Source organism: Mizuhopecten yessoensis, unplaced genomic scaffold, assembly GCF_002113885.1.
Source record: "Mizuhopecten yessoensis strain PY_sf001 unplaced genomic scaffold, ASM211388v2 scaffold716351, whole genome shotgun sequence".
Classification (NCBI taxonomy): Eukaryota; Metazoa; Mollusca; class Bivalvia; order Pectinida; family Pectinidae; genus Mizuhopecten; species Mizuhopecten yessoensis.
Genome location: NW_018480073.1, coordinates 394,890 through 466,978, shown reverse-complemented (window position 1 = coordinate 466,978; position 72,089 = coordinate 394,890). Strand labels below are relative to the sequence as shown.

The 72,089-nt window shown below is 36.6% G+C and overlaps 4 protein-coding genes across 9 annotated transcripts in view; 3 read left to right on the top strand and 1 right to left on the bottom strand.

Annotated features, from left to right (window-relative positions):
- LOC110443559 (calpain-6-like) overlaps nt 1-1,718 on the top strand; it is a 19,903-nt gene extending 18,185 nt beyond the window's left edge. Inside the window, exon 10 of the mRNA XM_021487837.1 lies at nt 1-1,718. This exon is cut by the window's left edge and continues 300 nt beyond it. The gene's annotated coding sequence lies outside the window, so the exon portion shown is untranslated.
- Nucleotides 1,719-5,452: 3,734 nt separating this feature from the next.
- On the top strand, nt 5,453-18,129 carry LOC110443528 (pyrroline-5-carboxylate reductase 2-like). The gene is made up of 6 exons (XM_021487793.1): nt 5,453-5,639; nt 12,533-12,597; nt 13,309-13,488; nt 14,009-14,221; nt 14,938-15,030; nt 15,399-18,129. Exons 1-6 carry the CDS (start codon nt 5,531-5,533, stop codon nt 15,582-15,584), a joined length of 846 nt encoding a protein of 281 aa, XP_021343468.1. The 5' UTR covers nt 5,453-5,530; the 3' UTR covers nt 15,585-18,129.
- Nucleotides 18,130-27,282: 9,153 nt separating this feature from the next.
- On the bottom strand, nt 27,283-45,546 carry LOC110443561 (double-strand-break repair protein rad21 homolog). Of its 4 annotated transcripts, XM_021487839.1 has the most exons (13): nt 45,365-45,546; nt 42,436-42,618; nt 42,029-42,258; nt 41,193-41,299; nt 39,943-40,458; nt 37,300-37,527; nt 36,403-36,474; nt 35,382-35,489; nt 34,761-34,910; nt 32,866-33,092; nt 32,273-32,387; nt 31,295-31,647; nt 27,283-30,661 (listed from the first exon to the last, which is right to left on the bottom strand). In XM_021487839.1, the coding sequence occupies exons 2-13, from the start codon at nt 42,577-42,579 to the stop codon at nt 30,365-30,367; spliced, it is 2,547 nt and encodes an 848-aa protein (XP_021343514.1). In that variant the 5' UTR covers nt 42,580-42,618; nt 45,365-45,546; the 3' UTR covers nt 27,283-30,364. The 4 variants fall into 4 exon arrangements, with proteins under 4 accessions (XP_021343514.1, XP_021343515.1, XP_021343516.1 ...); XM_021487840.1 differs by lacking the exon at nt 36,403-36,474; XM_021487841.1 differs by lacking the exon at nt 39,943-40,458.
- Nucleotides 45,547-46,019: 473 nt separating this feature from the next.
- Nucleotides 46,020-71,813, top strand: LOC110443552 (uncharacterized protein C458.02c-like). Of its 3 annotated transcripts, none has more exons than XR_002462124.1 (13): nt 46,020-46,179; nt 49,265-49,383; nt 50,541-50,681; nt 51,467-51,537; nt 52,137-52,238; nt 52,902-52,974; nt 54,254-54,350; nt 55,180-55,345; nt 58,444-58,580; nt 60,494-60,654; nt 62,359-62,475; nt 63,075-68,273; nt 68,430-71,813. XR_002462124.1 is itself a non-coding variant. In XM_021487830.1 (12 exons), exons 1-12 carry the CDS (start codon nt 46,128-46,130, stop codon nt 63,759-63,761), a joined length of 1,923 nt encoding a protein of 640 aa, XP_021343505.1. In that variant the 5' UTR covers nt 46,020-46,127; the 3' UTR covers nt 63,762-71,813. The 3 variants fall into 3 exon arrangements, 1 of the variants encoding a protein (XP_021343505.1); XR_002462125.1 differs by having other exon boundaries at nt 63,075-68,507; nt 68,586-71,813; XM_021487830.1 differs by having other exon boundaries at nt 63,075-71,813.
- The last annotated feature ends 276 nt before the right edge of the window (nt 71,814-72,089 follow it).

The window sequence follows — 72,089 nt, the reverse complement described above, 5'->3', positions numbered from 1 at the left end:
ACCTGAAACAAATCAAACCGCTAACTTCGTGCCTTCAGTTTTGTCATGAGAGATCCCATGGGTATAGGGAAGATGTAACGATTAAATTGGACGAGAATCGGTGTTTGGGATTCGTATATTTTTTATTGCGAAAATGATATTTTAAATTAGCTTCTTAAACTGAAAGAACAATGGCCTTTTGGCTGGTGGTGCTTTTATAATATGTCCTTCTTTGATGTACACCGTGTCAATAAACGTCTTCTGTGAATATCATGAATGTTCCATTACATCTTTATTTGTACCCTACTGTATAATGATCTTAAGGATCCGTGTCCCACTGCAGGCAGAACACTAGAGAGCTCCACTGTACAATTCTGTGCATAGAGTAACCTCCCCTCATTTTGGTTTAGAATATAACTAGAGCAGCGGAAGGGCCAGGATACTTCCGTTGACTAGAAAGCCGAGTTAGTTTAAGCGCCAGTTCAATGATTGATTGCCCAGGGTTCGAATCCTGGTCTGGCCTCATTATTTTATATAGAATTTCGTCAAGACATGGGTTATTTTCAGAAAGGAGTAATCAAAGCTTAAGTTATGCCATGAAAAACACTCTTTCCTTGAAAGGGTGAGACTAGGTGATTAGAATACACATATTGCATGCACGTCGTTTACAATCCAGCTACGCGCCCGAGACTCTCGAAAATTATTTTAAAATATTGACAAAATGTGATTTATATTTTAATTTACCACCGAAATAAGAAATTGCACTTAAGCACAGAATCTGAGATTTTGTATAAGAACGGTTTCATGAAGATGGGGACAATTTAATGTTTCATGAGTAAGGTAACTGAAAGTTTCCATTTACTGTAAATGTGTACTAGAATTTCGGGATTTTTATAGATCGGGTTCATTGGGGTTTTGAAGAGTGCGATTAATTGAGGGTGCGTGTGGGACTGATTAATGTTTGTCGACACCTTACGTTCAGGATTCGATTTATTAAATATTTCAACTTCATTTTCGTCATTCTTCGTTTGACATCAAAATTTAGTTCCTGCGTACTTTGCCCTTTTTCCTCGCCATTATGTATTACAGTGTGCCTTAATTGTTAAATTGTTTATTTTGTAACATTACATAAATACCCACTCGTCACATCTCGGCAGATTCCGTACCTACATCATGAAAGGTACCGGAATCGGCCGAGGTTTGCCGAATGCATAAATATCCAGTAAAGCGCCTTTTTCGCTTCATAACGGGATATAATATGTTCGTTACTATCCTGTCCGATTTTAAAAGCGTATGGTCGGACTGAAATGTGGCGTCGATTTGACGTCTGCTTGGAATATTTCAATCGGGCGATTCCATTCTGTTATCAGGTACGCACACCTTCTTATTGATGTACAGGCGTGTCACGTACAGTACACACGTTCTGGGCTTGGTTATCATTAATCCGGTCAGTAAAACGGTTTATTAAATTCAACATAAAATCCATAATATTTCCATAACGCTTACTCTGAAATTTAAACGATTTCTCTATTGATAAAATCAGCAGTGCGCGTACTATTACGAAATTAAGATTGTTTTTTTAAGAATTTAGAAAAACTTGCTATTTAGGTTGTTTGATCAAGTATTAATTTTGAGATTAAAGAGACTTATTCTTGGGTTAAACGTTTCATTTGTTCAGTGTGAACTAACAGAAATATTTCTTGCAACATATATGCCATGTAGATATATATATTTATGAATAATAGCATGTATTATTTATGAAATTGAATGCTCTTGTTGTCTAATTATTTGTCAATAAATGAGCAATTGAATTTTCAAGACATTTTTGTGTTTTGTCATGCAGTTTTGAAATGAATTGAATTAATTTGGTACACACCAGAAACCATAGGAATTATTGTTGTGAAGGTGAAATAGCCTGATTGTTTTGTACTATTTTAAAAACGGATAGACGAGAGATTTTACTCATATATCCGCCGATACCACACACTCAAGCATCAGAACCATTCAAGAAAGGCATACCGATCAATCACTTAATGAAAATTCCATGGAATTTGACGAATTCGACGGCTTCATTCTAAGAGATGAAATTGCATTTCCTGTAAAAGTCGAAGAAAACTATAAATGAAAAGATTTTTAACAAAAAAGAGTGAAAGATGTCGTCTTCTTCAGTGAAAATCAGGAAATTTAACTGTGAAAAAATAAACATGTCTTTCCCAGGGAAACTCGACATGGTATATGACGTCATAGCGCGTGAAGGCTGTCGATAGCCTATACGCGCTATGACGTCATGACGCACTTAATACATGACTGACATTTTCCAAGTCCATTAAATGACGTCACCGTTGGAAACAGTTTTGTTTTGTTGACTCTAAATATTGTTGTACTTATTATAACAGATATCAATTAATATACATTACAATTATTTGATAGTTAATAAAAAATATTGTTAGACAGTGCATTGAACGGATTTCTGATTTTGTGTTCAAAGATAGCAGCAAGCAGCAAGATGAAGAAAATTGAATAGAATAAGGGAGGTAATTAAAGAGCAACACCAATTAAATATCGATATATAAAACAAATAAAAAAGACATGAAACTCATTTCAAAAGTTGAAGATCTTACTGATATTCTGACACGCAGTCCTCCTGAAATCAGCCTCTTAATTTGTACCGTTACGTGACCGCGAGATTCTTTTGGTGTACATCAAAGGATCGAACTAGTCTTCTTGTCTCATCAACACGGTGGCGCACACTGAGCCTTCAATTTTACTCCGTATGACATAGTACAGGGGTGTAGAGAGCGAAAGTGAGCGTAACCCCTGGATATCGAGGATGACGTAACCCCTGGATATCGGGGATGTCGAAGATGGTGCATGTTGTGAGAGCATAATGATCTACTTGGGAAATTGAAAAGACATTTAAGTTATTTTGTGATCCGAGTTTTAAATGCATTTATACAAAATATATTTTTTGATTCAAATCCTGTTTTATATCCAAACTCCCACCACCTCTTTTCTGTGAAAGTCGACAACAAAATCGAAAACACGTTCGTCGTACGTGATTCAATCATGATCAGTGATAAGGCTCAATGTCACAGGCACCAGGGAATGATGATATTGTATAAAATATATAGTTTATGGAGGCTTAATATGTACCACCAGAAAGCACTGAATACTAAAGACTAAACATAATACAATTATATATTGGAATCTACGGACGAGAAACAGTCAGAAGGCCTCGCGTGCATGTCTTTTGTGAAAATAACTTCAGTTTGATTATATTTTGTGATGTGAATTTTAAATGTGTTTAGACGTGTGCTGTTAAAAATCGTTTCATTATTGTTCACCTAATGTATTCAGTTTTATTTTAGATCTGTCATAGAATTTAAATATATCTGTAGCAAACTCAGTTTTTTTAAGTGACTCGACTTTTGTATACCAAATGAAAAGGGATTACGCCCCTTTACCTTTGAAATAATGATACTAATAATATACAGCATTTGATATAGCACTCTATCTAGTTAACATAAGCTGATCTAAAGCGCTTTACAGTACATAGATAAACAATTTATACAGTTATCATATACATTAGTCAACACAATTTTGAGGAATTCGCAGGAGCTGCCTTAACAGGCGCTAACAACTAGTCCAATGCCACCTGGTTAATATATCCCTATATGTGTGTATGCCTGCGTGTGTGCTGGAGATGTAGTGTGTTCTGTTTGTAGTGGGACCGTGCTTCCAACGGCATCATTTATAGTGCCACCGCACTTGAATGCTACAGCACAGATACCCAAACATCCACCCAGACCAATGTATACTCCACCTTGGTTGTTGGAGTTATGTGGGCAGGAAAAAAAACACTTTCTCTGAAGTTCATGCGTACGACGACTTCTGGGTATCGAACCCCGGCCGCCTGCGTGGAAGGCCGGAGTGTTAACCACTCCGCCCATAATAGGAAGGGGTTGTGACATACAAAAAAAAAGACTTGGGTTTACAAGTTTGATTGTATCATTTTTCAATGGGGCCCCTAACAGCGTACTTGAAAATGTCATGGCAGAATGTGAATTTTGCTGATTAAATTAAACGTCTGATTAAGAGATCTATCTCTTCATGATAATTACAGAAAATACATAAGTTATTTTACAATCTCCTAATTTTAACAAGATTGGTTATTTTGATGCACAGTAATCCTGATGCTGTTAAAATTACCATGATGATATATTTAAAGTTTCAGTCGAAAAAAATCAAGACCACAAATATATGATTCTCGTACAGACCACATGACGTTCCAGATAAATGTCCAGGTCTGGTGTCAGACAGGGCCAGAGGAAGCTCGGCCGGGCTACCCACATTTATTTCCTTTTTCATTTTACAACATTTCTGAAACCATTTCTATCAGCTTATATAAATCACTCTTGTTGACCCGGATGTTAGCGCAGATAGTCTAAATGCAGTTTTAAACACATTAGTCGCTAGCTAGTTTTGAATTGTCAATGTGGTGTATAGCGGGGTGCTACTTTCGTTTCGGGGCAGATCGAAGGACTGGGTGTCCTTAGAAATACTGAATGTAGCTGGATATTGGACGGGATCGGAATCTGGGGGTTATTATTAACTTATTCAGTAGGATTTAGTGAACTTTATGATTAAGTTATATGAAAAGTTAGGGTTAGCGGGGGTGGGGGGTGGGGGTGGGGGGTCGTCTCGGCAGGGTTGTGTTCGTGTCATGTAACTGTTAGGCCTAGGTGTTGTTCATGTTTACTTGTTGTACATATTTCCGTTTATAAACATTGTTGTAAATTTTTTATCATAGTTGAGTCGTTTCTCCATCAACAGAAACAAGTAGTACCCAAATCTAACCTGGGTTGACGGACGACACAAAGGTAGCGAGCCGGGTGTAGTTTGTCCACTACAAACTGGGCCCCGATTCGCTCCAGTTCCAGAATTGTAGAAATTAAATAAAAGCGTTGGAGTTTGTGGTTTATTACCAAATGAAACTGTTATTTAAATATTTTCAAAGCAGCCTGAAATCCTGTCAAAAATTAATGATAACAGTAATATAAAAAAAATACCTATAATATGCTTCTAGTTTTTAAGCATTTTATAGGTATTTATTTTTGTATTATTGTGTAAATTACTGAATTTAAAGCTCCTGTGCATATTTTATCTAAATCCATGACACATCAACCCGTAGAGATAAGGTTCTATCACAAATCTGTCTATCAGTCTCAAAGTCTGAGAGTCTGTTAACCTCATCAGCTTACCGATTGTAACACAGGGACCCGATAATTTGTTACAGTTTGTATACATATGTTTGAAACTACCCGATGTGTAGAGAGTACAGTTAGACGTAAATATTTCAACCCAATAGTTGTATGCTACTAAAACGTAAGTTTATTTTCTGGACACGCCAGTTAAGGTCTGCGAACATAGCTATAAGCCGTAACAAATTAGAGATCACAGTTTGTAATCGAACGCGCCTCTGTTATAGTGCTGAGGTCACTGACATTCACCGGTGCGTTTCAGCTTTAACATAACGTAACACAGAGATCAGATGGCCTGCCCGACGGTGTCGAGGAAACATGTACCGGAGGACATGACAGTAGGATTTATAGGAGCCGGCCGAATGGCCCAGGCCATGGTCAAGGGCTTTATATCCACAGGTGAGTACACATGTGCTGTCCGGAATTAAGTATGTGTTTAATGTTAGAACCAAAAGTCGGACTTTGTTTACGGATCGGTTACCCTTTAATTGGCCTCAATTCACAATACGATGATGCAATATAGTTTTACACAGCTGATTGAAACGTCCGTTTCTAGCTTTATTTCAGACAAATAAATAAAAACGATACATAAACTAAAAGTTTATATCATTTTTAGAATAATACTATTTTATTACCAATATAAAGAAAGCTGGTTAGCACAAACAAAACGGTACAAAATCGACGATTATTTCATGCAAATTAGCAGTGATGCAATAATTGTAAGTGGCTCGTGTACCGACTTTCAACAAAACTGACTGGACGTGATAATAGGTATATTCAGTAAATGTATACATACAATAAATAAACAAAACACCGAAGAATAAATCCCGCTAGTACTTTCGTCCATGCTGGGGCTCCTCGGGCGATAACCATAGACAAATATAAATGACTTGTAAAGTACTCCTTTGTTAGTTTGAAATGTGACACAAAAGAAGTGAAAGTATGACATAGGATTTGTTTATGTTTATCTTCGTTTGTAATATTACGGGGTGGACATGAGGCTAACTTACATATTATATTTGTGTGTCCCATTCCGGTTGATATTTGAAACTATTTTTTACAAAGCATTTTATTTCACTATCGTTGAACAATATAAATTACTAGATAAATGAATCTATAAAACTTGTTTTAAACATTCCGTTTTAAAGGTTTATCAATTATAAAACAGTGGATTATACAAAATAGACAAGGTCGAATGCAGTTTCTGAATTTCGGCCATAAACTTTTGAAGTAGAAAGGATTTCCAAGTGTAGGCATAAAAGAAAAGAGGAAACGCATATTATTTCAGTTGATCAATAGAATCAACTAACCCTTTCAACCCTACGTAACTTTAATAAAATCTACCATTCATTGATCTGGATAAGTCCATTATGATCTACAGTGGTGAAAAGGTTAAAGTCTGAAACAATTGAAGGGAACAAAAGATTTACTATTTACTCTGACTAGCACGGCTGGAACGATGATGCAATCGAAAAACGGTGTTGAAACACAGGTACCTGATAATTTGTTACAGTTTGTTTATGTTTGGGCATAAACTGACGTGTTTTGACAATAGCAGGTGTTTTACAAGTTTGGATGAACTTTCGGTAAAAATGTACCTCAAATGATGGTACAGTATAATATCGAAAGTTGATCTGAACGCCTTACGCCTGAAAACATCCGATTTTATCCAAACAGTAGCAAAACTGTAACAAATTATAAGGTCCCTGTATTGAAACTGTAATCGTCGTACGCTAACGGATAGAACAGGGTTCTGTTTTGATGTGTTAATATCTGCTGGTATCCGTTGTCAGCCTTTGACAAGAACGTATGTAGATTTATCACAACTATTATGAATGTTCATCTAGTGAAATTAAGAAACTGATAATGAGCTCAAACAAAAACACGGATATCGAGGTATACAATAACTTAGTGTATCCTTTCTTTCATTTTGAAGTAAATTTAATAGAAATTGATTAATTTTCGGGAATATATTTAAGAAGCTCAATGGCGAAGTTTAAATAAGCCACACTTGAGCATAAATATGATGATGCAATCGCTAATAGCATTCGTCGGCGTTGACTTACGTTATGCGTTTCTTTATTAGGTCTATAGGAACCAGTAAAAGCATTTTCCAAGTCCATAAGGCTGGTTTTATGTATTATACTTCCTAGATCGATGCATGTTTGTCACTTGAAAATGATAACTTTGTAGCAGAAGGTGAACGTCTAGATTTAGATTAATGCACTTAAATTAAAAGGTGAGCGATGATGCAATCAAATTAGCATTTTCCGCCGAATCAGCATTTTTACGGGATTTCACTGGACACTTGAGATTGTGAAAAACACAAGAATAAGACACATGCACTTACTCTTGATTTGGTTTGTTTGTGTTTTACGTCCTATTAACAGCTATGGTGAATTAAGGACGTGCCAGGTTTTGGTGGTGGAGGAAATCCGGAGTTCCCGGAGAAAAACCACCAAACTAGGCTATACGGCTAGTACCTGGCGACTGCCCCACGTAGGCCTCGAACCCGCGACCCAGTTAACAGCCTGAATTAATTTAGATTTAGGCCAAACAAAAAAACACATGTCTGTTTCCTGTTACATGTCTGAGTAAAAAATAGAGTAGGTAGATAGGTAATGAATAATATATTTTTTATTTTATATAGTTTCTTTTTAGGACAGAAATCTTGACTTAAACAGTGCTTCCTTGAAAATTTACAAAAGGGTTTAGGGTATGCACCAAACAATAAGGTAATTACGGTAATTGGAAACAAACAAGTTTTTTTTATTTGGCCTTAATCGAAAATAAAATGCTTGGAAATGTATTTTTTTTTTTATATAATTTGACACATTTGTAACGGTAGAATTTAGTGTCGTAGTTAATTAATAACTTCACTGTTCAGAGGAAAGTTGTATATCGCGTATTGATCGAATGATGAGAACATTTTTAGTGCCAGAGTTAATGATGTGTGTTTCAGTTTAATAGTGGAGAAACATTATTTCATACTTAGTCCCAAACATCATCGGTTTTTATTGATAATTACAATCTGATTGAAATTCGTACTACGTAGTTAACGAAGCCATGTGACGGATGATTTAATAAATTGTGATAATTAGTTCGAAACGTTATTTAAATTAAATCCTTTATCATATCGTCAGTGTTTTAAAAAAATTCGATTTTGTTCTCAGGGCACCAGCTTTATGTTAAATACCTGTTCTGGATGACCAGATATTATATAAAAGATCCCCGTATCTAAAACCTTTTTTTCTGTATGACTTTAGCCTTGACTTTGTGGGATTTTTATTAAAAAAAAACCTATGGTGAAATAACAAAATAAAATCAACAAGAGTGTTCTAAATGTAAAACAATCATCGGGGCTAGACCGGGATTCGAACCCTGACCATCAGATCGTCATACTGTCGCTTTAACCGACTGGGCATCATTGTCAACGGAAGTGTCAAAGGGAGGTTACTGCATATTGTAAGAACCACAATACAGTGTGACAGGGATCTTTAACTCCTGGCACGGCTGACTGACATTGTAGAATCGTTATGTTAAGTTGTTAACTCCTGTCACGGCTGACTGACATTGTAGTATCGTTATGTTAACTCCAGTCACGGCTCACTGACATTGTAGTATCGTTATGTTTGAAGTAACGTTATGTTAACTCCAGTCACGGCTCACTGACATTGTAGTATCGCTATGTTAACTCAAGTTACGGCTGACTGACATTGTAGTATCGTTATGTTTACCCCTGTCACGGCTCACTGACATTGTAGTATCGTTATGTTAACTCCTGTCACGGCTGACTGACATTGTAGTATCGTTATGTGACATTGTAGTATCGTTATGTTTACTCAAGTTACGGCTCACTGACATTGTAGTATCGTTATGTTTACCATTGTCACGGCTCACTGACATTGTAGTATCGATATGTTTACTCCTGTCACGGCTGACTGACATTGTAGTATCGTTATGTTAACTCATGTCACGGCTCACTGATATTGTAGTATCGTTATGTTTACTCCAGTCACGGCTCACTGACTTTGTAGTATCGTTATGTTAACTCATGTCACGGCTCACTGATATTGTAGTATCGTTATGTTAACTCCTGGCACGGCTCACTGACATTGTAGTATCTTTATGTTTACTCCAGTCACGGCTGATTGACATTGTAGTATCGTTATGTTAAATCCAGTCACGGCTCCCTGACATTGTAGGATCGTTATGTTAACTCCTGTCACGGCTTACTGACGTTGTAGTATCGTTATGGTAACTCAAGTCACGGCTGACTCACATTGTAGTATCGTTATGTTTACTCCAGTCACGGCTCACTGACATTGCAGTATCGTTATGTTTACTCCAGTCACTTCTCACTGACATTGTAGTATCGTTATATTTACTCCAGTCACGGCTGACTGGCATTGTAGTATCGTTATGTTAACTCCTTTCACGGCTCACTGACATTGTAGTATCTTTATGTTTACTCCAGTTACGGTTGACTGACATTGTATTATCGTTATGTTAACTCAAGTAACGTCTTACTGACATTGTAGTATCGTTATGTTTTCTCCAGTCACGGCTGACTGACATTGTGGTATCGTTATGTTAACTCAAGTAACGTCTTACTGACATTGTAGTATCGTTATGTTAGCTCCAGTCACGGCTAACTGACATTGTAGTATCGTTATGTTTACCATTGTCACGGCTCCCTGACATTGTAGTATCGTTATGTTATCTCAAGTAACGGCTGACTGACATTGTAGTTTCGTTATGTTAACTCCTGTCACGGCTTACTGACGTTGTAGTATCGTTATGGTAACTCAAGTCACGGCTGACTCACATTGTAGTATCGTTATGTTAACTCCTTTCACGGCTCACTGACATTGTAGTATCGATATGTTTACTCCTGTCACTGCTGACTGACATTGTAGTATCGTTACGTTAACTCAAGTAACGGCTGACTGAAATTGTAGTATCGTTATGTTAACTCGAGTCTCGGCTGACTGATATTTTATATACTATAGATATTGTTTTTCGAAAAATGAGTACATGTATTTGCAATACATATAAAAATAAACAAATAAGGGAAAAAAAGAAAAAGAAAAACAGCAGAGATCGATTTTGGCACATATACAGCCATCCCTACACTAACTTCGGAAGCCTATACGGGTCACTGGGAAAGAAAATTACGTAAAAGCGATATAGCTGTCTCGTAAAAAACCCACCAAAAAAGATAACGTGTAGTATCGTTATGTTTACTCCAGTCACGGCTCACGGACATTGTAGTATCGTTATGTTAACCCCAGTCACGGCTCACTGACATTGTAGGATCGTTATGTTAACTCCTGTCACGGCTTACTGACGTTGTAGTATCGTTATGGTAACTCAAGTCACGGCTGACTCACATTGTAGTATCGTTATGTTTACTCCAATCACGGCTGACTGACATTGTAGTATCTTTATGTTTACTCCAGTCACGGCTGATTGACATTGTAGTATCGTTATGTTAATTCCTGTCACGGCTTACTGACATTGTAGTTTCGTTATGTTAACTCCTGTCACGGCTTACTGACGTTGTAGTATCGTTATGGTAACTCAAGTCACGGCTGACTCACATTGTAGTATCGTTATGTTAACTCGAGTCACGGCTGACTGATATTTTATATAATATAGATATTGTTTTTCGAAAAATGAGTACATGTATTTGCAATACATATAAAAATAAACAAATAAGGGAAAAAAAGAAAAAGAAAAACAGCAGAGATCGATTTTGGCACATATACAGCCATCCCTACACTAACTTCGGAAGCCTATACGGGTCACTGGGAAAGAAAATTACGTAAAAGCGATATAGCTGTCTCGTAAAAAACCCACCAAAAAAGATAACGCGTAATAACGGAATAGATATTACTTTATACGAAATACATGAAGCAGTCCGTAAAAACGAAATCACCGATATAATGCGATAGTAATTTTTTTTTATACATTTTCTCAGTGACAAGTATAGGCAATCGTACTTTGCAAATGTTGCTATTCATGTATCAAGGGAAATAACCCAAAGCCAGAAAAACTGTTTTAGTTGTTGTTATTGTTGCTTAATCTTAGATATATATAACAGAAATTAGGAGAAGTGTCACTTCTTGATTTAAAGAGGAAAATGGTACAGTAATACAGGATGGACAATCGGGAACCGTCTGCACTTTCCGTAAATGAGAAATTCTATTTTCTCGTTTACGGAAAGTGCCGGCGGTTCCCGATTGACAGGATGGAGTGATGTAGAAGCGACTGCGTAAAGCTACGATTACCTGCGATGATTGTTAATGGGACGTAACCATGGGTTTCTGTGTAAGGTCTGGGCCGTTTTCGTTTAAACGGTCAAACCGGTCGGACCACTGTTGTTCGTTTATTAAATAAGGTCGGACCTGGTAATCTGATGCTGCTTTAAGGCGAGCCTTGACAAAGCCTTGCAAGACCTGCATAAACATTTGCAGGTCCGCTAGGATTTATACCCGAAACTGATACATTTATAAACGGTCAAACCGGTTGTTCCGCATAAACGAACAGGCCCCAAGTCTGCAACTGTAGTGGAATGAACGCTACATACCCTTTTACATGCCAGCGTACTGTTACTAGTCTTCGTAAAGTTACATCAGAATATATTTCTCTCGCTGATTGCACGGTGATGAAAGCTGCCATGGTATACCTCCTTGCGTTAGTAATAAAAAGCAACGGTTTTCGTGGGAGACTTAATATAACTATTTAATACCACAGGGACCTGGGATAGCTATATTTGGACCTAAACTAAGGTGTACAGAGCAATTTTGCATGCACTATGGGTTTAGATCGACTTTCGGTAAAAAGATTGCACCCCAATGATCACATGATCACGTGATTATTGGGGTGTCATTTTTACCGAAAGTCGATCTAAACCCTTAAAGCATGTAAAATTACTCTGAACACATTAGTTTAGGTCCATCCAATAGCTGTAACAAATCCTCAGGTCCATGTGTTTAATATGGTATGAAACTGATGAAATACAAAAACAAATGTCTGCATTCATAAATCCGTTTTCATGCTCAAACCCAGATTCTATGTTCGGGCCTATTTTCTTCTTCCTGTGGTAAATCATTAAAACAATCACATTTGGAGCATGGTTTGGAATAATTTCGGAAAGAAATTGTGACGAATTTTGTTTTCAGGCAGTTTAACACTTGACTGGACAAAAATGTTTGTTCGTGTCAGCTCGGAAAATGTTTTTTCAAAAATATCTTTCTGTTTATCTTCTGTCTTCCTTTTTTTCTCAGGCATCTTGAAGGCATCTAACATTGTCGCCAGTGACCCGGACCCAAGATGTCTAGAATTTATCCAGGTACGTTGGTTATTTTTAATTTGTTTTCCATCGACACCGGGAATGCTATTTTCCCGCCATTCACAGAAATATCTCCCGTTTTCCATGTTTATGAATCTCCGGTGTCCTTCGATTTGATGGCAACGAATCTCTCACAATCGGGAACCGTCGGCACATTCCGTAAACGAGAAGAAAAAAAACGTTTACGGAAAGTGCCGACGGTTCCCGATTGAAATATATCAATTACATGTGCAAACAAGTAATGATTAATTTTTCATTTTTATTTTAAGGATCCCCGTACCACTACTCGAAACTATAACTAAGTGATGGAACCTGGTTTTTTTTCATGCATGACTATAGCTTTGAGAAATCTTTTCTGAAAAGAAAACCACAATTTGTTGAACTTTTATGAGAAACAATACGTATGAAATAAACAAAAGATAAATCAACAACAGGGCTAGACCGGGATTCGAATCCTAAACTTCGGATCGTTATAATTTTTTCTCTAAACGGTTGAGCTAACCGGTCAACAAAATGTCCTGGCTAATCTCTCCCAAAGTTATATCCGAACGGAAGTTGAGGGGAGGCTAGTTGTATATAGGGAAAAAACAGAGTGCTAAGGGACAGGGAACCTTAGGTCTCGCTAAATTGTCTGCCGCTTTTTTTCCACAAATGATCGTGACCTTACCCTTGTACCTTTTTCTCACGTGTGACCTTGAACTTGTATTGTAGAGTATGGGCATCAAGGTTACGGACGATAATCTGAAGGTCGTTGCCGACAGTCAGCTGGTGGTATTGGCGGTCAAACCTCACATCATCACTCCCGTACTTAAACAGGTCTCGTCCTCCTTTTCTCGAGACAAACTCATGGTGTCCATAGCTGCTGGAATCACCCTGTCCACACTGGAAGAGGTGAGACATTCTGAAAATTAGGATTTCACAATACTCTAAGCATTATATACATTTTCGCGGTGTTCTTATTGTAACGCTCCTCGCGTTTTCAATCTTGTGCTAAAGTATGACTGCGCTAATTGAAGTTCATCTATATAGTTTTATATTGCATCTATCATTAGTGGGCTTTGTCTTATATACGCCAATCTGTTAAAATTCATTAATACGCTAAAATTTGAGTACGCTAAAATAATCATTTTTACAGTATATCGGAACACTAATTTATCGCAATAAAAAGGCATATCGTATCGTATCGCAATACAGAAATTAAATATATCGCCCTATCGTGTTTTAACTTTGCAATTATATACAGACTAACACTAGTGACGGTAATCAGTTAAAATTTCGATAATGGTAGGTGTAACGAAAATTTCAAATCTGTGTCCGTGTGATATACAATTCAGGTTGATTCCATTCTGACAAAAAAATAAGTTAAGCACCTTTTTCCTATGGCAATATATCGGGGTACATACATTTACAGAATCTCCTTCCGGCCTCACGTGTTGTCCGCGTGATGCCCAACACTCCCGCATTGGTCCAGGCTGGGGCGTCAGTGCTCGCCCCCGGGTCGGCCGTCCTGTCAGGGGATCCGGAACTTGTGTCGGAACTGCTGAGCTGTATTGGGATCTGTGAGTCGAGTACTGAGGGACTTCTAGACGCTGTGACGGGACTTAGTGGTAGTGGACCCGCCTACGTAAGCAATCTTGTATCAAATCTCCACATGGTCTACAGTAGGCGAACTAATTAACTATCTAATTAAAACCAAACCATGGTACATGTTTCTCTTCGAATTAAAGTATTGCTTGAGCGTAATAAATAAAAGACAACACAATAAATTAACAAAACCGAACCAATCATGTTTGGTGGGGGAAAAAACTTGAAATCTTTGATTTTGTATACTCAGAAGGAAAACAAATACAATTCGAAATTCTGTCTAGTAATCCTTGAAGCATCCTCGATACCCAGCGGTTACGCTCTTTGCACCCCTGGAATATGTCATAGCAATTGAAGGATCAGTGTGTTGATGAGACAACAAGACTAGTTCGATTCTTTGATGTATATCAAAAGAATCTCGCGGTCGCGTAACGGTAAAAAATGACTGACTTTGATGTCAAGTAACGCCCCTTTGTAACCTTCAAAGGACATGTATCAGCCTAGCGATTAGTCATGTTTCTTTTTACCTGAGACCAATCAAACAGCTGTCTTTATGCCTTCAATTTTGTTATGACATATTCCAGGGCTGTAGAGATCGTAAGTGAGCATTACCCATTGGTACGGAGGATATCCTTGAAGCAACGGTGCACGTATTGTTCCAGGGTGTTAAAATAAAAGGGCTGTATGTCTAGACTGACCGACAAAACCATGTCCCACACCTCATACTGAAAATATTTTATTGTTTCCCATTTGCAGGCGTTCGTTGCAATTGAGGCCCTGGCTGACGGTGGCGTCAAGATGGGACTTCCTAGGGACATGGCGCTGAAACTAGCAGCCCAAACACTTCTGGTAAGTGCCGTGTAGTTGTTTTCCTATGACTTTTGTCCAGGAATAACATCTATGTGACTATTTTTCAAGAATAAGCAAAACAGTATCCTCAAATAGGAGTGGTAGTCCAAAACAACTGACTTCCTTTTAAAAAAAAAAAATTGTTGGGGCGGGCCATGTTGGTGAATTTTTTAAATGGGATACCGGGTATTCTGTTATTTTGGACTAATGTGAAAGACAATATCATCACAGACAATTTACTTTGACAAATATTAAAGAGAAAATGTACCACAGACCAAATGTGGTCTCTAAAGAGATTTGTTTGCGTTGGACTGGAATCGCATCCAGGTGATGCCACTACTGATTCTCCAAATATGTGGGTTTTTCAGGGTGCTGCAAAAATGGTCCTAGAAACAGGCAAAAATCCTGGACAGTTGAAGGACGAGGTTTGCTCGCCAGGTGGCACCACAATCGCTGCAATGCACAAACTGGAAAAGGGTTGTTTTCGAGGGACACTCATGGACGCTGTTGAAGCCGCAACATTAAAAGCAAAGGAACTTGGGGCTAAAAAGTGAAAATTGTGAACTTGGAGTGATATGGATTATGCATTGTTCTCGGTTAAATCCATCTAATAATTCTTATTGTGGACCAAATCATGCAATGACGTCACCAAGTTAAAGATGAAATGATGTAGACAAATGTGTGTGTATAAGCAGCGCAATAGATTAGAAATCCATCACATATGTTGAATAAGCTGATTACTTCAAGTATTTACAGTTAATTATCCGACGGTGTGATAATACACCGACATAAATTCCTAAACCAGTTTTAAAATTAAGTCATCAGAATTATTCTGGAGTTTCTAGAAACAGGAGGTTGTAGCTCTGTGTTTGTCTGGCCAATGAGCAGTCATATTTTAATCACACCTCTGTCATCCTCGAAACTCAATGGCAATCGGGAACCTTCGGCACTTTCCGTAAACGAGAAAAATACTATACTAAAGTATTCTCGTTTACGGAAAGTGCCGATGGTTCCCGATTGACGCAAGGGGTCACGCTTACGCTCTCTGGGCGAAAGGTAACGCTACCCCTGGAGTATATCTAACCTCAGTGACTGGTTCCGACCACAAGGACTCGAGACATTGTTATAGTTGGTATGTTTGGACCATGACATACCCTGTTGTGAAGGTTGTAATATTGGACGTTTTAATGGTTAACATAAACAAAGTTTGACGAAGGGTTGATCTAAACCCCTAAAATATCTAATATTACTCTTTACACACCGGGATAGGTAAAACCATACCAACTGTAACAAATCCTCAGGTCCCTGTGGTTCCGATCCGATGGCTATATGGGCATTGATTGTAACCGGAAATAGATGTACAGGTGAATTAGTGTACTGTGATGTCCTCCTTGTATGAAAGTTGATGTAAGTATTTGTTATAAATGTTCGCTTAGCAACTCTCTTAACTAATCGTGTGGGTTTTTTTTAAATATTGTCCGCCTGTTATTTGTAAGTACTGCAAAAGTGGAAATTCTCGCGTGTGAAATGTTCGCTAAGCGACTATCTAAATTAATCGCGGTGTGGATTTTTATTTTTTAAATATTGGCCCAACTGTTATTTGTAAGTACTGCAAAAGTGGCAATTCTCGCGTGTTGTAATGTTCAATTAGTGCCTCAAAACTAATCGCGATGTGGACATTTTGCGTTTGCAATGTTTCTGTAAACTATATATCAATAATCTAATCAATTAACATTTTGCTTGTGAAACTTTTCGCACAAATTTACTCAACGCGAAAAACACGAGAATGTATACACCACGAAAAATTCCACATTTTCAGTATACAAAACAATATGGAATATTGTGCAATTTATGCTTGATTTTTGTGCTCATAAACAGTGTGTGCAAGGATCATTTGATGTGTTTTTCAGAAATATCGTTATTTCCTGCAAAAACTTTCTCGGGAATTCTGATACCACGAGATGAGACATAAGGGAGAGAGAGTATTTCCATACATAGAAGGCATTGCTCGTAGAAATTCTCTTTTAACTCATCCATCCCTGAAAGTTCATAATGAACTATTCCAACGTTTCATTTGGAAGAGTTCAAATGTGTCTCCATGGGTGGATGAGTTAATGTGAAGGTCTAAACCTGAGGGGTGATATTCTTAATTGTCTAACCCGTGTCTGTTAAGATATTAAAGAATCTCGCCCCACTGTTGTGGTTTTTCTTGTATACCAAACCGTATCGTTGTACTTGCGTAAGGTAAGACAGACAAATCTTTCCCCGGGGCGAAAGTGTGAATGCATTTGTCTAATGGAGGAAAAGGACTTCTCTTAGCCTTGAAAGTTGTATCTAAACTTTTCCAATAGTGAGTTATCATTGTCCCACCTAAGGGTTGAGCAGAAGTGAATCTCTATTTAACATCTATCAATGCATCATATCATTAAGACAACGATGCAATTGACGTTGTCACGTCAACAATGCAATGACCTCGAAACGTCAACATTTCATTATATACAAATTATAACGGGCAGACAGGGTGAGAGAAAGAATAATTAATCTTCATTGGGCGGGATGGAGAATAATTTGGGGAAAGACACCTATGCTAGGTATGAGAAATCATGAGCTGAAAACAGGGGAGTTCCGGCGAAAGTTGGGTGATATTCTTAATCGAAGACTTGCAAAGTGCTTGGCTGTCAAGAATCTTATCCTAAGGGTTGAGATTATTATTTTTTATTTATCATACTCTGAAAGTACAGAATGATTATTTCCCTATCACCCCTGAAAAAGAATGTAGTTTATATAATATGCCAAGCAATAGCATGACGTCGTTAGATTTTTTCTCTCTCGATATGACGTCATACGATTGTGTATCTAGTCTTCAACATATGTTTTGACAGAGAAATCATTCAAAAAACTGTTAAACAGATAACTTTCCCCCCCCCCAAAAAAGAATAACTTAATTATGAATATGTACACACTGTATGGTCAGTGTTCTTGCATCCTTTTAAAAACATGTTACGTTCATTATCCCTCTTTGGAAACATGTTTTGTTGTCATAATATGTGGTCAAATAAAAACACTGGATACACATGTACGATGTTTGCGTTTTACGTCCTATTTACAGCTATGGTCATTTAAAGAAAACCGGAATGTCCGGAGAAAAAACCCCACCAACCTGCAGTCAGAGCCTGTGGCGACTGCCCCACGTAGGCCTCGAACCCGCGACCCAGCGATGGAGGGCCAGTGGTAGCCCTGTCAGACGTCTTTACCACATTGTTTGTTGGTCGTAAGGTTGCATGACAAATCGTTTTGAATATTGTTAACCTTATTATCTGTTTGTTAAACAAACAAGCGTACCAGAACAGTTACAACCTATGACAGGACACCTGATGTGGTGTCCGATTCAAAGAACAAGACCAAAGATACGCGGACGGATGGACGGCTGTACTGAAATAAACAAAAGAGGTAGACTTCATGTTTGAAAGAAATATGATCGAGTTTAGGGGTAACAAAAATTGTAAAACCTGCAGACAAACTTCTATGTGACGAATAAGCGAAGAACGTCGCCAAAGTGAAAACCAGCATTTATGCTTCACATAGTTCTTCCCAACATCGACCAAAATAAATCTGCTGCGTCCATTGCAATATTTGGAATCTTTATCGTTCCTTCTACTTCTAACTACCTTTTATTTCCTAGTGCCTTGCTTGGTTGAGCGTGCGCCAAGGTGAGGAAAGCAACGGATTCTGTCCCCAGGCCGGGAAATACTAAAGGCCTTAAAAATGGTAGTTGTTATTCCCTTTTTAACGTTCAGCATTACGGGGAATGGCAACAACTTGTTCACCAGTTGTCAGTATAATGTGACCGGGGGGAATGCTGTGCTTGATGCTCGGTCGCGGGTTCGAGGCCTACGTGGGGCAGTCGCCAGGTGCTGGCCGTTGGTCGGTGGTTTTTCTCCGGGAACTCCGGCTTTCCTCCACCACAAAAACCTGACACCTATTTAATTGATCATAGCTGTTAATAGGACGTAAAACACAAACAAACTAAACCAAATCCGCGCTATCACAAGGCAGCAAATATACCAACATACCGCGTCCAGCAGGCATACACGCATACATTACACACACGAAGGCACGACAGAGATTAGCTGTAATAGGACTCTAAACCTAATAGAATCAAACCAAATTGATGTTCGGTTTTGTTTTTGTTTAGTTTTGTTTAACGTCTTATTAACAGTTAAGGTCATTTAAGGACGTGCCTCTATGTGTGTAGTGAATGCGTGCTTGCGTGTGTGAATGCAGGGGACAGGATATGTTGGTGTGTTTGCCTCCTTGTGATAGCGCGGATCTGATGCCGACTTTATAGTGCTATCTCACTGAAATATCATGCCGAAGAGAGGACCTATCGGGGTGTAGGAAATGGGAGTTCTGTTAGAGATCCCAGTGTTATATATACATGTACCGCCAAAAAATAACTATGCATTAACAAATTTCCGGCATGACAATTACTTGATCGATCATTTGTGGAGAGAAATCTTGCGAAAATTTTATGAAAGAATGATAAAGATGAATTATACAAAATTATAAATCAATCAGTGTTTAAAGTGGATCAATGTAACGGAGCAAAATCAGGTTTCCATCCCTAGGTTCTATAACACTGGTCCACAAACGAAAATCTATGTTCAATTACATTTTTTTTCTTGATGTCACTTGATCCCATTGTGATCAGCGCCCAAAGGTCAGATGATAGTCAAGGGGCCTTCGTAGCCGAGTGGTTAAGGCGCCTGACCGTCTCCAATCACTAGCCCTCAACTGGCATTGGTTCGCGGGCCCGAGGGCTACATGGGGCAGTCGCCAGTACAACCGCAGGTCGGTGGTTTTTCTCCGGTGTACTCCGGTTTTCTTCCACCACCAAAACCTGGCACGTCCATAAATGACCATTGCTGTTTATATGACGTTAAACACAAAAGCCAAAACGATAGTCAAAAGACTGTCACTCTAACCACCATAGCTTCTTAGTCAACGGAAGAACCCTGGCTCAGTCGCGCTATGTCCAAACGACATTAGTTGGAGATTACTGCATGTGCCAAAAACTAATGGGACTCTGCAGTGTTTTGCTTGCTTCGAACAAATGATCGTATGATTCTTTCAGTGATATTACTCGATGTCCATACTTTTCGGGGAAAACATAACAGAAATATTTGGGTAGGCTCCTTCATTTGAAGTCATTTAAAGAGACGGACGCCTCGTTGTGGCAAAGGCTCACATTAGTCCTTCGGACTAACCAGTTGAAACGGTAGAACTTAAAAGAAAACGACAGGCGCAGGTTATATAATTTGAACCCAGGCTGACCTCAGGAATACTCAGCATGTGTAGGCTGAGGGGTCCAGACGTGCCTGACCGAAACTAAAATGCTGACTATTGCTAGTTTGCGTTATGTCTTTATAAATCAAGGTCAATCCACATGTAGATTTTAAGATGTTATATAATTTAGTGAACGTGAGGAAGAAGGGCATACTATTCTAGATACTAGCATATGGTTTTTTAATCTTCGAAACTTTCCATTATTAGCTCTGCTAATTTAACCTTCACCGAAAATCAAAGTGGAATAACATGATTCCAAGCGGAATATTTCTGAGCCACCTGATTCGTTTCAACCGGGATACGCAAATTCGACCCAGTTGAGCTAACAAGAGGTCCAGAGGGCATGTATTGCTCACTAGCAATCACGGGGAAATGTTCACAATAAAAGTTATTTTGCAAATATTTCCACATATTGAGTGTCGTTGCCTTTAGAAAGTTCCAGACGAACGGAAGTGATTGATATCACTTAATCAGAACCCCGTTGATACCGGCTAAATATCATTACCCTGATCTTTCAGGTATTCAGAAGATTTTTTTTTTTTTTTTTTTTTTGGCATATGACACTTACCCAAATTTCCTCTGGTCCTGACACCAGACTTCAGACCTTTTGACTGATAGCTATCTGGCTTGGTGCCAGAGCGCGCTATTATATGTATATATAAACAAGAGGCCCAGAGGGCCTGTATCGCTCACCTGGATACTTAAGCAATCATGGCAAACTATTCTCCAAATAAGATCAAGGGAATATGCCAGACCCCAAGGCCAATCCTTGTAGCATAGCTATATTAGATTTTTCATGCCCAGCAATTTTATGTATGGTTATGGGGTGGGGATCTCAACTGTTTCCAAGCTTCGACTCAGAAACTAGGTCCCTAGAGTTGTGGCCAGACCCCAGGATCGATTCTAATATCGTGACTGCATTTGTCTCTTTTTGCCAAGCATTTGTATATATAGTTTTGGGGTGGGGATCTCAACCGTTTCAAAGTTATGACCCAGGGGCCAAGTCTGCAAGGGTGGGGCAGACCCTGGGATCAATTCTAATATCATGACTGCATTCGTCTCTTTATGCCCAACAATTGTATATATAGTTTTGGGGTGGGGATATTAACCATTTCAAAGTTATGACCCAGGGGTTAAGTCTCCAAGGGTGGGGCAGTCCCCAAGGCCAACCTGGAAGCATATGTGCAATCATCTCTTTATACTCAGCAATTGTATATATACGGTTATAGGGTGGGGCTCTCAACTGTTTCCAAGCTGTGACTAAGAAACTAGGTCCCTAGGGGTTCGGTCAGACCCCAGGGTCTATTCTGATATCATGATTGCATTCGTCTCTTTATGCCCAGCATTTGTATATATAGTTTTGGGGTGGGGATCTCAACCATTTTAAAGTTATGGCCCAGGGACTATGTCTCCAAGGGTTGGGCGAGACCCTAGGGACATCCTGGAAGCAAATGTGCATTCTTCTCTTTATACTCAGCAATTGTATATATGGTTATATAGTGGGGATCTCAACCATTTCCAAGTAATACATTTTATTGGCCCCACCCCTTAGCCCGGGGGGTCAGCCCCACCATTTGTACAATTTTGAATCCCTGCCTCCCATGAATACTTCTGACCAAATATGATCAATATCCAGTGCACAGCCCCACCATTTGTTTTTAACCCTTTAATCACCACCACCTAGGGATGCTTCCAGTCAAATATGGTTGATATCCACTTCTTAGTTCCAGAGAAGAAGTCGCTTAAAGCAGTATAGCCAAATACCCTTTTTGGCCCTGACCCTCAGCCCCCTGGGGGGTCAGCCACACCATTTGTACAATTTTAAATCCCTGCCTCCCAGGAATGCTTTTGATGAAATATGATTGATATCCAGTGCACAGTTCTACAGAAGTCGTTTGTAGAAATATAGCCAAATTGCCCCCTTTTGGCCCCGCCCCTCAGCCCCACCATTTGTACAATGTTGAATCCCCACCACCTAGGGATGCTTCCAGTCAAATTTAGTTTAATTCCAACCAGTGGTTAAGAAGAGGAAGTCGTTTAAAGAAATTGTTGACATACGGACGGACGACGGACGCCACGGTATGGCATAAGCTCACCTTGGTCCTTCCGACCAGGTGAGCTAAAAATGGAATTATCCGACACCGTTTGGTTTTGGGAAGTTGTGACAACATAAATCTACTATGACACGCATACATCGATAAATGGGTTATTTATTGATCCAAAACCGCCCTTATTATCACCAACAGCTGCTACATTCCGTCAGTAGAGTCCTCGGTTTTGAATCGTTCAAAATTTCCCACCTGAGCGACGCCATTTTATAGGTTATGTAAATGACACTCCTATTCCAAACGGTGTCGGAAAATTCCACGTTTTCATTAAGTAGTGCGCTCTGGCCCCTAATCAGATATATATGTTAAAATGTCTAAGCATTGTTTCAGGGCCAGAGGAAACATTTTGACACCTATGACGTTGAAAGTAGATCAAAGTCATTTATGTGATGAAACCTTGTACTTCTCTATCCCAACATGCTATTGGCGAACTATTATCACCCTGGCATTCATCATTAGGATAAATTGTTTAATTTTTTATTTATTTTTTAAAAATTTGACCTTAAAAGTAGGTCAATGTCATATACTGAGGGAAACTTTATACAACTCTATCCTAGCATACAACTGGTCAAATATCGCCACCCAGTGGTTGATTAAAAAGAAAGACCTTTAAAGAAGATAAAGGTCATTTATTTGGGGAAACTTTAAAGCACTCAATGGCAGGTACCTACTGTCCAACTATCATCACCCTGTGCCTTTTGGTTATACATATGTGATGCCTGTGACCTTGAAAGTCAATGTCATTTATTTGCCTTGGTTCCTAATAAGTTGTTAAAGTTAACCACATTTGACCCTTGTGACCTTCAACGTAGGTCAGGGTCATCCATTTGAGGAAACTCCATCCCAGTTACCTTCTAGCAAAATACCATCAACTTGGGCCTCCTTCATATTTAGAAATTGTTTAAAAGATTCTTTTAAATATTTGACTAATGTGGCCTTGAAAGTAGGTCAAGGTCACTTGTTGGAAAACAATTTATAGCACTCCATCTCATGTACCTACTGGCCAAATATCATTTTTCTACACCTCTTGGTTTATTAAGAAGTTGATTCAAGGTTTTGAACACATTTGACACTTGTGATCTTGAAGAAGGCCAAGGTCATTTATTTGAGGAAATGTTATAGCAGTAGTTGCATTACTCTGGGTGTTCTGGTTATTCATTTGAAGTTGTTTTAAAGGCTTTAAATATTTGACACCTGTGACCTTGAAAGGCCAAGGTTATTTAATCGAGTTAACTTAATAGCACTCTCTTCAACATACATAGTGGTCAAATATTATGACCCTAGGTCATCCAGAAAATGTTCAAAAGAAAAAAGTTGACGGACGCAACACCATACCATACTTCCATAGACTCGCACACTTCCTGCCAGGTGGGCCAAAACACGTTATTTAACTACTAGTGTAAAAGCATATTCCTCCAGACCAGTTGATCATGTTTCAACAAAAATTACTATGAATAATAATTAGGATCAATAAATCAAATAATAAACAAGAGGCCCAAGGGCCTTAGCGGTCACCTGAGTTATATCATAGGTACTGGTAGCTTTATTTTATTGTTTAGATGTGATGTGGAAATCAGCATGTAAACTAAGTGAAATACAATACTTGTCATGTCATCAAAGGATAAGAATTTTAAAATATTTGTAAATGTTCCCTTTGGGGCCCCGCTCTAACCCCTGGGGATGGGGCAGGAATTCCAAGTTTACAATTTGATACCGTCATCCACCAAAGATGATTCTGACCAAGTAAAAATAATTTCCAACAGAAAATTGTCAAAATATACCCAAAAGTGTTGTTTCCCTATATAAACTATAGTAAACTTTACCCCCTCCCCAAGGGAGAACGGATAGCTCGGGGGTCCTGAAATTTACAATTTAAATAAAGCCCCTGATGATCTTTCCATCCATGCAGAGAAAATGACTGTAATACCTCTGAGTCTGGAGAAGAAGATTTTTGAAATATTGGTTAATTTTCCCTTTTGGGCCCCGCCCTGGCCCCTAGGGTTGGGGTAGGAATCCCAATTTTACAATTTAAAACCATCTTCCTCCTCCAAGGATGATTCTGACCAAGTAAAAATAATTTCCAACAGAAAATTGTCAAAATATACCCAAAAGTGTTGTTTCCCTATATAAACTATAGTAAACTTTACCCCCTCCCCAAGGGAGAACGGATAGCTCGGGGGTCCTGAAATTTACAATTTAAATAAAGCCCCTGATGATCTTTCCATCCATGCAGAGAAAATGACTGTAATACCTCTGAGTCTGGAGAAGAAGATTTTTGAAATATTGGTTAATTTTCCCTTTTGGGCCCCGCCCTGGCCCCTAGGGTTGGGGTAGGAATCCCAATTTTACAATTTAAAACCATCTTCCTCCTCCAAGGATGATTCTGACCAAGTAAAAATAATTTCCAACAGAAAATTGTCAAAATATACCCAAAAGTGTTGTTTCCCTATATAAACTATAGTAAACTTTACCCCCTCCCCAAGGGAGAACGGATAGCTCGGGGGTCCTGAAATTTACAATTTAAATAAAGCCCCTGATGATCTTTCCATCCATGCAGAGAAAATGACTGTAATACCTCTGAGTCTGGAGAAGAAGATTTTTGAAATATTGGTTAATTTTCCCTTTTGGGCCCCGCCCTGGCCCCTAGGGTTGGGGTAGGAATCCCAATTTTACAATTTAAAACCATCTTCCTCCTCCAAGGATGATTCTGACCAAGTAAAAATAATTTCCAACAGAAAATTGTCAAAATATACCCAAAAGTGTTGTTTCCCTATATAAACTATAGTAAACTTTACCCCCTCCCCAAGGGAGAACGGATAGCTCGGGGGTCCTGAAATTTACAATTTAAATAAAGCCCCTGATGATCTTTCCATCCATGCAGAGAAAATGACTGTAATACCTCTGAGTCTGGAGAAGAAGATTTTTGAAATATTGGTTAATTTTCCCTTTTGGGCCCCGCCCTGGCCCCTAGGGTTGGGGTAGGAATCCCAATTTTACAATTTAAAACCATCTTCCTCCTCCAAGGATGATTCTGACCAAGTAAAAATAATTTCCAACAGAAAATTGTCAAAATATACCCAAAAGTGTTGTTTCCCTATATAAACTATAGTAAACTTTACCCCCTCCCCAAGGGAGAACGGATAGCTCGGGGGTCCTGAAATTTACAATTTAAATAAAGCCCCTGATGATCTTTCCATCCATGCAGAGAAAATGACTGTAATACCTCTGAGTCTGGAGAAGAAGATTTTTGAAATATTGGTTAATTTTCCCTTTTGGGCCCCGCCCTGGCCCCTAGGGTTGGGGTAGGAATCCCAATTTTACAATTTAAAACCATCTTCCTCCTCCAAGGATGATTCTGACCAAGTAAAAATAATTTCCAACAGAAAATTGTCAAAATATACCCAAAAGTGTTGTTTCCCTATATAAACTATAGTAAACTTTACCCCCTCCCCAAGGGAGAACGGATAGCTCGGGGGTCCTGAAATTTACAATTTAAATAAAGCCCCTGATGATCTTTCCATCCATGCAGAGAAAATGACTGTAATACCTCTGAGTCTGGAGAAGAAGATTTTTGAAATATTGGTTAATTTTCCCTTTTGGGCCCCGCCCTGGCCCCTAGGGTTGGGGTAGGAATCCCAATTTTACAATTTAAAACCATCTTCCTCCTCCAAAGATGATTCTGACCAAGTAAAAATAATTTCCAACAGAAAATTGTCAAAATATACCCAAAAGTGTTGTTTCCCTATATAAACTATAGTAAACTTTACCCCCTCCCCAAGGGAGAACGGATAGCTCGGGGGTCCTGAAATTTACAATTTAAATAAAGCCCCTGATGATCTTTCCATCCATGCAGAGAAAATGACTGTAATACCTCTGAGTCTGGAGAAGAAGATTTTTGAAATATTGGTTAATTTTCCCTTTTGGGCCCCGCCCTGGCCCCTAGGGTTGGGGTAGGAATCCCAATTTTACAATTTAAAACCATCTTCCTCCTCCAAGGATGATTCTGACCAAGTAAAAATAATTTCCAACAGAAAATTGTCAAAATATACCCAAAAGTGTTGTTTCCCTATATAAACTATAGTAAACTTTACCCCCTCCCCAAGGGAGAACGGATAGCTCGGGGGTCCTGAAATTTACAATTTAAATAAAGCCCCTGATGATCTTTCCATCCATGCAGAGAAAATAACTGTAATACCTCTGAGTCTGGAGAAGAAGATTTTTGAAATATTGGTTAATTTTCCCTTTTGGGCCCCGCCCTGGCCCCTAGGGTTGGGGCAGGAATCCCAATTTTACAATTTGGTAGCCTCATCTACCAAGGATGATTCTGACCAAGTTTGAAAAAATTCCATCCACTGGTTCTTGAGAAGAAGTTGATAATGTAAAAGTTTACGCACGACGGACGGAAAGCGATTGGAATAGGTCACTTGAGCAAAGCTCAGGTGACCTAATAAAAGAGTTTTCTTTTTTGGTACCGACTGAAGTTCCTAAACACTTTTGCAATTATAATTACTTTGCCATGATTGCTTACTATGAATGAAAGATACATGTCATGTTGCACTTTTAATTATGCAGTATTCAGATGTAAAATTTCTCAACAAATATACCAGTGCTTTGCATATTATTTCAGTCATCCTTTCACCACAGGAATGTGATTTTCCCCCTACAGTTGTCATAACCCAAGGTGGCTGCCTGGCGGCCATCTTTTCCCCCAATCAAACTCAAATTAAATCGGAACATGCACAAATCATAGATATTTTCTTCTTCTGATATTTGAATGAATTAACAACACAGACACTGATTTATATATATATTTAAGATTTCAACTGAGTTTTATTATAATACATATTGAACATACGCTACGAGAATGAAGAATGATTCTAAAAAGATAGGATGAAGATGTGAGAAATACATAAACAGTTTCACATACATAACAAATCTACATGATAAAACCTCATTTCACATGTAACTAAAATGGCAAGAAGACAAGTCCACTGCCTTCCTTTCCACAAAGTCGATATAAAAATAATCCAACGCAGACTCATTTTCACCTACAGCTACTAACACTCGTACACAACCTTACAATCTCTCCACTTAAACAACATTCAAAACAATGCTTTCCATCTTTTCAAACTTTTAAATCCAAGCGGAATCTAATGGCGTCTAAAAACTTTATCTCAACAAATATTTTACAATCTTGTTAATAATTTAAATTATATAAAGTGTAACTGTTGCAAATTTTGCTAGCCCTCCTTCCCTGAATTAAAGCTAGAAATTATTTCTTTCTACATCATGCTTTGTAAGTTTTTACATACTTTCTCTCCAGCAATGTTTATTGCCAGTAAAATATTTCTAAAAAAAGATCATAAAAAAAGAAAATCTTGATTTTTGCACATAAAATACGTCTTTTAAGATATTTCATGGCAAGAGTCAATCACAACAACATTTACAATACCTTAAAACAGGACGATAAAAGTGTAGGGCGACATCTACAGTACACAATATTGGATGCGGCTTAAAAAACCTCCACAGGACCAAATTTATCCATGTCAAAACAGAAAATTTTGTGGAGATTAGAAAAATTATGTTCAATAAAATTTTGTGTGGCAAAAATGTTGAAGTCATCTGGAACTTTCAGCATTTTTTGCTGTTTTTAAGACAAACCTCTACTCCCTCCTGGAGTAAATAGATCAACATGTTACAATGTTTTTTGAGATGATAATATATTCAGATTTTGTTCCTATGCGTACATGTGCAAAATGATAGTTTTGTGTACTTAACAGTGTCAATTAAGAAAAGCTGCCTTTCAGTGAAAGTTTTAACCAACGTACAAGTTTTTACTCCCACATAACAAAACTCCTGATGATGATATGATGTTTATATACAGCTTATAGGACGATTCAGATTACAAACAGGGGACAATGAGAACCACCAGGTGAACATACGACATAAGTGAAAATAATACTTAAATGTTCATAGACAATTCAAATTACAAAGGGACATTGAGAACCACAGGCTGACATGCTCAAAATTTCTTAAATTATCGCAAATTTGTTTTCCATTAAATATTACAATCTTATCTGGTAAATAATTTCCATCATAAAATAATATATCACTGTACTCCTGCACAGTAAAATAACCTTATATCATCTACCTTACACATCCTGTGTGATGTGTAAGAGTTTGGGCTAGTCGAAAAACAAACCCATTGGACGAGAAGTAGGGTCCCTCAAATAGTGCTGCCCAACATTCCCATGTGCTTATTTATGAAAAAGCAGTAGAATTGCGTTCCAGTTAAAAGATATTAACTAACTCATGAAATAAATATTTGGTTTCGATATTAACCAAGATATTCTTTGTTTTACGTCAGCAGAGTTATCTCCCTTCCAAATTATATCAAGTTGTTCTAATCATGGGGCCATGCACTGGTTCACATATGTATAATACTAGTTTTTGGTCAATATTACACATGAATGAATAATTTCAAATCATTCAACAACCATAAATGACTTAAACACTCCTTGCAGACACCAATTCTTGTTCATGGAATATTCATGTTTTAAAGATTGAAAAACATGTGTTTTGGCTCAAAATATTATCTTCAACTTCAAAATTTCAATCAATTTTAAAATATACAATGCAAAAGAAATGTTACAAGAACTCTAGAAACAATGAAATATTCTCTTCTCTGCATAACTGTCTAGAAAACCTTGCTATCCATCTGAATGTCTTGTCAGAAAATCTTTGGAAGACGATACTTTACCATAACATCAAATATTTCACAGACTATCTCATTTTTTATTGGTTCTTGTGATCAATGCACGGCCCTATTACACAAGTTTCAAGTATCATTATGCACTTTCCTGTACTTTTCAAATTTTTGAATTAGGTTCACAAAAGATATTTTCCACTAATCATAGAATAACACCCTTTCTAAAGAAAGGCAGTACAGTATATATCTACTTAAATTACAAGCTAGGCGGAGAACATAACTGTCTCAATAAAACCAGATTCTAAAGGCCTAATGATTGTATAGGAGAGGCAAGAGGTACAGTAAAGCCTCATAATAATGCCACGAAGTTTCATTTGCCACCTCAATTACAGCCAATACATTTCTTCTCATGAATTCCTTTCCAAGATTCCTTCAATTTATTGCCAAACCCTTTAATAAAGCCAAAATTTCTCTGGATGACTGGTAGCAGTAAAACCTTTATGGCACTGCCACAGAACCCCCCCCCCCCCTGCACTTTCAAAAATCCAAAAGATAATCTAAATATTACTTTCACTTAACCTCTAAGGTTAACATTTAAACAGCAAATAACATAGACATTGCACAAATATAGTTGTGATCTCTTCGAATATTTCACATTCATTCACTTTCAATGACTCAATCACAAACTGAAAGTTTTCTGTCGTTATTACGAAGCCAGTTACTGTAGACATCAAACTTCAAGATAATTTAGTATCATCAAGTAAAATTAATAATATAAATAAAAACAAAATTGAGATGTACTTTTGAAATAAAATTCAGCAATACGTAAATCAAAGCCCTTTTCCCACTGATTTAAAATCCCCCCTCCATTTTACTTACATCATTCATTATCCGTGGATCAAATTATTTATATCTATGAACGAGAAATAAGTAAAGACAATTGAACACATAAGCTATGAAATATGTTGAGAATAAGGATCTTTGACAATCTCCCTCATATCAACATTCATAATCCAATAACTGTCTGTTCACAGAACATCTGTGTAATTTCATCGACCTGATGAAATGGTGAATGATCATTTTGCCATTGCAAGTGTCTGCACAGAAACGTGGATTTGGAGAGTGTTGCAGTTTATAAACTTTGAAAACATTGTAACAGAAAACAATCCCCTCAACATGCGATGCCGAATTGAGGACCCTTTCTGATGTAGATATCTCCGAACTCCTCTGGTTGGTCGACTTCCACAGCTTGGTATTTCTTTAACACAAGAAGAGTATAGAAACGAGCTGCAGCCTGCTTGCGATTGAGATTCCTTGACATCTCTTTAAATCCAAGAGGGTTCTTATAACGAAAACCAATATCAAGTGAATGTTGCATTTTTTGTGTTCGTTTTGTCCATCTTAATTCTTCTTGTTCTTCATTTTCTGGCATGGCCTCTGTTTCTAAATCACCTTCTATGCTGAATGACTGTTGAAAAACAAATGAAGCATGCTTAATATTTTTTATTTTTAATAATATTTTTTTTCTTTCTTTAATAGTAAAACTGTGTTTCAACATCCACCCATAAAACACACTCAAAAATTGTTATTTAACCAATACATATTAATTTGGCAACTACATCCAGCCTATACATTTGCTACAAAAAAATATCTTCTTTTTATTGGACTTACTAAAATACCGACAGGTTAGTAAAGGCAACACTGTGTTTGTATTTCCCACATAATTGCAAAGTACATCTTGGATTTAGAATAAAATATGTATAAATAGGGCTTTCACAGTGATAAATTTGATGTGAATTTGGGCCTTTTAATTCCCGAGTTGTTTTGTCGAGGTACAGGCCCCTCCTCCCACGTCACAAAGAGGCGGGAAAATCACTGATTACACAATTACCACAAAATATGAAAAACATCAAACCAAGAGGACAGAATTTATATCCCCAAAAGGTCAAAAGATTACTGCAAAAACTTTATTTCTATATACTTTCAAAATATGGTTTCATGATATCTGCAATTTGAAGCAAAGAGATGGTACAATAACAATATAAATATATGCTGGCTTTACATTCATCTGGTCAAAATGTTCCCTGCATTTGTTACTTACTGGAGCAATCGGGGGTGGCTCTGATGGTGGGGGTCCTACAGAAGGAGGTGGCACTGAAGGAGGAGGGACAGAAAACGGGGCTATAGACGGAGGGTCCTGGTCATAGGGATCAAGCTGTGCGTTCAGGGCCAGAGGGTCAGCAGGCATGTCCACTACAGCCTCAGTAAATGTGTTGGAGAATATATCAGTTGTGTTGGCAGGCTCCTCAACTGTTGATTTCTCAGGCTCTGGTACGGGAGCTGGTGTTCTTGGCTTTTCACTACGCCGGGATCTTGCGGACGCGTTTGAAACTTCAAGTATTGAGGGCTCCTCCAAAATAGTACTAATGTCCTCCACTCGTGGTTTTGTTTTATCTGCGAACAGAAATCAATGATGAACCAAGTGTGTACACGATATCACTCATCTGAGCAAAGGAGGCTGTCCAATAACTGAGATTGGCCAATGTTACTGATGTACTGGTGAATTGCAAGTACTTAAGATCATGATGACTCAACGTGCTCTAGTTCACAGGATATTGATTAATCAAATCTCAAATATCTTCCATTATTATTCAAAACTATAGTAAAACGTAGAAGTGTTAGGATTTTTAACGATAATCGAAATGCAAAAACAATTTGCACAGTACCAAATGATTTATTCAGGAAGGGCTGCGATTGGATTTTTTTACATTAAAATGAATCTGACATTTTCTCACATTGGCTTCAGGGAGTTAACTAAAATGAATCTCAATTTGATATGTGATACACATTAAGTTAGAAGGGTTGGATTCTTGGTATTTATCAAAAAGACTCAGTCTCCATAGTTTAGGAAGAAAATGTTACATCTCCTTTCATTAATATTCATTAATAATTCTACTTTTACCATTTTCAGTTAATAGTTGAACTATGCTTGCTATTTAACACAGAAAAGAGAGAATTTGTGGTCTACAAGTGATTTGAAAAAAATAATTTCTACTCTAAAAATGTGCACAATGCTTACTGTGTACTGTTTTGTCCTCTTCTCTGACAATTTCTGGAGATTCAAGAACGATCTTTTCTTCATCTTCATGCTCTTCTTCCTTTACTTGTCTTGTGATCAAATTTCTTCCAAAAAGCTAAAGAACGAAAAAATAAAAAGAAGTCTTAATAGAAAGCTATCCAGTATTAGAGACAATTTCCAAAATCCAAATAATGGCTTGCCTTATTTCAATATTTAACTTATGATAAATACAACCATATTATGTTCACATTTGTATTACATTCTGTTTTAGTGACATTACAACTCCATGTCTCCTTGTCTAAGACTGCATTGAAGTAGTGATTAGGAAGGCTGTGTACAGTGTTCCCAATGAGTGCTAGATTTGGGGGTATATTTGTTTTGTTTTTTAAATATTCTGTACCCCTTGGTTCTTCTTATTTACAGAGGGCAATTCTTGAAAATAAGGAGGTACAACCAACTCTCTCTGGGAATACTGAGCATATTTTTAAATTGGCACATAGAAATTATCATTTGCACTGTGTCTGTGCAATGAAGTTTATATACTTAAAGTTATCGAAATATTGAAAGAGTAGGCAATCTGTATAAAATCTTACCTTGGATGCTGCTCTTGAAGAGATTGTTCTACCAGGAAGAGAAAACAACTTTTCTACCCCACCCGTTTCTTTCCAATGCATGAGCTTTTTTGTTGGAGGGGCAAGGTCAAGTGTTGATATCACATCTGATGTGTCCGATAACTGCAGCTTCATGGTTTCACTGGGAATGCCTTTCTGCTCATCAACAATCAGTTTCCTTTTCCGCTTTCCCTTCTTTTCAGAAACACCTAATATATATAAAACATTACATATACATGTTGAGAAATACTCAATAAAACTGGCTCAAATCTAGTCCAAAGCAACATCACTATGTAGAGGATGATTAACACTAGAACCACGTTACATCGAGTTCCNGGGGGGTTACTCGATTTAAATATTTGGGGTACTCATAAATGAAAAAAAAATCATGGTGTTTAGTCATACACATTATTAAAATTTGGAGACTTTAGTTTTTTTAAGCTGTCATTTCAGGGGGTCATGGCCAATGGGGACACAAGTGTTCATATTTTTGGGGTCCTGTAATAGAAAATGGCATGCAGTAGACCCTTGAGAGTATGTTTTTGACTCCCCTTAATTTGATTTGACTTGTGGGTTTATAGGGACATGTCTACCATAATTGGCTGCATAAATACAATTTACAACAAGAGGCCCAAGGGCCTTAGCGGTCACCTGAGTTATATCATAGATACTGGTAGCTTTATTTTATTGTTTAGATGTGATGTGGAAATCAGCATGTAAACTAAGTGAAATACAATACTTGTCATGTCATCAATGGATAAGAATTTGAAAATATTGGTAAATGTTCCCTTTGGGGCCCCGCCCTAGCCCCTGGGGATGGGGCAGGAATCCTAATTTTACAAAGTAAAACTCTCATTTACCCAAGATGATTCTGACTAAGTTTGAGCAATTTTCTGCTGAAAATGGATAAAATATATACCGAAAAGTGTTATTTCCCTATATAAACTATATTAAACGTTAACCCCTCCCCAAGGGAGAACGGATAGCTCGGGGTCCTGATATTTTCAATTTAAATAAAGCCCCTGATGATCTTTCTTTCCACGTAAAGAAAATCACTGTAGTACCTCTGAGTCTGGAGAAGAAGATTTTTGAAATATTGATTAATTTTCCCTTTGGGGCCCCGCCCTGGCCCCAGGGGTCGGGGTAGGAATCTCAATTTTACAATTTGAAACCATCTACCTCCAAGGATAATTCTCACCAAGTAAAAATAATTTCCTACAGAAAGTTGTCAAAATATACCCAAAAGTGTTATTTCCCTATATAAACTATAGTAAACTTTACCCCCTCCCCAAGGGAGAACGGATAGCTCGGGGGTCCTGAAATTTACAATTTAAGTAAAGCCCCTGATGATCTTTCTTTCCACGTAGAGAAAATCACTGTAGTACCTCTGAGTCTGGAGAAGAAGATTTTTGAAATATTGATTAATTTTCCCTTTGGGGCCCCGCCCTGGCCCCAGGGGTTGGGGTAGGAATCCCAATTTTACAATTTTGAAGCCTCATCTACCAAGGATGATTCTGACCAAGTTTGAAAAAAATCCATCCACTGGTTCTTGAGAAGAAGTTGAAAATGTAAAAGTTTACGCACGACGGACGACGACGGACGAAAAGCGATTGGAATAGGTCACTTGAGCAAAGCTCAGGTGACCTAAAAATAGGAATTATTTTCCTAAATCCATATTGTCATTGTCAGTCCCCACATGAACATCCATGCCAAAAATTAGGACAATAATACATGATCTGACTGAACTGTAGACCACTGAAGAAACTTGCACCCAAACTTTAACCGGACACACGCAGACACTAATACCATAATACCCCGTCGAATTCCGATGGGCTAAAATAAACTCAATTTCATGTCCTTTCCGTTTTAAGATTTACCTTGTACAATTGTGGCATCAAGAGGCGGCAGGGCGAATGCTTCTTCCTCGTTATTGATGAGGGTGGTTTGCTCTGTAGCAACCACTGTTGTTTGTTGTGGTGCCACAGGTTCAGCCTCTGTGGGCTGTATGCTTTCTGGTCCAACTGGTTCTAAAATATTAAAATTGAAGTAAAATAAATAACAATTGCAGTGTTTATGTTACCTAAATTTTACAACAGCCTGTTCCTTTATGAACTGAAAAAATATACAATTATTTGTATTGAAATTCGGAATATATTCCTCAGTTTTTGGTCATTTTGGGAAAATAAGGCACTTTTTAGCTAGAGGTAAAGGCATGTATTCTGCAGGAAAAATCAGAAAAACAATATCATTGAATTGGTAAATTCTGTTAAATACCCTCTAACATCAAAGTGCTAAAAGGCTAACATGGGGAACCAAACACAATGTTTTTTCAGCAGTACTTTTATTTTGGGTGTTATTATAATTTCTATTATTTAACAAAAAATTCAAACTGGTTCAATAATCCTTAGATGACAAAAAGTCTTTTTCAAAAATGCACATCAACTGTATTGTGGGAGTTATGAAATGGGCATTAAATATAGCTAGTTATTATTTGTTACCCGGTGCTTTCTCTGGGACAGGACCCTCAACTTCTACTGGTGCTGGCATAGTGACATCAGCCATCGGCGCATCCTCAAACAGACCACCCGAGTTCATGAAGTCATCACCTGTTGGAAATTGTGTACAGTCATGTATTAATATGTATGATGCTAAATATCTACCACACACCATCAATTTTACATGTTTTTACAGCATTATTAAGCATCTCAGATTGTTATTTTACATTGAGGAGGAACTAGGTGCAGCAAAATGCACAAGGTGAAATCCTACCAATTGCAAGACCTCATGTGGACTGAAGCTATGTCATGTACAGAACAAATGATTTGTTGAAAAGTTTGATTTTTGTAACCGATATTCTCTGAATTGGAGACATACATCCAGTGACTTGCTGTTGGTCCAAATGTTTATTAACATTCACAAAAGAAGTTATACATCAAAGGTTATTTGTTAATAGCAATAATTTATTAGAATCCCACGTCAATGTCATTTAAAGACGAAATAACAATCTCAAATTGACTTGTACAGCCAAAACAGATCAACCTAAGAAGAAACAATCGGTCAATCATTGATTTTTCTTCCTTTATGGAATTTTTTAAAAGATGCAGTTAACCCTTTCACCACTGTAGACCATAATGGACTCATCTAGATCAATGTATGGTAGAGTCTACTAAAGTTACCTAGGGGTGAAAGGGTTATTGGTTCAAATAGTGTAATGGTTCATAATTTGGACATGTAAATATATGCATGCTGAAAAGAAAATCCACTTTTCCAAGACTCCTGAATGCTTAACTCATTAACCCCTGAAGACACATTTTAACTCTCCCAATGCAGGGGTGAAAAAAATTCATTATCAAATTTTAGGAGTTAATGACTTAATGGCACACAGAAAATCCACTGACCTCATTTACTGGACCATTTTTGGCTAGAATCCTGAGGTAATTATCACAATCAAAACTATTTGACTGCATTGCATCTGACCAAATTTTTTATCATCATTCAACGAATTTGCCGCTGTCTTACCAAAGAATTCCTGATCAACACCCCCTCCAAAACCACCATCATCATTATCGTCGTCATCGTCATCATCTGCATCTGTTAGTTCCAATGTCAACAAAATGTAAGTATAAACAATCAACAACAACGTTAAACTCCTATAACTATCAACATCTTACCAAAAAAGTGAAAAAATAATTTTCACTCCTTTTTGAAAATTTCAAATGCAAAACAAAAAAGGTTTTTCCTGCTTGTGTTGGAAGCTGTCACTTTCCTTTTGTTGGAAAAAAATTGACAACATATTCCAGCATTGCTTTCATTTTATTCATATAATTCCCAACCTTATAAGTGTCCCTTAAGCTTATAAGCTCTCTGATCAATTTTTTTCTATCCAAAAATCCTTTTCTTCACATGACTTACTTTAAAAGTTTTCATTTTGGCAATGTTTAAAGAATTTTAGATGGTTAAATGGTTCCACGGATTCAAGTTCAACGCTCTACAACCATTCATATATTCCTATGCACTTATTTTATACAGTATACAGTTTTAGGTTCTTATTGTTACAATTATGAAATGAAATTATGTTCTGCTGATGAATATATATTGTTTTGCTACACTGAGATTTCATTATCTTTTCTCTCTCATTGGGAAAGGTACTCATATCTGACTCTATATTGGCATGAAAAATCATGAAAATAGTTACAATCATACAGAGTTGACTTTTCGTGAAGTTGGGCTATTTTTGTTTTGTTTTGAAGAATCGTCTCTGTATTTATGTAAAAACATGATTGATCAACATACATGAACTGATAAAAAACAAACTCTTAAAAACATTTTGAAAGGAAGGAGACCCGTATTGTTGCAATTAAAACATTAAAGAAAGCAACAGGACACAACTCTAACCACTTGATAATCCAAACCTACCCATGAATCCTCCGTCGACTGCACCCCCGAATCCATCATCCGTCACTGGTGCTTCCAGGTCCACATCCATATCAATTGGCTTTTCCGTGGCATTTTCATTCAAGGTTTTTTCCTTTTCTTCCACTGGTTGATGATTGGAGATGTCCGGCTGTTTGTACAAGGAGTCTTCTAGATTTGTGGCATCACGAAGGATTTCTCTCTCATCAAACCCACCAACGTCCACGTCACCTATTCGAAAAAATGGTTCATATAATGTAATTCCAACCAATTTGATCTTCATTGTTTTATGTACATGAAAATTTTATATCATTGAAATAGCAGAAAAAAACTGACCCAATATTCATTATAATGAGTGCTTCAGACAAATGAATTTGCTAAGCATGGAGACGAGAGATCAAAATGAAGAATATAGTCATTAACACATCTAAATATTGCCATTATTGGAACACTGTGCATACTGCATTTCAAATCTTCAAATACTTGTGTATCTAACTGACTTTAATATCAATCCTTGAACTCTAAAGCAGTGGACTTGAAATCAATAACTAGTCTGCTCATTACAGATACGGATACTCTAACCGCAAACTGCACAACTCTTTTCAATATCTTAAATTCTGAATGCTTGAATGGTTTCGACATTATTGCTGAAAACTGGAAACGGTGCTGAAACCCATCCAGTATGTACGTCCATTGCTTCTCAGATTACATCCGTAGCTTCATAAAAGGCACTTTCATCCATCTGAGGGTTCTAGATTTTCAACATAGTTCTAAAGTCAGATAAATCATCCGAGGCACAAATACTGGTCACATATTCACAACAGAACTGGTAGAACTACATCGCACACAGAAAACCCCACTTCAACAGGGCCATTGTAATGAAATATCATTCCTGAAAAAATTATCTGTGAAAAAAAATGGGTTACTTAACAAATATTTTGTTTTTTTGGTCGTTTATAAACAATTCCAAAAAGAACACATGCACAACAATGTGTTTGTTAAAATAGAAAATAATGGACAGCACAAACTAAGCAAGCAAATAACAGCGCAAATTCTAGTATTGAAGGAATCAATACCAATGCATAGAAAATATATGGCTCCTCCTGCACACTTGTTTGCTTTACAGTAATTATAAACTCATTCACCCCTGAAATTTCATAATGAACTATCCAAACCTTTGAATTGGAAGAGTTCAAATGTGTTTTCAGGGGTGAATGAATTAATAGCTTTCATTCTATTAGTAGGTAATTATATATAAGTCAATCAGAAATGTTTACATTTTTTTTTTGCCATTATATGCTTTTCTTATATATATACTGATATATTTTTTCTTTTACATACTTAAACCTCAAATCCTTTAAAAGAATGACAACAAAGGCCACATGTAATGCAACTCCAAATCTATGTATTTTTTTTATATATATTTCCTTGCATCCCAAGTTACACAATAAAAAAGAAATTTGAAATATTTTCATTCAAAAATGATAAGTATATTAGTAAAGATAACTCATTCACCCCTGAAATTTTGTAATGAACTACTCCAACCTTTGAATTGAGTTCAAATGTGTCTTCAGGGGAAAATGAGTTAAAAAGAAAAGGCTGGTCATGAAAACCAAGCAAAATTTTGTAGTGCAGAGAGAGCCAGATGGGGGATAGGGAAAAGCACCAGCTGAATCCAATTGGAGTCATCAGCCGAACGGTAAAATATTGCACTATAGCAAATAATGATATTGATTCATTCCACAGTAACCAGAATACAAAGTCAGCCTTTTCACACCGATATCAGAGCTCACCCATGTATTACATGTTTACATTTGATATAGTTTAAGCAATACAGGTTGACGGCTACACATACAAATTCAGCAGTTTTTTTTATAAAACCAACCTGCAGACAAACATATGAGAAGTTCAGGGTGAGCCCATAGATAAGAAGCCATCGAAAGGAGGGGTCAGATCGAATGTATGGACTCATGAGACATGAACTGCTGACTCAAAAAAACAGTTGCCGTTAATAAGAATTAATTTGGCTGCAGTAGACTGTGGATGAATATGAAATTTTAAAATTAACTTTGTGACAGCGACTTTTTCTTTCTTCTTTTTTAAATGCCTGGACTCCAATTGGAATCACACAGGACAGATTACCTGGGTCATGTCTAAGCAGCTTATAAACATACATGGATACAGTTGTGTCAGGGTTTCTCTTCAGGGGAAATCATATTTAGTACCTAGAGTATCTTTAGTCAGTTCATCAGTGAAATTCCTACTAATTTTTAACTTTTTCTATTAAACAAATTAAGCTTTCTGAAATTAATAATTCAGATTTTTAAATTTTTGATCTTTCTAAAAAAATTAACAATAAGACTTTGTTTTGAAAATTCAAAGTTTATTTATCTAGCTTCTTGAAAAATATAATCTATCATTGATTACCTCTTCATGAATTTCTAACGTTACAATATTTTTTTTAAGTACTTCTTCATATTCTAAACTAAATTTGTCCATAACATTAAAGGAATGTTTTAATGTCTTTTACCAATTGCCAAATACTTTGAATAGCTACCATGATACAACTGTACTGCAGCTCCTTAAAAACTGTAACATGACTTAAAGATTTGTACTAATTGACCTCCTCCTGTCGAGACTTCTTACCCTGTGATGAGGCAGACATCCTGAGACGTTTGTGTTGAGACTGTGAAGACTTGGACAAGCCTGGCGAATTCTCCACATTGGATTCACTTTCGCAGGCACAGTCGACGTCATAATCCGACTCACCATCGGAGAAATCACTGTGGCCTGGATCGCTATCCATACCAATGCCAGAATCCAATTTCACTATTCTGGGTTTAGGAACTAAGGTAGGAGTACTTTCCACATGGTTTTTCTTGGTGAGGTAATTCCACGAGCAAGAGCACTTATTTTTACTAGGACTAGAGGTAATATCACAGGTACATGTAGAGTCTTGATGAAATGTTACGGAATGAGTTGTTGTTGTCGAAGCACATTTAGACGGCTGTTTATGCATTTGTTTTGGCACTTTTGTTACGCAAAAATCTACGTTGAAAATTTCGTCCCATGTAAGGTCACAGTTAACACAGCCTTTGCTTCCAAAAATTATCAAACATATCTCATCCTCATCCATTTCCCCACCAAAACCTTCCATAACACCTATAGATGAAATGCACAAGATCAAGTATTCCCCCCTTATTTTTTATTTATTTTCTATCACAAAGACATCTGATAAGAAAGTTAATGAACATATTCCCTCCATAACATAGTTCGAGCACTGGACATTCAATGTTTCTTACCAATTAATACCTAACAAAGAAATGTTAGAAATTTGTTATTTGTTCACTTCATCTAACAATGTATAATTACACATTCTATTCTTCTGGACCATGACATTTTTTTTATTTTTTTTTTATATATACAACATATAGATACCTACCTTTTTCCATATACCTTCCATGTATCACGAATCACAAAGCAAAATACCAAGTTTAGTAAAGCCATAGATCTAAATGAACATCCCCGCATACATACAAATAGCTAGCTGAACAATATGTACATTTGTAGCTCATGAAATGGGGAGCTAGTGACATCTATTTGATGTCAAATCTTAAAGCATATATATTCATATATATATATACACTCATAATATCACTTAAAATAACATCTCAGTAACACTGTACTTGAGGTGATTATGTCTGTAGCCCTGCCAATCATGGTCTATTTCAGCAGCAGACTTGCGATGAAGAGATCTGATCTTGTTTGCAAGATTTCCCCTTCATAATCATAGGGGAAAACATCACACACATTTTAAGCTACAATAAAGATATATATTCAGTAGTATGATACAAGAGAAAATATGTACACAACATGCGAATATCTCAATAACTTACCAAAACCATCATCTCCTACAAAGGCGATGCTGGCAAGATCTTCTCGCATTGTGATCTCTTCTGGCCGACTCTGGTTTACAGAGAATTGCGCTTGCACATCTAAGTCACTGGAAATCAAATGTTTCCCATCAATTATCAAATAAAAAGAGCAACATAATCGGAAGGACTACACAAATGTTAAATGTAGAATTCAGTCACCAATTACAATTTTCACAAAATGATTTAAATACAAAGCTTTTAAAATCAAGTTAAAAATCCCTCTCAAATCAAAATTGGTTTCTTGTGTGCAAATCAAATGTTCATCTCCTTGTAATGGACTGTGCTTTAACACTTTCACCCCTATGCAACTTGAGCAGACTCTCCCATGCATTGATCTGAATGAGTCCATTATGGTCTACAGTGGTGAAAGTGTTATAAAAATAAAATAAAATACATACTGTGTTCTAATGTACTTATCTCCCCATAAAACCCCAAGCATTTGAATTTCCAATTGAAAGTTAATTCATTCATAAGCCAGAGTTTGTGAACAAGCCATCGACATATCCTTTGGAAAGTGAGTTATCAAACAGCCCTTTGAAAATGACACGTAAAAGCAATAGTTTGCTTGATCTACTTTCTCTCTCTCTCGTTACATTGTAAGAATAGTTGTCTTCTACAACTCCCCCAATGTAAAATTATCTTTGAATATTTAGTGTAAATTTAAATTTACCAATCACCCCCATCTCATTGTAAGAAAAGTTGTCTTCTATAAGCAACCAGTGTAAAATTAACTTTGAATATTTGAAGTAAATTATGTACATAAATATCATACAACAAATTATTTAAACAAAATTTACTTTAAGTCTGCAAGTGTTGTGTCAAAATCATGGAAATTTTCTTGAAGGGTAATGGCTGTTATCGCTGCCTCTCTGTTTTCCTCTGGAAGGTCGACAACTCCTGGGCGAAATGCCATTTTGATCTTGACGAAAGCTTCATTACAGTCTGCTAACAAATATTTTGCTTTCCGAGAATATATTCTCACAACACCCAGCAACAAATGTCCAGATGTCCTTAAAGCTAATTTCACCTGAAAAATAAATAAATAATTTCAATTTTTTTGATTATAAAACTCTTCCTGCTACTTCAGTACTTTATAATTCATTTAAATCATAAATTACAAATTGTTTTTAATACCATATTTACTTAAGGTCTTTATTTGTGATCATTTAATTTTGTATTCATTATTACAAATAAGTAATCTTACCTTTGGCTGCATGATGGCTTCAACACTACTGTCAATGTTAGTTTCAAACACATGAGCCTTTGTCAGTTTTTTGTCCCAATGGGCCGCCAGCCATATACGGGCCAATGGCCCTTTTTTACTCAACACAAAGTGTGCATAAAACATCTTGCGGTTTCTGTTTCAACTTCAAATAAACTTTAACATCTGAAAAAAAAGATAAGCACAATTCAACAACTAAGAAACCACTTAGCCAGTGATAATCTATATGAATCCAAAATATTGGAATTCTGAGCTCGACTTACGTTTTTCCTGCGAGACTTTCCTTCATATCTCCTGGTAATGGGACTGTGCATCATATTCAAAATGACGTTCAGGACAAGTCTGAAAAACAGTTTTCAGGACGCATTCCAACGACAATTAATTAGTACCACTATTACTTTCAAAGATGCGCCAGCTCATGGGAAGTTGAATGAGACTTGATAAGACAAACAGACGGTGTACAGGTGATTCTGGGTCCACAGGCAAACTGACCTCACAAGTGTGAAAATAAAAGGTCAAGCATTACAGTTGGAATATAAGTGACTGCCACTAATTAATGCACCAAGGAGGAATTCACAATGCGGGATAGTTAACTAGAGGCATGTCATTGTATTGAACTTTGAGCATGGTAGTTGCAGCTGAAAAAAATCAAAAGCACATGAAAAACAGGTAACTTTTATGAAGCTTCTATCAGTTTGTTGTTATTTAATATGTCAATTAAATGATCCGTTTCACCTGTTGAGGTGCTTTTGTATAAGAAATTGATATAGATCTTCCCTCATCATTTAGTGACATGTTTTGCAGGAGTCAAATATTTCCAGTACCTGAGTATTAAAATATTATAACCACAGATAATTTGTGAACCGCTTTGAAACAACCTTCAAACTAGGTTGTGACAGAGCGGTATATATAAGAACCTCTAATTATTATTATCTTTTTAATTTTTGGATACCATTATTATGATTTCTGTGATAAACAAAACATAAAAATATCATACAGTTTGTAATGTGGTACAAAATTACAATTGTGTATGACATAACTAAGCACTAATTATATAATACAGCCATAGTACTAATATTAATCGCGGCCTCCTCTGCCCCGGCCGGGTATTAAATCGATCCCATGCCTTGTAATGGAGCAAAGCCCGTGTGAACCACACCGGGGCGATTTTAGAATTAATTGACAGCACATTGGTCCGCATCCATAAATAAGGTTGTAGTATGAACTATTTCTGTTGATATCCTGCACAATTTGAAGTTTACCTCTGCCTAAAATGTCGTTAAATTATCAAGTTAACGTAGCAAGCGTAATCAAAATCTGAATTGACCGCCATGTTGGAAAGTTTGTCTCTCTTCCAATATAGGTCAGACGTCCAAATATGGGTGTCATGAACCAATATGGAAATTGTAGTAAACATGGCGGCATCAGTAGTAATACTATATTTGGCCATGCAGGCCATATATAGAAAGGATAATTGAGATAACATCACGCGTGATCTGTCATGGCGGTCGTTTCCGGTTTCGGTTATTTTTCCCCCCAAGACGGACTTTGTTAATTTCGTAAAAGAGTTTTTGCATGGATAAGTATTTGTTTTTTCAACAATTATGTATTATTTTGATAACATTATACTCATATGAGGCGTGAATTATATGCAATCTTACAGATAAACACTTTTGATTTTTCTCCATTAGTTGACATAGGACCGCTTCGTAGCTCTGACGACGAAATATATAAGAAAATTATCTCGTCGTCAGAAAGCTACGTTATCGCAGCTAATACAGCCACATCGATCCTACCATATCAACTTTCCTGGATATTTTTTTATTAAATTTTCCAAATTGAGTTGATGTGCAAAAAACAAGAGATATGTTAAATATTTTCCCCAACTGCTTTTAAACTACAAAATTAAAATATTCATACAAAAAATGCACTTGGGATTATCAGGTGGGGGAAAAAACAATTACTTGTGTATAATACACAAAGTCACCTATTAGTATTATGATTTATACACAAATTGGTGGATGTATTTGTCACTTTAAACTTAACCTTTTTAAATTGTTTGTCCAAGTTGCATTTATTCAGTTATGAAACATAATACAAATGCAAAAATAAAACTATATTTGCGTGTGGGAAAGTACCAAAAATAGATGCAATATTTACGATAAAGTTAAAGAAAGTTTCAAAGTAGCCAACACTTTCAGTATTAACACCTTTTAGCTAAATATTACTTACTTTGTCTTAAATTAATGCAATTTTTTTAGTAACAAATCCATACTACAAATACTATTAATAGGCGAGTTTGCATATTTTACGCAAGTTGATGGTTTTCCCTAACCTGTTTATTGTTAAGTTCTCAATCAATCAGCTTTACACTTGCTTGTAAATGTGACCCAATGTCAAAGAGCAACAGGATTGACTTGATTTTAAAATTCCCAGGAGTTATCTTTCTTTCCAGGACTCTGTTCGACAGTTGCATTGCATCCTCATCGATATGTTCGTAATGTGGTTAAAGGAGAGTCAACATTAGGCTTCTAGTTATTTATCCTTGTCTGTGGAAAACTTTCGTTAAAAAAACCCGCTGTTGACATACTTTATACAGGAAACATGCTAACGAATAGCGTTGTTGTCAGTTTCTTGAAAGTAGGTCAACCTACAGTACCGAGAATGCATGGAAAATGCATAATGCTTAGCGTTACGGAGACGTACGCATACACATTATACCACAATAGAACAGTAAGTCGACTGATAACATACGAAGTATAACAGCTCCTTAATGTAATAAAGTGATGCACGATAGAATCCGACAACTTTACACAATATTGATTTGTACGACGCTTGTGGATTTCAATACAGGAACTTACTATGTGCTAAAAGCGTCATTTATAATGCTTCTACGACTCCGCTTACTTACCAATAATTTATAACAGCATATTACAAACAAATATCGAATACGTCAATCAGACTGAAGGATCTGGAGGGTGGTCACATGAACATAACGTGTAATCCCACATAATATTATCGTTGTTGATACCGTCTGTGCGCCTATCCAACAAAAATGGCGTCTCTTTTGTTTTCCCGCCCAAACATGCAGTTCGAAATAATGACCAAATTACGGTGAAATTAAGAGGCATAACAAAATAGTGCAACATGATAATGTTATTATATTTTTGCAATAAATCATAAAAGTCATTAATGTCACTCCCAATTAGTTTCGTACATAAGGAATAACTTAAACTGCTTATACTTGATTATATAAAAAATCTTATTCATTATTATATTTTATTTTTAAAGAGTGCCCGTAACCGCAGCGTAGGAATATCATAGAATGTATACAACAAGTGCTCTCCAATAGCGTAAAATGTCAAACGCAGAGAATACCTGTGTATTAAATTTAACGATAATTAAATATTAAAAACATTTTAAATGCATACAAAACAAATGTATGTTTTCTTTGCAGAAATGATCTAGTCTGCGCGCTCATTTACCGCTTATAAATTGCACGTAGGGAAGCGACCTTGGGGATGTTGAATTTCCACATTGATTTGTGACGTCAGAGTCATGTGAGCAAATATCCATCATGGCTCCCGATGCCTGACGTGTGACTACGGACAGGAAGTTCGGGGATTTATTTTAAGACAACGCTACCACGATCCGTGGTTTCTAATGTGTGCAAAATGGGGGACTCACCGGAGTCCACTAATGTGGACCCAGAAAACCAACTTCTTGGTAAGATGCAGATACAAATGCCAATATGATTCGACCGAAACGTGACAAACAATGCTATTTTTTTCGTGTGAGAGGGAGTTTCCTCAATAGGCTGAGTCATTGGATACGTAAATAGCTGTGACTTGTTTTGACACACGAGATGTTAACTGAAATTTTGCGTTATTACCACGCCCCAAACAGCATGCAATCCAAAATATTTACAAAACATTTTACAAATTTATCTTCGATTATAGTTCATGATTCTTGATCAATTTTTTTTAACTTATCCCGATATCTGGATAATGTGTATCGTTATGTCACGTTGCTCTACAGAGTATTGCACAATATGTCAAAATGTTCACACTGACATTCCTGTTCGATCGTCTGGTGTGTTTTCATGTTACATGTAGGCCAAAATAACCATCGGCCCGATGGTTAGCAATATTATAAACATTGGCACTGTTTACCTTGTCTCTAGCAATTCTTTTGGCAGCCAACCAAGAATCTGCTGATGTAACATATTTCTGAACCCGATGCTCACCAAAACCTTCTCATGACATGGGAAAAATGTGTTGGGCACTGATACCTTCGTAAGGTTAAGCAGGTTGCAAATTATAGAGATTTTTCTCATATTTCAGTTTTTTACTGCAATGTTGGTTGTTGACGCAACACCACCAGTCTGCCAAAATTCTTGATCAATTTTTCTAAACCCTCCAACCTTCTAAACCCTCCAACCTAAATATTCTTTCGAGCTCTTGTAAATATAAAAGGCAATGTAAAATATTGGATTTAAAATTTAATGGAAATTATTTTAATGTTCAGAATCAACTAAGTTCAGAAATCCAAAATTAAGTTTACGCAGTGGTCAACATCAGTTAGCAGGGTTTTGGGAAATGGACCCTGCATTGGCTGAATTGTGAGAATACCAACAGCATAAGAACCATCTTAGGAAAATTGGAGGTGTAAGCCTATCTTTATGACAAAAAATGCGTGTAACAGTTGGCAAAATCATATCCGATAGAAAAAAGACCGACCAGCAGCCTCTTATGTTATAGGAGTACTTCTAGTTTGTGCTATATTCTGAGAACTCTGTCAAGACGACTGTGAGTAATTTATCTGTATTGATGCAGTTATTTCTTGAGTTTAACAATTGGGATTTTTTAAGGGGCTAAATGGGAAAATCATACAATTTTTCAGTTGGGAATGGGTCCTTATAAAGGACCCAAAAGTACCCTGATAAACCACAGCCGTCCTTAAATGACCATAGATAGCTGTTGATAGGACGTTAAACAATACTTATTAACCAAACCAACCCTTGTTACAATGTTAGACAGTAAACTTTGGCCTATACATTGTATGGCCCAGGCCATAGCAAGACAAGGTCTTCTGAAACTTATCATTTAATAGCTGTCCAGCAGAATTTGTCTTCCCTAATATTCCATGAGAATCATATGTAAGAAAGAAATGGTTAATTCCATGTTTGGGTAACTCCAACTGCTGTATGAATAATACTTGCATCAATGATTCAGCTTATAAAACCACTTTACTGAATACATATATAGTTTGAATGCTGAATTTGACCTATATATATACATATGCTTCACTGACCTCCTTAACCCTTTCACCACTGTAGACCATAATGGACTCCTCCGTATCAATGCATGGTAGAGTCTACTAAAGTTACATAGGGGTGAAAGGGTTAATTGAAAAAAAGGAAGTCAGAAAAGCCCATGTATCTTGGAAAACCAGTACACATGTACTACATGCAGTGTTCTCTCCAGGTTTGAGAATAGTGGGTGTGGCACTGACTGGTAGTGTGATGGGCAGAATAAAATACAGTATTTTGGATGTTGTTTTCACCTACCTGCTACATTTTTTGCTTCAGTGCCTACCTTAATATTCTGTCATAATAAATATTTTTTAAGTCTAGCTCTGACCCGGTAACTCTTAACATGGTTATAAACTTATTCACCGCTGAACTTTCCTAATGAACTATTCCAACCTTTGAATTGGAAGAGTTCAAATGTGTCTTTAGGGGTGAATGAGTTAATACTTACATCAGTGATGTAACTAAGGTTGCTTAACTGAACACCTGTTGTTGATGTTGAATTAGTTATACATTTCAATTTAAAGGGTCAGCATCAAGAAGAATCATTAACTCCATATCTTGGTAACTAAATGCGATGTGGATAATACTTTCCACAGTTAACCTACACATTATGTCTCCAGCACAAAGTACACAGAGGCATACACATATAGGGAGATATTAGCCAGGTGGCATAGGACTAGAAGTAAGCCCCTGATCAGGCAGCTCCTGCGAATTCCTCAGAATTGTATTGATTATATATATATATATTAGTACATGCTAATTGTATGTATATATCTATGTACTGTAAAGGGCTTTAGAGTGGCTTTCATTGGCTAGATAGGGTGCTATATCAAATGTTGTATATTGTTATTATTATTACATTTTACCTTTCACAGTTGTATAGTATAACAATAATAATAAACATTTGTATAGCACCCTATATAATTTGCAGAATTTTCCTAAGGTGCTTTACAGCACATGAATAAAGAGTATTCCTACAGGGACAGTTAAAAATATAGTAGATAAAAAAGGCATATCAAATCAGAATTTTACATCGGGTAAAAAGACATTTATCACCATATGCATATCAATATATACTATAGTGTGGAGTTAACTGGAGTATACATGAGGTCTGCGCAAAAGAGCCTAAAATGCAGATGTAAAATTGTGGGTCTTTTTTATCCTTCTTGAATTTTGCCAGTGTTTTTTACTTCCTGGTAGAAGATGGGAAGCTTTTCCACACTGAGGCCGCAACCAAAATACCAGTTTCCAAAAGTCACAGTACACGATTTTTGGACACGCAACAATGATTCTGTCTCCGACCCCAGTGATTGTGATGGCTGATAAGCGGTGACAAGCTCCTATAAATACCGGGGAGCTGTTTATTCAGTGTCTTGAACGTGTACACCAAAATTTTGTACTGCGACCTGTATCATATATGCTACATTATAACTCAGCATCTAATCCTGACTTGCCTACAGAGCGAGGGATAATGACTGTATCCTCTTGTTATTTCAGGATCGTCAACAAGCTCCCTAGATTCCAGTGGGAGGAAGGCTAGACCACCGAACAAGAAACGGTATGAAGAGGAACTAGAAGCACTCCAAAACACTATCAAGGAAAAGGAAGCTGAGCTGGTATCCTTTCTGCCTATTTAATAGAGCTGTAACAATTTTGTGCTATCAGTATGTCAATTATAAAGAAAAATTCTTGATTCCATGTACACATTGATATTTTAATTAGAAATATTGATATCCATCTGGTTTTCTAATTGGAAATATTCATATTTATCTCCTTTTTGAAATATAGTTGAATTGGTGGTTAATATTTTAATATCTGTTGCAATTTTTTCATAAATATTGTTGGAAGTTTAAAAAAAAATCCTTATGATAGCTGGGACATGTGCCTTTTGTCCGAATTATTCTGACGTTTTATCAACTTTTTTATATCGGTCTGTCGTCGATTAACGTCAGAACTCCGGCCCTCTATAATATGCAGGAAATAAGCAACCCACGCCCGGGTCGCACTTCAAACTGATATTTTAGAAACAAATCGTCACTTTCACACACATGTCGCACATGGATCAAAAGATCTGATATTTGGGAAGATATCACACAAAATAGATGATTTTGGGAGAATACAAAGATTTTGGTATCGATTTTGGGAAAACACTGCAGAAGTTATCTTTACAAAGAACCTTCTAGTAGCTACTTTTTATGGTTGATGTTAAAATCTGAATGAAAATATTTAAAAAAAATCCACCTTTACCTGTTAATAAAGTTGTACCTCATGGCAACAAGGCTCTCAGTTGACCGTTGGCATTTAGCATTTTGAGAAGTCAAATAACTTTTTCCCTCAAACATAATTAAATGGAGGGTCAAGACACACACATGTCAAATAGATTGTGTAGTCAGGTGGCACAATGGATAGTGCACTAGCTAGCCTTTCAACAAGACGGTCGTAGTTTGATTCCCTGATTGGACATGAAACGTTACGTGGTCATGGCACCTGCCTGACCACATGATTTTTCTCCTAGTTCTCTGGTTTCAGCCCCCTTCAAGCTACCTTCCAGGCCAACAAGAGTGATTAATATAAAATGTTAGAACTTGTTTCGCAATCGTTGTAAAATATTAAGATAAATTTTAATTTCATAAATATCAACTAGATATATGTCTTTCCAAACTCGTAAGTCGAAGCTAATTTTGGAAAGTAAAAAACCTACTGTCAAGGTATGTCCTGCTGCAATCAGCAATAATGGCAAGATTTTTGCTTTATGACCTTGACAACTACACAGAAGTCAATTACACAGCACCTGAGCGATGACACGCACAAAAATGGCCTCCGTACGATGCGATCCGAGAAGAGTGCTCATATAGACAGACTAAAACACATTGAGCATGAAGTTAAAACCCTGAACTCGGACATCTCAAAAAAGGTATAATTCACATGAAATAGAAAATATGGAGAAACAACATCTAGATTCTGTATTTTACGATATATATATATGTGTGTTGCAGCTATACCTAGGCTAGGCTAGCCATCCTTATTACCCTCTGAAAGCTTGAGTGATAGTTAGCTTTGGATATTTTAGAAACATCATATAAACCATATAAACCATATAAACCATATAAAAGTAAAATGTTAAATCTAAATGTTGATGCTCCTTTTTTTCGAATCTTTGTGTTCACCTTCAATGATGGAGCTGAATACTGTTGTATTTTCATCGGTAATCATCGTAGATTCCTGCTATCTACATTTATGACTCCAGACATATATTCTCTCCAGCTCCTTTGGGAGACCCAATTACATGTTTTGAATTCTTTATTGTGTTTTGTTTCACCATTATTGGTACCTTTTCCGATTTCATCACATGGCGTCATTATATCACCCACATGTGTGTCCATGATCCGAGTGAACAGCTTAAATTGAAGCTATTTTCAATGTGGATAAAGTAGGAAAAAATAAAAACATGCTGGTCAAATTGTCAGTTGACAGTCTATAGTCGAAATTCCTTTTGTAAGCAGGCCATAATCCTCAAGATCAAATTATTGTGTAGAAGTTGATGATTTTTCCGCTGTCAAAACCCTGTAATAAACTAATATATACCGGTATTATGATAATTTTTCTGCTGTCAAAACCCTGATATATATACAATTATCATGAGAATTTTAGGCATATATATATAGACTGATATTGGAGTATTTCTTTTTCCTCATTCAGAAGGGGGAACTAGACCGGTTGCAATCCGCTCTACATTACAAGAGCGAGGACCGGATTGACCATTCCATAACGTAAGTTTGATCAAAAGCAAAATACAGCAGCGATATTTGCAATGAGAAATCTATGGCCATGACTGAGTGGAGGTTATATAATTTTGGGGCTGGTTCAAAATCTAAGAATTCGGGACAAAGTTTTCTATGAACCTCTCATTGGTTTTATTTAATAAGATAATGAACAGCAAAGGAGTGAAACTGGCCCCTTGTACCTCTTGTTTATTACTTCGGGTTTGTCCATCAATAGTTGAACCATTATAGACTTAATACATTTAATACGTATGAATTATCAATTAGGGTGCACAGGTGTAACCACAGGTTTAGAGCCTCAGATGTAAATACAAGTATTGAGACTGCTCTCAGAGTGATAGTATTTATAAACGTTAATGAGACAATCACATATTTTCTTGAACAGGACAATTTTACTAGGGTAGTGGTGTTTCGCAATCTTGATTATTAAAAAAAAAAAAAAAGGTGTTTTGACAGACGAAGCTAGGGCCCCGAGTTATAACCAAATCTAAATAATAAAATGTATCTGTAGAAGTTATTTTCGCCAATACAAATGTACTAATTAATTAGAACAGTTATAACCTAGTTAGAATAAACTTATTTTGCAGAAGACTTGATTCCCTGCTTAAGAATCAGAATTTTAAGCTCTCTGAGGAAAAGAAGATCGTCACTGAAATAAATAGCCTGAAACGCTCAAAAAAAGTCTTACGGTAAGTTCACGTTTGATTTGAGATTTTCACATCTTTTGGGGTCAAAATGGACAATTTTTCCTGTAACTATGGAAAAGTCTCAGAAGGAAGGATTCAAAATGGAACAAAAAAGAAAATGTCTTCTGGCTGTATTTGAGATCATTTAGTAGTTTTCTGTAAAGAAATAAAAGTCACAGTTGTAAAAATGTTCTTCAAAATTGACCATATTGAACGTGAAATTCTTTGTTTGTCATATTCAAAGTCAGTGAATTTCCCAAAGCTATGAGCCTTTCATTCCTCCAGTCCATAGTTCAACTTGATAGTTGATATAAAAGATACATAATTTTATATATATTAACAGATAATAAACTGGCTGGTAGAGTACCATTAACATTTTGTATCGTGTTTCAAAACCTGTCATAATTTATACATGTATTAAGTTTTATTTAAAAAATAATGGATCCATTTCCTACAGTATTATCAGATATCTCCCACTAATTAAATGATTCAAACTCATTCACCCCTGAAATTTCATAATGAACTATTCCAACCTTTGAATTGGAAGAGTTCATATATGTCTTCAGGGGTGAATGAGTTAAGGATGTTATAATTAATAGGTCATATTTTATAAATTTGTCATTTGATGCTTGTATTATGTTATTTCATCCTTGCGACTTGTAACAGGGATTTCTTAGCACTTAAGAAGGAGAATGACGACATGCGGAGCAAGCAGAAAAGTCTGCGAGAGGAACGTGATGTAAGCAACGTTTTATCAATTGCTTTAAAGTGTCATCTGGGTCTTTGCCAATAGTGAAACTCAGTATTTTGTAAGGTATATACATGTATGTGTAAGGGTATTATGTATTATTGTATGATTGGCTTATTAGTTCGTAGTGTTCCGATAATCGATTAACCAATTCCAATTAATCGATTGATAAATTTCATCATCAATTCATCGGTTTAAATGTTGCATGCTGTTTTCTGTTGATATCTGTCAGATTTACTCTTACTCAAATTCTAGTAGTAGGTTAAAACTAAAAGTGTAAAAACCTAAAGACTGTCAAATGGATAAACCAAGTCAGCCTTTGATTTTAAATGGCAAAATTACTGTATGCTGCAAATCCCAATTCTTATCATAATTACACATATTTCAAATAGATTTATCAGAGATCAGATGTTCCGATTATAATCGATAGTCGTATGAAGACTTATAATCGATAGTCGTTCATTAAAAGTCTTCCGAAAATCGATTATGATTTATGCTTCGTATTCCCAACACTATTGGTTAGGATAAGGCATTTGTGCTTGCAAGTAATGTTTAACATCTTGTAAAGTACAATATCTATGCCAATGTATGCAACATATAAATACGTAAATCTGTTAAAACTGATGAAAAGGAGTTACAGTAATAAAAATATGTAAAACAAAAACACCATTTTCACTGCATTCCTACCAAAGCTTGGGATACATTCGCGTATCCGGGTTGAAATGGTACAGGTGGCGCAGAAATATTCCACGATAAACAAACGCATTTGGACTGTTCTATAAGCAGAGCTAAAAATGCATGGTTTCGGAGAATAAATAACAATGTATCAAGAATATTATGCCCTTTTTTCAAGCGTCCACTGATTTACATAACGTATCTTAAAAAAAATACATGTGGCTTGACATTGTTTTAAAAAGAAATAACGCAAACTAGCAATAGTCAGTATTTAAGTTTTGGTCAGGTACGTCTGGACCCCTCAATCTACACGTGCCGCATATTCTTGAGGTCAGCCTCGGTTCAGGTCTGTGTCTGTCGTTTTCTTTACAGGTTCAACTGTTTCAACCAGATACGTGAATGTAGCCTTAGTATTTATGAAGGAAAACATACATAATTTTAATGCCTTTTGTTACTCTTGACCATAGAAAGAGAGATAAATAAATAACATAAATGTAGCACGTAGGATGTGTTTTTATGTCAAAGCGATTTCTAGGTTTGAATTCTTTTAGTGACTATCATTTCACTGTTGACTTCTTGCTTTTTTTGTCAACAGAGTTTACAAACGTTTGTTAACCAGCTCCGCCGCAAAGAAGATGAACATAAAGATGTGGTGCACAAAAAGAAACATCGAAAGGACACCCTCAAGAAAGGTATTATAATTTTTATATAGAACAAACAAAAACAATAGTATACTGTATGCATATCAGGTGTTTTAACTCATTCACCCCTGAAGTCACATTTGAACTCTTCCAATTCAAACTTTGGAATAGTACACTATAAAATTTAAGGGGTGAATGAGTTGAGCAAGTATATGCTATATACTGGGAAACTATTGCCATGTCAAACTTTTTCCCTACACTGGCAAACTCCATTTATGCTCAGTGTTAATTTTGCTCTTCTATTTGACGGCTTTGTGTATTATGTTGTTTAATAATTTTGGCTCTGAGGATTAATTTTCCCTCATTACTGAAGATTTTTACATTCTTTATGAGGTGACGAAATTGTGAAAAATCAGAAAATTAACTTTTTATCACTCAATGAAAATACCACACACTTCCACGGTAGCAGTAGCATGGGGATAAAACTGTGTAAATTTAAAAGAAGTAATTTTATTTTGAACAAATTTCTGAGATTTGCATCATGTGTAAATACAAAATACCCTCAGGCTGACAGCATGGTCGTTAACAAATCTTTTCCTATAATCCTTGAAAATACTGTTAAAACTTTTTGCAACAATTTAGCTCATTTCCAAACTAAAGAATACTTCAATTCTTTGCTATAAAATTTCAAAATACCAGAGCCCACTTGTATAAAATATCTCAACACTTGAGATTTCCTCAAGTCGTAAGATTTCCCATAGACAATACATTGCTTTGGATTTTCCTTAACTTTGAGATGTTTTATACAAGTGGGCCCTGATGTACTTGAAATACGAAGAAAATATTTGTTTTACATCTTTTTATCATTCTATTTTTCCAGAGCTTGATAATCTGTATGACATGAAGCGGCGCATGGTGCAAGATTTTAAGCAACAAGAGAAGGATTATGTTGAGGTCAAGGGTGAAATTCGACGACAGAAACGAAAAGAAATTGTAAAGAAAAAGGAGGAACCATGTTCTCAAATGGAGGCATTCCAAAAATCGTTGTAAGTTTTAAGAGACTTGTTATAAAAACAATGAAAGTAGACCAGATTTTCTGGCGGAGAAAAGAAAAACGTGTGTCAGATTTTCTCCACTGCATATGTATTCAAAATCTGCACAAGTTTTCTATTTTCTCCACACCGAAGAAAAACAGTCCACTTTGTCTTAATAGTTTGGACTTAAATCTTCACAAATAAAAATGTTTAGGAATTCTTTCTGCATAGATAATTTTAAAATGATTTTTTTTTTCTTTTTTTTTCTAGTAAATCATATACATTTGGATAACATGTCAAATCATGCTAGATAACATCACACAGGTATATTGTAGGGTTGTCAAACTGGTCGAATCTTAGTTACTGGTTATTAGAAATATCTTTGGATGTAGTAACCTGTTAATCGGTCAACTTGATAATACTACCAAAAATATGCTTCCTGTTTATGAAATTTCTCACAACGTTCTTAACTCATTCACCCCTGAAATTTCAAAATGAACTATTCTAACTTATGAATTGGAAGAGTTCAAACGTGTCTTCAGGGGTGAATGAGTTAACACAGCTTATTAATTGATTACCATGAAAGGTCAAAGTCTCGCCACAAGAACACTGCAGTAGTTATTTTTACTCGAATCTATGTGGAAATTATAATAATAATGATAATAATTGAGGTTCTTATATACCGCTTTATCACAACCTAGTTCGTAGGGCGTCTCAAAGCTGTTCTCAAATTATTATCCGTGGTTATAGGGCCTTTGCAACCAGCCAATATCTTTCTCAACTCCCTGGGGAGCATACAGCCGGTGCTGCCATTTCGGCGCTCACAGAGCTCTAGCATCCAACAATTCTAGCACTGCCCAACCACATAATAATTTACAGCTGAGTAGACTGGAACAAGCGGAGTAAAGTATCTTGCTCAAAGATACAACACAGTGTTGGCAAATGTGAATTTGGGTACTTTTTCAAGGGTTTCACTGATATTCAAATGTTCGTTCTGTAGATCATTTAACATATTTGATGCCCAACCTGAAAAATCAAGTCCTACTTGGCAGAGTTAGCATTTCAGAACTTTGCCTTCTGTTACCCCTTTAACCTATTCACCCCAAAGTCACATTTGAACCTAACCAAAACAAAGACTGGGCAAGTCCAGTTTGAATATGTAGGGGTGAATGAGTTAAAATATGATCAGACTTGAGATTATTGGTGGCATCTCTGTGTCGATTTTTACTACTGTATACTGAGAAATGTTTGCCCCATCAAACTTTTGACTTTCGCGGGTAAAATCTAGATTCAGTCAGTGTTTATTTTGCCCTTCTCATTTTATAACTATGTATATCATGTTGTCTACTAGAAGGCACGGTAGTCTAGTGGTAGGACGCCAGGCTCGTGACCGAAGGGTTGCGTGTTCGAGTCACGGCACGGCACTGTGTTGTATCTTTGAGCAAGACACTTTACTCTGCTTGTTCAAGTCTACTCAGCTGTAAATGAGTACGTGGTTGGGCAGTGCTAGAATAGTTGAATGCTAGCTCTTAGCGTTGAAATGACAGCTCTGGCTGTATGCTCACCAGCCCAGGGAGTTGAGAAAGATATTGGCTGATTGCAAAGGCCATACAACCATGGACAATAATAATCTGTGAATGGCTTTGAGATGACCAACAAACTAGGTTGTGATAAAGCGGTATATAAGAACCTCAAATTATAATTATTACTACTATTTTTTGTTATAATGATTATTTGCCCTTGTTACAGTATTAAGTTAAACTTCAGACATACTGATAGATTACCAGAACAACACTGCTTTTTTAGGACAAAAAAAGAAGTGTGTTTGATTAGTCTTCACCGGCTCATTGGGGTCTATACCTTCACCGGCTCATTGGGGTCTATACCTTCACCTACATTGGGGTCTATACTTTCACCGGCTCATTGGGGTCTATACCTTCACTGGCTCATTGGGGTCTATACCTTCACCGGCTCATTGGGGTCTATACCTTCACCTGCACATTGGGGTCTATACTTTCACCGGCTCATTGGGGTCTATACCTTCACCGGCTCATTGGGGTCTATACCTTCACCGGCTCATTGGGGTCTATACCTTCACCGGCTCATTGGGGTCTATACCTTCACCGGCTCATTGGGGTCTATACCTTCACCGGCTCATTGGGGTCTATACCTTCACCGGCTCATTGGGGTCTATACCTTCACCGGCTCATTGGGGTCTATACCTTCACCGGCTCATTGGGGTCTATACCTTCACCGGCTCATTGGGGTCTATACCTTCACCGGCTCATTGGGGTCTATACCTTCACCGGCTCATTGGGGTCTATACCTTCACCGGCTCATTGGGGTCTATACCTTCACCGGCTCATTGGGGTCTATACCTTCACCGGCTCATTGGGGTCTATACCTTCACCTGCACATTGGGGTCTATACTTTCACCGGCTCATTGGGGTCTAAACCTTCACTGGCTCATTGGGGTCTTAACTCTCACCGGCTCATTGGGGTCTATACCTTCACCTGCTCATTGGGGTCTAAACCTTTACCTTCTCATTGTGGTCTTTACCTTCACCTGCTCATTGGGGTCAAATTCTTCACCTACTCTTTGGAGTCTTAACCTTCACCGGCTCATTGGGGTCTAAACCTTTACCGGCTCATTGGGGTCTAAACTTTCACCGGCTCATTGGGGTCTATACCTTCACCTGCTCATTGGGGTCTATACCTTCACCTAATCATTGAGGTCTTAACCTTCCGCTGCTCATTGGGGTCTTAACCTTCACCGGCTCATTGGGGTCTAAACTTTCACAGGCTCATTGGGGTCTAAACTTTCACCGGCTCTTTGGGGTCTATACCTTCACCTGCTCAATGGGATGTATACCTTCACCTACTTATTTGGGGTCTACACTTTCACCGGCTCATTGGGGTCAAAATTCGGTAGAAGTAATATGATATCTGACTATGGAATTTGCGACTGGTTTGAGGCTATCCAGCCATGTAACCAGGAAACCGGTTTACTGTTGACAACCCTAGTTTAATGTCATCTCAAATTAAATGGCACTTAATTAATAATTACTACAAAACCAAGAACTTGTGTAATATGCTGTGTTTTGTTGCAGGGAGGAGTACGCTGTACAGAGGGAGCCTTATGCAGACGAAATCAATCTGTGCAATACCCTCATATACTACCTACAGAAGTATATACAGAACCAAGACGACCTGCCTCAGGACGAACCACCCGCTGGCAAGGGTCTTAGTGAGTATACACTCCAAGGTCGTAAGTTTAGCGCGTAACTGTTTATTGGTGAAAATCGTGATAATGTGACGACCCTTTTGATGAAAAAGAAAACAATTTGTACATAAGCATTAGTGTTATTCCTATTGATATATTCTAGGGCTGTCACAATATATCAGAAAACATGCCGGTATATCATATTGTACCACAATACAGAGATAAATNTCTCTCTGAGAACAGATTTAAATTTGGCTCATTTTAAACAGAAACACACTATAAATGTATTTTATATGGGAAATATATTGTGAAATTCTCATGATTATTATCATTGACTTTGAATGTCTGTGGGAATTGTTTTCTGTTTTACCTTTGTTAATTACGTGTACCAACAATTTCTTAATTTTAAGATATCAAGCACTAAATATGTAAGTAAAACTTTCTTGGCCATAGGGAATCGTAGACACATTGTCAATGGTGTGTGTGTTCTTAATACTATGACTGTTTCAAGGGTCTAGAAGATAGGACTGTCACAGTTTATCGGAAAACAGTTATATCACAGTACACGGGTATATTGTATTGTACCACAATACAGAGATGAAAAATTGCTGTATAGCGATATTACTTAAAAGCTTATTTTTATGTATCTTATTCTGCTTGGTGTTTTAACTTTGCAAATTACTACAAATTCTAACAGATATGCCAATAAGAATAAAACAAACTTTTAATAGTGGTGGGAATTAGTTCAAATTTTGTAATCGATGGTTAAAAATCTTAAATCTATGTGATCCATATTATATATGATTAAGTTTGATAACATTCTGACAACAACTTATTATAAAATCAAGCACATCCTACCTATGACAATATATCGGGAAACGTATCGCGATATATTCATTCTGTATTGCAACATTATATTGTGATACACTCTTGGCGTATTGAGACACCCCTAATTTATTCGATGATTAGTTGCTTTACCTCCGACTATGACTACTCAATCGTGAGTTTCTGTGATTGATGTTGGTTTTAATATAACATGAACATTTTGAAGGATTATTGAGATTTGGAGCAGACCTGAAAACTTCTTATAAACAAACACTTTTACTTAAAGCTTTTATCATAAACAGCACTCAGACAACATTTCTGCCCAGATAGGTATTTAGAATCTACCACATTTTACCTATTTCGATGAAGGCTTCTCCGTTTCATTTCATTTTATGATTGATCAACAACCCTTCTTCGATCATTTGACAAATGGTAACAATGATGCATGAGTTTTGAAGGGATTCACAACAATATAAACATTTAGAAGTGTTGATGATTTTATTGTACAAAAAAAAGAAAGAGGGAAAAAAGCCGCTAGCATGGCATATTTTCACAGTAAAGATACCGTCCTCCTATGACCCTGACTGTTGTCTCCCTAGGCACCCGTCCTCCCATGACCCTGACTGTTGTCTCCCTAGGCACCCGTCCTCCTATGACCCTGTCTGTTATGAGGACGTTAAATCCCAAACAAACAAGTGAGTGCTTGTGTTGTGCAGCGGATAGCCCACTTGCCTTTCACCAAGGCGGTTGGGGTTCGATTCCCCGATCGAACGTGAAAATGTATGGGAATACCTGCCCGACCACCTGGGTTTTTACCCAGGTACTCCTGTTTCCTCTCACATTAAGACCCCTGCGCGCTAACATCCGGGCCAACAAGAATGATTAATATAAGTTGAAATAACTTGTTTCTAAATTGTTGTTTCTAAATTGTTAATATAAATAAAGTATATTTTTTTATATAAACAAAAAATTGCAGTAGAGATATTTTATTTTCAATAGTCTAGACATAAAATCTGGATCTACTAAACCTTGCGACAGGAAATTGCTTCTGTGAAAACAAAAAACAGATTTTCAACAAATTTAAGCATGTCATACTTTTGGTTTGCTTGTAGATTTGTCGTCCTCTAACTGTTCCGCTGAACTAGCAGCTGAACTTGAGGAGGGAATGTATGTGCTTAGACGCAAGACAGAGGAGGATTCAGAGTATCCTGGGACGGGTCGTCGTTCCGGAAAACGCCGCCTCAGCAAAAAGGGCAAACGTTTATCATCTGTTGTAAGTTTGCAGTAATGGATCTTAGGATATATAACTGTTCCAAAAGATGAGTGAATTCAAGTCATAGCGCAGCATCAGTTGTCTGGTCGTTTGTTCTCCATCAAACTCTCACTTTATAACACTAGTCGTGAAGAAATTTGGAGCATCCGTGGACCAAGGGGGGTTTGGTGTTGAATAAATTAGGGGGGGGGGCTACTACAGGCAGGGAAGAGAGGTCCAAATGGGGGAAATATAGATAACTCTTGATCATCCTATACCTTTAGTATGGGCGAAGGATTTTAACTAAATTTTATCTGGAGCATCTTTTGAACAAGTTGACTTGATGTATAAACTCCGGGTGTAACTTGAGGGGGAGGGTAGGGCGGAAAAAGCGTTAACTCCATATCCTTTAGAGATTAAGGGTTTTTGATTTTAAAAAATCTGGAGTATTGTTGTACTAAGGGGTTTTAATGTTACATGAACTATGGGTGTGGCCCCTTTGAGGGCAGAATGGCTGGCTCCAATGAAGGAAAGGTGGTAAGTATTTAAAATCCTTCTCCTTCTTCTGTATGGACTTAGGGATTATGACCAAATTTAATCCAGAGCATACTTGGGACAGTGTTCTATATATGAAGGGTGTGGCCCCTGTCAGGTCAGAGGGATTCAACCTAATAGCTGAAATGAAGATAAGAAAATTTCATCGTTCTTTTATTCAGAAATTTCTAAGATCCTCACTCTAAAACTACATATATTTTTGCTGGACATCAAGCTGCTAGGATCAGCCTCCTAGCCCCAACCCAAGTCTCTGGGTAATAACATGGAACCATTTGGTGGTGGGGAATATTTAGCTAGCTTGTGTAACCGGGCCTTATGTAAGTTTGTCAGCAATAGAAACGTGTGTTATATATAGGACCATAACAATGTTTGCTAAAATATTCATTATTTATATTTACATTTTGATAGAGTAAGTATTCTTTATTTACTTATTTCATACAGTTTTTGAACCGCAAATCAGGCGTTGACAACAATGAAATTGATGACGTCACAATAGAGATTGATGACGTTACAATAGCAAATGTTGTTATAGTCTCATAACAACATTTACCTTCGCAATGCATTACAATGAAAGGATGCAGAGCAAATATAAATATTTAGCTATCAAGTTGTTTATCAAAATCTGATGAAAGAAAAGCTATTACATTAATACCGTATTTTTCCAACAAAAAGCCCATGTCTAGAATTAGCCCTCTCATATCTGTTACAGCTAAATAAAAATGTTAACAAATGCTATTTCATTTCCTATATTATATACACACCTCCCTTTTTTTAGTCAGAGATTATGGCCGCATTCGTTTATTGCGATCCAAACAGGTTTGAACAGGTTCAACCTTATTTCATAAATGAATAACTCTGGTCAAATCCGTTCAACCTGATTGGATCGCAATTTTTGGGTTTGACCAGAGTTGTTGTTCGTTTATGAAATAAGGTCGAACCTAGTAATCTGATGCTGCTTTCAGGCAAGCCTTGACAATGCCTTGCAAGGCCTGCATAAACATTTGCAGGTCCGCCAGGATTTGTACCCGAATATATTACATTTACAAAGAGACAAACAGTTTGTTTTGACCCCTAGGGCTTATTGGAGGATAAATGCAGTATATTACTTTAATATTCAAAATTTGAAGATTGAGTTTAGACCCTCACATTAAGCTTGTTTCTTTTTTCCAGACAAAGCCTGTGACACACACACCTCAGATATTTTCCCAGTTTGCCTCTCTAAACCTGAATGCGCCTTCAAATCATTCCGAAATACCGGCTTCCTTGGAGCAGTTGCAAGCTCGGAAGGTAAAGTCAACTTCTCCAACTGATAGATAATGCTGATGACATAATAAGTTTTTATTTTCAGTGGAAGAAGCTAGGTAAACCCTAGCCTTCTTAAAATTTGGAACCCAAGAAAGCATCATGGTAGATGAACTGTATTACATAATATATGGCCATTGTCACTATTGAGAAATATTTGCTGAAGTCTTTTTCAAAAGAAATATTATCCGTAAAATCAGATGTGGTGATGCATTTTACCACCAGAAAAACTGCAGGGGTTGAACTCAGGACCTTGACATTGCAAAACCAACACTCGCATTACTGACCAGGAATTATAAATGCACATAGGAAGTTCTCATACAAAGCATATATCTTACATCATAGAAATGGGGAAATATTCTTTAATACCACGGCATGACAAATGATGTATTTAGGAGGCACAGTAGTCTAGTGGTAGGACGCCTGGTTCGTGACCGAAGGGTTGCTAGTTTGAGTCACATCACGGCATTGTGTTGTATCATCGAGCAAGATACTTTACTCCCGCTTTGAAATGTCCTACTCACTAGGTTGTGATAAAGCAGTATATAAGAACCTCAAATTATTATTATAATCATATATTTCAGGATTTCTATAAGGACGGTTGCCAGCTGAATCAGTCTATTACCACACCTGCTATAGAGGAGCACCACACTAGCGATGCAGGCGTCTCCACTAGTGACGCTGGGATCTCGCTGACGGAAAGCGGTATGTGCGAGATGTCCCGCCAGGCTAGCAACACAGAAAGTACGGAGAACCCGGCAGAGCTACAATTTGGCTTTCTGGATGAGCTTGTGAAACTGTCGAGTGAGGAAGCTGCGTCCGAAACAATGTCCGAGGTTTCCGAGGATACCCTCGGGCGGAGCAATTCAAATTCTGACTCCACTGAGCAAGCTCAGTCAGAAGGAGACTTATCGGATGGCACTCCCACATCTGTGCAGGATAAAGAGGCCGAAATTAGCAGTGATATAGGTAGTGTGAAACCAGAAAGAGCAGGTATAGCAGGGTTAAAGTGTGAGAATAGTTTAGTTGGGGAACCAATGCTCAATAGCACGTACAATGACAATAAATGCGATTGTGATAACCAAAAAGGCAACGTCCTCACTAATCGGGGCTCAGAGCTAGGGAAAGACAACTCTGGTATGCATAAACTGAATATACGAGATGACCCTGTTAACCAGGGGTCAAAGGTTAGGGAAGTTGTGCCCGATGACTGTCAGGAGACGGACTACGAGTTTGACATGCCACCGGAAACCTCACCATGCGTGTCTTGATGTTAGTAACTGCTTAGCCACCATGACTGTCCTGCGTGTTGTGAATGTCGAAGGGTTAGGAATCCAGATCATTCAATGTGGTTATAAGTTTACAGAAATGTTCAAATGAAAAAAGTTTTTAATTAATTTAAATTTTATTTAAATTACTATATAACAGGTAATTTTTGTGGGAGTATTGTATTTGCATTTTCCATGGAAGGATTCAACTGCAAATTAAACAATGCAGGGGAAAATTCGTGTTTCAGGCATTATTGTAAGATCTAGGTCAAGACTTTACCCTTTCACCCCTATGCAACTTTTGTAGACTCTATCATGCTTTGATCTGGATGATTCCATTATGGTCTACAGCGATGAAAGGGTTAAGACAAACAGCAATACATACAAAGAACATCAAACAGTTCACTTTATGAATTTAAACGTTAATTAGAATAAAATTACATTCTATTCATGTTTATATATGAACAAGGTTTACTGTTAAAATGTTGACACTTTTTCAAATACCTCTGCAGTATTTCAATGTTTCAACAAAAATAAAAACAATTGTATAAGAATAAATACACAATACAGGGCTAGAAAGTAAGACAGGGCTAGAAAGTAAGTGTATCCCGATAGTCTGAGACTAGTGAAATCTGCAGCTGGACTAGTGGTTCTCAAAACAGCTAGCATGATTGACTACCGGTAAGTCAAAATTTCATATTAGTTATCTTGGTGAATGATATTTGGTTAGCGGAATTTTTACAAGGACTAGTAAAAGTTGGAAAGTACTATCACAACTGACTGGTGTTATTCAAAATTAATTTCTAGCCCTGCAATAGAAAGTTTTATAAACATCTAATTGTGCTAGAATACCACAGACTGTCCTAATTTCTGCTAATTCTACAATGCACGAATGTCAATTCCATCAGGAAAATGCGAAGTAACCCTGCACAAATTCAAAGTTGTATACACTACATGCTACTATGTTTTGCTGTTAGATGTCATCATCAATCATTTTTATTGTGTGCTTTATTATAAAGAAACGTCGTCACCATATTTTCTTTCTCACTTTGAAACAGAAGTTCTTTCATGGTCCTGTTCTACCAGTCCGTTGTAAAACTCAAATACATATTTATAATTTATTGTACAATGTACAAGTATTTATATATTCAAGAGATTTTAACAGTAGTTTTGCTATATTTTGTGAAATTTTAGTTTTAAAATTGTTGTGTAGATTTTACACATCTGACTGGGGGGAAAATCAGTTTTTCTAGAGAACATATATATATTTTTTATTATCTAACAAATTTACCCTCGCTAGTTGCCTTAGACCAGTCCGGGGTAAATAAGTCTATTTTAATTAGGATTTTATCAATGGTTGACAGAATTAAAAATCTTTCACAGGGCATTCTGACTCCAGAAGAATTTGGTCAGTGGTCAACAAAAATATATATCTGTCTCGGGGTATTCCGAGTCCAGAAACAAATATATGTCAAAGTGCGTTCTGGACACAGCAGGGTTTAATCAATGGTCAACAGAAATGAAAATCTTTTGCAGGGTATTCTAAACCCTGAATAATTTAGTCATTGACCACTTAACGTAAAAAAATATTGTATCTCTTTACCTGTGATAGACTGAGGCTTACTGAGTAGAGTTGAGCCCTATTTGTTTTTATAGCAAATTGTAATATTATAATCATACAGCTGAATATGTAGTAAGAGATCTAGACTACCTTTGCCTGGGAGGGCATTTTAGTTTAATTAAGGATTGAAATGTATTTTAGGACATTCCTTGATTCAAACGAGCACATCTTGGCGAGTATATATATGCTTGAACAAAACTGCATTGCATATCATCATAAATATTATAACCATGCATTTCATTCCTTATATTTACGTCCAAAACCAAAAAGAAAATTGTGTAACATCTTTCTTAGAGGTTTCTTTCAACCCATTGATACATTTTGAATGAGCTGTTATACCAAATGGTGGAACAGCCATTTTTGTGGGAACCTGGTACATTTGTATAGTGGTTTCTATGGTAACCAGTTCAGTTGGGGACAAACATTGGTTGGAAATCATATTATAATTTTGTCGTAAATTGAAATTTCATTTTAAAAATCATGAAAAATCATCCCCCGAATGGTCATATGTAAAGAAAAGGGGAAACAACACCAATGATAACAGGTTTTATGTTGCAGATGGTGTCATGAAAAAGAACATAAAATCTCCACAAAATCGATTGCTGTGTATGTACATTCTGTTCTTATTTCTGACATAGAAAACAGAAGGAGTTATGAATGAATTATATTTTGTGGTATAGTAGTGATAATAATTTTTATTTTGGTCACGAAGCATCATTACAATATTTGGTGTTTTTTTAAGAAATATATTGTGTCTTTTTTTTTTTAAATTGAAGTTCATTGATTTGTTATTGTTTTCAGTTGATCAAATAAGATTTAACATTGTCGAGGCATTTATCTACAAGGGTTCCATCAAATTTATTCGTAAAATAGTTACCAATAAGACTGCAAGTTTTATACAATTGTAAATAATTTTTGTGAACACTTAAATTTCACAATAGTACTTAACAACTTATATGTATACATATACATGTACTAATTTTTGCATTTATGCATCAGACCTCTTATATACGAGGCTTTAAGTCACAAATTGAGCAAAAACAGAAATAAGTTCCCTAATAAAAATATAAGCCAGATTTTTTAATTTGTGATAGGATGTCCTCACAAAATAAAGCGAAATTATGTCATGTATAAAGTGATTTATAAGTTTGTTACAGTTAAATTATATGAAAGACATAAATAATTTTACATAGATGTAAATAAATTTTCAAACATACTGTAGGAGTTGAAATTTTCACGCTGCAGAAATGTTCATGTATATTTGCGTTCAGAATGTCGCACCCAAAGACATCCCCACGTGAATATGATTATTGATATATTACATATTTAGATAGATTTCATAACTACATGACGTATTGACAACGTGAAAATTGCCACACCGCAAACAGTTTAAATAGTCACAGCGCGAACATTTCCACCCGCGATAATTTTCACTTCTACAGCTGTGTAACATGAATGGTACTCTGTATATATTGAACAGGATTCTCAGGTTTTGTAGAGGATTCTCAGGTTTTGTAGAACTGCAGATTGACGCTTGTGTGGTTGAATGTGGACAAATGATCATTACATACATATTGATTAATAAATCTGTGACAATGAATGCAACAGTTTTATTATATTTTGTACGTACTGTTTTATGATTCCGCCCCAGTCTCATCCTTGGAAACAAAAGATTCCGCTCTTGATATTCATACCTTCTCCGCACCTCATATTTGAATTTGTTATAACCAAATCGAAGGCTTGCAGGAAGCTATTCGATTGGTTTCGGGTATAAAAAACTGACCAGTCGCTAGGTTGATACCTGTCCTGTGAAGATTACAGAGGAGCAACACTCGACCTCAAAGCCTGTTGATTTTACATTTTCGCTGCGGCATGATTATTTTGATCTTAATTTATCAAAAGACTTTCCTTTCTTTTATTTTCTGTCTTCTTTCTCTTTTTCCGGCAGTGACTCCCTAGGCACCCGTCCTCCTATTACCATGACCATTGCCAGGATGTAAACCCAAACAAAATACTAAAAATTATTAAAGACATCATTTTAGTCTAAAAAAATCACCAGCAAAGTCCACAGCCTCCAAATTTTGTTATCATACATTCAAAGGATGCAGAGAAGATACGTATAACCAGATTGGAACTCTTGTGTACAAGGATGCCCAGATATAGACTTTTTCCACAAACACTTCTCAAAATTCTAATTTCTTAATAGTTCTTCTCGGTGTCTCCCTCTACACAGCCACAATCTGTTTTCCTGCATCGTCATTTTCTACACGATAGAATGTTAGCCAATATGACGTTTTTTGTGTGATGTTTCGTATGGAGAGTTTTGCGTCTTTGTAACCCAAAATTAAATCATATGATCACTATTTTTATTTTAATGATTTTTTGTTTATCATTGGACAGAGTACAAAATTTACATGATGATATTTTGTACAACCTCAGTGTGAAATGGACAAACTTGTAATTTTGAACAACACTTGAAGACAAACTGGTGGGTTTTTTTCTGTGGTTTTTAAGTACAAAAGAAGCCGGGGATATTGTTACAGAAATATTTCTCTGTCTTTGTAAAGCAGAAATCGTTGTTGTAAGCAGATAAAAAATTCAATCTAAATCTCTAAAATGTATATATTAATTTTATCCAATGGCAGGAGCTGACTTATACCATCATCTTCTGTTACTTCCATTTCTTCCATTTCTTCCATTTTCTTTCATAATGTTCAAATATGTCACAAAAGCTGTCTTTTTCACTTCGAAATTAGTTGTTTAAGTCTTGATAGATCTGGATAGAAAACAGACTTTTTTAGTCTAGTAAAATTATGCCTGTCATGACACAAATACCTAGTTAAGGTAAAATTACACCAGAAAATAACACGTCATGATACAAATACCAGGTAAAGGTAAAATTACACCTGTAATGCTGTTAATACAAAATAAAGATAAAATTGCACCTGTCATGTCATGAATACCTGGTAAAGGTAAAATTGCACCTGTAATGCTGTTAATACAAAATAAAGATAAAATTGCACCTGTCATGTCATGAATACCTGGTAAAGGTAAAATTACACCTGTAATGCTGTTAATACAAAATAAAGATAAAATTGCACCTGTCATGTCATGAATACCTGGTAAAGGTAAAATTGCACCTGTAATGCTGTTAATACAAAATAAAGATAAAATTGCACCTGTCATGTCATGAATACCTGGTAAAGGTAAAATTACACCTGTCATGTCGTAAACACCTGGTAAAGGTCAAATTATACCTGTCATGTCGTAAATACCTGGTAAAGGTAAAATTATACCTGTCATGTCATAAATACCTGGTAAAGGTAAAATTATACCTGTCATGTCGTAAATACCTGGTAAAGGTAAAATTATACCTGTCATGTAGTAAATACCTGGTAAAGGTCAAATTACACCTGTCATGTCGTAAACAACTGGTAAAGGTCAAATTACACCTGTCATGTAGTAAATACCTGGTAAAGGTAAAATTATACCTGTCATGTCGTTAATACCTGGAAAAGGTAAAATTGCACCTGTCATATCATTAATACAATGTTGACAAAAGAAAGCAATTGAATTACAGGGTATTGATATGTAGATTTACATGTTGTCCTCGTAATTTTTTCATAAAACATTACATAATGATATAAACATGATAATAATAATTTGAGGCTCTTATATACCGCTTTATCACAACCTAGTTCGTAGGTCGTCTCAAAGCGGTTCACAAATTATGAATGCGATAGAATTGCTTTATTCCTGAGAATGTTTTCTATATTCCGACTGTTGTGATTCCTCGTTATTTATCATTGATGACTAAACTTAATTCATTAGCTCATTTACCCCTGAAGACACATTTGAACTCTTCCAATTCAAAAGTTGGAATAGTTCACTATGAAATTTCAGGGGTGAATGAGTTGCACAAACCTACCTAATGTTTGTACAGATGTAAGTATAATCTAGTGCCTCTACTTTCATAGCCTAGTAACCAGGTGAAAACTGAACACCATTGGGGACCAAACGCTCCATTCTGAGAATGAAAGTTTTGGATTGCACAATGTCTTACTCATTCACCCCTGACATTTCATAATGAACTATTCCAACCTTTGAATTGGGAGAGTTCAAATGTGTCTTCAGGGATGAACTAGTAAATAATCATGTTTGCTATGTTATTGTCAATGTTCATGCATGTTATATAACATAGTAAGGAAATAGGTTAATGTACATTTTCATCCTTGAGAATCCAGGGGTTACGCTCACTTTTGCTCTCTGCACCCCTGGAATATGTCATAGCAAAATTGAAGGCTCAGTGTGTGCCACCTTGATGATGAGACAAGAAGACTAGTTCGATCCTTTGATGAACATTGAAAGAATCTCCTGGTCGTGTTACGGTAAAAATTGACAGGCTTTAAAGTTGTGTGTCGCTCCTCTGTCATCTTCCAAGGATAGGTGCATCATCCTGGCGATTTGTCAGGTTTTTTTTAACCCGAGTAACCTGAGACCAATCAAACAGCTACCTTTATGCCTTCCATTTTCTATGACATATTCCAGGGTGCAGAGAACGAAAGTGAGCGTAACCCCTGGAGTATCGAGGATGGTACATTTTCTGTCTGATTAAGTTACGTAAAATGTGGAATTTACAAAAAAAACAACAAACAGGGGTAATGCTCACCTCACCTACTTTCTCTTCATCCCTGGAATATGTCATGAAAAAAATCAAAGACAGGCAGTTAGCTATTTGATTGGTTTCAAGTAAAAAAAAAAAGACTGACCAATAGCTAGGCTGATATCTGTCCTTTGAGGATTACAGAGGAGTGTCACCCAAATACAAAGCCTGCCAAATTTACCGTTGGGCTGCTATGGGATTCTTTTGTTGTACATAAAAGGATCAAACTAGCCTACTTGTATCGTCAACAAGGAGTGTACACAGCCTTTGATTTCATGAAATATTCCAGGGCCCGAATTCATCAAACTGCTCTCATGCTCAAGTATGAATTCTGTGCTCAAACCGACTTTCTTGCAACTCGTATAAATCGCTTAACACGGTCAAATAGTCCACTTTAAACATTGAAAACAATCTTCGGCTTATAGTCTCTCCAAATCTCCTACATATCATTGACAAAATATGATCATTTTATTAATTTATCACTGGCACATGAAATTTGACTTGAGCACAGGATCTAGGTTTGAACATTAGAACGGTTTCATGAATAAGGGCCCAGGGATGCAGAAAATTTCAAGGATGAATTTCACAGTAGGCACTGTGAAACAATGAAGATGAACTCGTAAGAAATTTAAAAAAAAGGGAGTCTACCACTATATAAACTAAAACATCTCAATATTCTAAATTATTTTTGCTTAAAATGGTCTTGTACAATGGTTTTTGTCTTTCCGCCATGAAGTGGAGACGAGACTAAGATAATGCTTTTCCGGCAACGGTGTCAACATTAAGGTTTTGTGTTTAAGTAAGTTTCACTGAATGTATAAGTGCTTGACCAACCAAACTTGGACCATAGATGCATCTTAGGTAGTACATCTCAACCCATGCATCAAATGCTGGATGCGGCCTACCTTTCATGGTCCACTGACTTTGTCAGCATCTCCATCAACATTAAGTTTTTGGGTTTAAGTTAGTTTCTCTTGATATGTGCATTCATCGGTCAAAGCGGGGTATAGGCGAGACATATCAATCCGAATGGCTTGTTTACGACATATGATAGCTCTGTGAGTAACCTGTTTCCCTTGCTGTTTTGACTATTATAATGAATTTCCCTATCTTTCTATGGAATCAAACTAGAGTTGGAATTGAGTAGCAAGGTTACTTTTCATTGGCTGTTAGTTGTAAGCATTTATTGACTTAACAAGGCATAATCCAATACCAATAATGTTTCATTTTATAACTTTTTCCTCGTTGTTGTTTAAAATGATTAAAGGTTCATTTTAAAAATGATTTATTGACTGGAACACAAGAGAATAATATCCTCTTTATTTATCTGTGCTATTAATTGATATTTCTATTTTCATTTTGAAAATGATTTATTAGTTGGGGAAATTTTTAAAGGGAAATAATCATTTCTTTATTTGTCTTTTCATTTTGAAAATAAATTATCAATTGAAACTTTTTCAAGGTTATAATAATTTAATCAGGCAATTAATAGTTTGATAATGGAGAAAAATTGAAAATGAGAATGAAAGGGATAATTATTTAATCAAAAGGGTGTGCAGGTAGTGTTGTTAGTTGAATTGAGATATTTGAAAAATATTTACATGATTTCAATATGCAGAATTTGAAGTGTTATTACATTGTCATGATCTTTGATTATTTTTAATTTATGTATTATATTCAAACATTGTTGAAGCCTGTTTTTATATGTACATTTATGTATCTCTATGTCGCGGTGTTATCGACAAATAAAAACATAGGAATTGATGAAGAATTTTGTGTTTGTTTTTTTTTAACCTTTTCACCACTGTAGACCATAATGGACTTCCCCAGATCAATGCATGGGATAGTCTACTAAAGTTACAGAGGGATAAAAGGATCATTTTGGCATACTGTACAATTATAACCAATAAATCAATCTCTTTTTATAAATATAAATATAAAGTCACACCATCACACCTGTGGTCACAGCCTTACACAGGTGGTCAAACCATGACATGTATATTCAAACAATGTCACATACAATCCAGTTAGCCACATACTGAAACAA

Coding starts and splice junctions, on each gene's coding strand:
- LOC110443528 (XM_021487793.1), top strand. CDS start 5,531: ATGGCCTGCCCGACGGTGTCGAGGAAACATGTACCGGAGGACATGACA. Junction 5,640..12,532: donor CAAGGGCTTTATATCCACAG/GTGAGTACACAT, acceptor TTTTTTTCTCAG/GCATCTTGAAGGCATCTAAC. Junction 13,489..14,008: donor CCCTGTCCACACTGGAAGAG/GTGAGACATTCT, acceptor ATACATTTACAG/AATCTCCTTCCGGCCTCACG.
- LOC110443561 (XM_021487839.1), bottom strand. CDS start 42,579: ATGTTTTATGCACACTTTGTGTTGAGTAAAAAAGGGCCATTGGCCCGT. Junction 34,911..35,381: donor TGTCCCAGAGAAAGCACCGG/GTAACAAATAAT, acceptor TTAATATTTTAG/AACCAGTTGGACCAGAAAGC. Junction 32,388..32,865: donor CTTCAAGAGCAGCATCCAAG/GTAAGATTTTAT, acceptor TTCGTTCTTTAG/CTTTTTGGAAGAAATTTGAT.
- LOC110443552 (XM_021487830.1), top strand. CDS start 46,128: ATGGGGGACTCACCGGAGTCCACTAATGTGGACCCAGAAAACCAACTT. Junction 52,239..52,901: donor CGCTCAAAAAAAGTCTTACG/GTAAGTTCACGT, acceptor GACTTGTAACAG/GGATTTCTTAGCACTTAAGA. Junction 52,975..54,253: donor GTCTGCGAGAGGAACGTGAT/GTAAGCAACGTT, acceptor TTTTGTCAACAG/AGTTTACAAACGTTTGTTAA.